Here is a 72,089-nt window from a genome sequence, read left to right as displayed (position 1 = left end):
CAGTTAACCACATAAGAATTGCAGCCCTCCCGCGCCCTCGGCCGAGCCGAGCCCATGTCTCCAACTGCTTGGGCGCAATTTCACCCCGAATATACTATTCGTCCCCAAAACAGAGTGCTTAAATTCTTAGCGAGATTCCCCCTCCCCAATCAGTTTCTACACTGGTTTGCATGTCGAATACATTAAAGGCTACATCACTTAGTAGCCCTTGTCACTTCTTTCTAAACAGGATCAGTCTATACAGTATTTCTTCCACCTTCCGTCATAATTTTATCCTTTCAAGCCACAGAGAATACATTCATTCGCCTTGACAGTTGCCGTTCTTAAAAGGAAAATTGTAGTAAAATTAAAAGTGCGATTCATATACACCGACTATTTACTTGGAAATAAAATTCATATAGTTAGTAAGTAATTGTTTTTGTATAAATATAACTATGCACAACAGCCATAAATAAATGTTTTTGTATTACTAGGGTAAATGTGCCAGTCCTCGACCACTTAACTCATTTTCGTATAATCCTTAGGGTCTTATCGTTTTTCAGAGAGCGGACAACTTAGGAGGTTGCAACTAGCTCACATGTGTTCCTAAAGCTATATTTCATCTATATTTTATCCAAAACGGAGATAACTTATACCATTTATTTTTGGGGGCCGCGGTGGGTCAGTGGTAGAGCGTTCACCTCTGGTGCGTAGGGACCCGGGTTAAATAATATTTATATTTATTTTATAAAACTTACATAAATTATTACAAAATAAATAGAAACATTATTTAAAAAGTAGTAAACAAGGAACATAGACAGCATGATAAGTCATCAATTACCGTTGAGTTCATTTTTTCTAGTCACTGCCTTTATCTAGATTTTTGAGTAATTCAAATTCTGGTCACACTGTAATTTTTATAGATGGCAACAGTGAAAATTCTTCCAATTCATATTTTCGGGTGTAGAATAACATTATCTATTATCTATTATTGCGGTAAGTTACATTTTATTACCTCTTTCTACTTACGAAAAACGGGCAAAAGAAAAAATTATTCGTTTCTCAAAAATATTTAGTAGTCTGCCCCCTTAATTGCAAAAAATAAGCTTTTCTCTATTACAGTTCTACTTTATAGTGATCAACGTTAGAACCGGAAGTGGTTGATTTCTGTCATTTTCGGTTTGAATAGAAGGTTAAGAGTAAGTGTGAGAACTTTTCTTAGAAAACTAAATCGATTCTTTAAAAAAACTATTTTTTATAGTTTTTGATCTATGCAAATCAATACTGAGACTGGAAGTTGTAATAAATTTATATCACTTCCCATTTTAGTACATTGTTAAAGATGGAGATGAAAGGTCTTCTTGGAACGCTGGATCAATTGCAAGAAAACATGTCTAGCTATATGTTACTGTCTTTGCTCTATAGTAATCAATGTTAAACCGAAAATGGCTAATTTCTACCTCTACCCATGGGTAAATCATCTTCATTAACGAACTTTCCGAAATAATTATTTTAGCTATCGATCCCAGGAGACGGAATTCAATAATTCACTTGCATTTAGTAGTTCGCGTGTGAAGCAAAAGTCGTACGGGCGTACGAACTAATATTACAATATTGTAAATTCCACTTGGGTGATCCTGATAAATCGACGTGTGTTTGTCATATTTGGTTGTATTAGGTAGTAACCCTGTGGAACAGAGAACGTTGAAGTATTGAAAGTCTAGGTCGTGTTACATGAATAGTTTTCGTTATGTTGAGAAAGTTGTATCGGTATAACTAGATATTGAAAACAAGAAAACATCGAAAACTATCCAAATACTGAAAACTATCGAAAAATCGACGTCTAAAAATCTCGACATTTCGAACTATCGATCGATACATCGAAATATAGCAAGTCCTACCCACGACCCTGTGCACCAAAGCTGCACGTGCTAGCCAATAGGCTAGCGGGAAGAGCTATGCCCAAACTCACGAAATCGGCGATTGCGAGTTCGGAACTTACGCTCACTCGACCTCAACCTCACGAAGTGAACGTGGGGTTGAGTGAGTGTGAGGTCAGACTAGTGAGGTGAGTGTGAGGTTAGAATGATGTTAGCAGAGGTTGAGTGAGCTTGAGGTTAGAATGATGTAAGCTTGAGGTTGAGTGAGCGTGAGGTTAGAATGATGTGAGCATGAGATTGCGTGAGTGTGAGGTTAAATTAGTGAGGTGAGCGTGAGCTTTGAATGAGGTTGTGAGCGTAAGGATGGGTGAGCGTGAGATCAGGCTGGTGATGTGAGCGTGAGGTCAGATTGGTGATATGAGCGTGAGGTCAGACTGGTTATGTGAGCATGATTTAGATTGAGCGTGTGGTCAGACTGGTGGTGTGAACGTGAGGTCGAGTGAGCGTGAGGTCGAAATGAGTTTGTGAGCGTAAGGTTGAGTGTGGTTAGGTCAAAGTGGTCACCTCTGATGTAGCGTGTTTACTTATATCTTTGAATGATTGTTTTCTGACTCTCCACTGTTATTTTTGTAACTCGTTCTCTCTTAGAGATCATATTTCACTTTTCTTTGTCATTGTCGAAAACATAAATGCTTCAAATATTGATAAGGAGATACTTATACCAAACAGCAACAATACATTTTCTAATTGCATAGACATAATCTCATCAGAACTTCAATATTTCACTTAGAAATGCTTTTTAGTACTATTCCACTTAGAAATATTGTCCTGATAAAAAAAGAAGTAATGTTTGTCGGCTGGTGGGTGGCAACTCCATATTAAAAATTACACTATAAATCTTGTAGTAACACTTTTATTGCGTGCAATAGTTGCAGACATGGTTACATAGTACAATCACGACAAACGTACACGTAATATTCCTTGCAATAGTAACAAGATCTATAAATGCTCGCAGCTCTATCATGCCAACGTCACTTTATAACGATACTGGTTCTTAATCACATTTAATATTGAGCCATTTAAAACACATAAATTACCTTTTATACACTTAGTTTAATAAATATGATAGAGAAGTGTACAGTTTACTTCTACACAAACTTTTAAGATGTCCACTTAATTCACACAATAATTCTATTTTTTTCCTGTTGTCATGACGACGACATCGAGATTAGATTACATAAAAACATTTGAATAATCTTTTTATATATTAACATTATAACCATATTATTTCTTTTTCTTCTTCTTCTTTTAGCAGAATCTGCCTAGTATATAATTAAAATACATTATAGCCCAAAATTACAAGTAAATAATAATTGTTACAAGTAGAAATATACAACATACAGTTGTATATTATGGCGCTCGACGGACTTTTCTTTTATTTATTTTATTCAATAAAAGGAAAAGAACTCCGGGCCGTTAACCTTAACATTCTTTTTAAGTGCCCCTGGTATATAATATATTTCTTATCATAATTCACAAATATTTCCTTATTTTTTACACAAAAAGTATTATTAATAATTACATTCCTTTATAATTAACTCCATAGTCGTCGATTACATGGCACGTTAAAAAAATACAGTCAATGTCTTCATTCAAGTCCATTATAGGCCATAGAGAGGTTAAATCATTAACTTTGAGCATAATAAATGAAGATGTTAATATACATATATTCTAGGCGATTGTAATCGGAGAAAGTCAAAATTCTTTGGAAAACATAACTTTGATTTTCATTATTCGTAATTCTTCCATAAAAATGCTTGACATCAATTTTGTATAACTGTCATTACTTTCACAGGTTTACATTAAAAATATCCTCTTTTATTCTTTAACATTTATATTATTGACGTAAAATTCGAATAGAAGAACATAAAAGCAAGTATTGCTTAAATACGAATTTCTTAGAAAAAACATAAATTATTAACTTCAATATATATTCTTACATTACAAAAATGCTTTCAAATAGGCCTATACTCTATAACATGAAACACGAATAATACGATTAATATTGTGTTTTGTAATCATAGGAAAACACATTAATAGTATGAAATACAAATATCAAATAAAACACATAATATTAAGACATAATTGACATAAATTCAGTAATTACTATTATAGATATAAACTCAAAGATAAAATAACATAAAGTAGAATACTTTAAACCAAATTACATATCCATAAAATACGTCCCCTCTGTTAAGTATTCTTTGCATTAGCTTTCGTTATAACTTCATGAGGAACTAAAGTTTTGACTAAATCCATCCACCGTTTTCTAGTATTTTCGGTAGGCTGCCATAACTTAATTTCATCAATATTTCGTAATCCTAAAATTTTCCCAGTTCTTATATCCATAAGCTCAAATACTTTAGGATTAATTTGTTTCGTACGTAAATAAGGCCCAGCAAACAAGTCACAAAATTTATATATCCTTTTCAATGATGCATCACTCTGGGGATGTAGTCTTACGAATACCAAATCATTAGGCTGAATTTTAATTTTACCCAATTGCTGTTCTTCGACTTTTAAGTTTCGGGACTTGAATTTCCGTATTCTGCGAAAATGTATCATACTCACAAGATGTGAATAATCAGTTTTATTGTTTCCGTTAATTTGAACTCCAAAATATTGTGCAATCGGTGCGACATAATCCGTCCCATTATGAATATTGGCAGGCGCAACTCCTAAAGTATCACATACCGAATAATTTAGAAAATATGTAATTTCAATTACATTTTTGTCTCAATCACTATGTTTATTATAACAGCAAGTTCGGAATAACATTCCAAGGTTACGATGTATATTTTCAACAACTGAACTGCTGGGGTGATACGGCGTTACGAAATGTATTTTGATGCCAGCTGTATTCATGGCACGCATAAATACATCACTACGAAATTGACTCCATTATCACATAATATATGTTCGACAGGACCACAATGCGGGATGTATACGTTTAAAATACGGTTAACTATCGCTGATGAAGTAGCTTTGCGCAAAGGATACGCTACTATATATCTTGTAAAAATGTCCATCACAGTAAGCAGAAAAGTTTCGCCAGTGGGAGCTCTTGGAAGTGGTCCATACAAATTTATGGAAATGAACGAATGTGGACGTTCAGGTATCACAGACAACATAGGTTTATATATGGATCGATAATTATGCTTGATCTTCATACATTCCTGACAATCATTAATATTATTTTTGATTTGAGATCTAAGCGATTTCCAGTAAAAGGATTTATTAATTAAAGAGTATGCTTTTAAGTATCCAAAATGTCCAAAGTCATCGTGATAAGCTTTCAATATACATGGAACCAATTTTGGTGGAACACAAATTTTGGTTCTATGTTCATATTTGAAGTCCTTCATTACCAAAACATTATTTGACATTTGATACAGGGCGTTCCAGGAACGAGGACAATCACATTTATCTATACATGATGTCAAATGGTGATTGATTTTAGCATATGGCTCATATTCTCTTCGGGATTTTTGCAATTCGTCCACAGAAATATTGGAAATTTCTTCCTGTAAAATTTTGAAAACATTTATTGATAATACGTGATGGTTTTCACTAGGAAACAATCTGGATAACGTATCTACTGAAACGTTCTCAACTCCTTTTATATGTTTGACTTCAAAATCAAAAGATTGCAATTCTAACTACCATCTTAATAAACGACTATTGTATCCTTGTATTTCCTTTAAATGACATAATGAACTGTGGTCCGTGATGACAGTAAAATGACATTCACTAAGGTAAGGAGCGATTATTTGTAACGAAAAACGTACCGCAAGCAGTTCAATTTCAGTAATTGTATAACCTGTTTCTGCATTTTTCAAATTTGGACTGACACAATGTATTACAGACGGGTTCATTAGTAGAAACACCAGGTTGCCAAAGTATCCCAGAAATTCCTGTAAGTGCACCATCACATTGAACAAAAAAAGGACGATTATAGTCAGGATGATTTAGACGAATATTTTTCATAATACACGTTTTTAAATGTTGGAAGCTTTGTTCTTGGGGATCTCCCCATTGCCATGGCACTCCTTTCTTTGTTATCTAAAATAAAGGTCTGCGATTTCAGCGAATTTTGGGAATAGATCTCCTAAACCAATTCAAAAGACAATATTTGCCGAGTTTCTTTTAAGTTAGTAGGAACTGGTAAATCTCTAATCGCTTGCACTTTGAAATCGCTGTAGCACATTCCATTTGCATCCATTGAGTACCCCGAGAATTCAATGGATTTTTGAAAGAATTTAGATTTTTCAATATTTACTAACTAACTAACTAACTAACTCTATGGCCTATGGAACCCGGAGGTTCAGTGCCGCGTTCACAAAAGCTCTCCACTGACTTCTATCCTTAGCTAATTGGATCCAGTTTCTACTTTGTATTCCTATCTCTGCGAAATCCATCTTAATATTATCTTCCCATCTGCGCCTAGGTCTTCCTAATGGTCGTTTTCCTATGGGTCTACCAGTCAAGACTTTGAAAGCGTTTCTACTCTCTTCCATTCTAGCTACATGACCTGCCCACCTAAGCCTCCTAGACTTGACGACCCTAACAATGTTGGGTAAACCGTATAAACTATGTAGTTCCTCGTTATGAAGCTTCCGCCATTCCCCATTCTCGTTCCTCTTGGGTCCGAATATTCTTCTCAGGATCCTGTTCTCAAATACTTTCAGTCTATGTTCTTCCCTCAGAGTAAGCGACCATGTTTCACAACCATACAGAACAACAGGCATGATTATCGTTTTATATATTTTAAGCTTCAAATTCCTCGACAGAATTCGCGACGACAAGAGATTTTGAACCGAATAATAACACGAATTCCCTGCTTTTAGTCGACATTTAATTTCTTCGTGAATATGATTTTCGTCTGTTAATATTGATCCTAAATATTTGAAAGTATTCACTTTATTTACTGTTAAGCCAAAATTTTCCAATCGTTCGAGAAATAGGTCCAAGTTTTTCAAATAATCCTCTGGTGTTTTGCCCATGATCAAAATATCATCGGCATAGTAAACGACATTGCTACGTAAATCTTGCTTTAACACTTGATTTAAGCAAGATGACAATGCTGCACTATCATTTATCAATCCAAACACCACACGATTATGTTCGTATAACTGACCCTCAAACAAAAAGGCGGTAAAGAATTTTCATCGAATTTTCATCCAACATAATTTGATTATATGCCATGACCAGATCTAAATTCCCAAACACGGTGTTACTCTGTAATGAACTGAGGATTTCATCTACAGGAGGATATCTTACTTGTTGTAACTTGACATGTGAATTTAATTTTCTGAGATCCATCACTATTCTCAGTTTTCCGTCCTTCTTTGGTACTACGTGCAACGGGTTTAGATGTATACTTTGAGAAGGTCTTATTATTCCTTGCTCTAACATCTCCGATATTTGTTTACGCGCGTTTTCTCTAAAACGATATGAGATAATATATGGTTTCGTCACAATGGGATCTTTAGTATCTACTTCAATAGTATATACAAAATCCTTACAACCTGGTTTACGTGAAAACAATCTCTTATGTTTATAGATTGTGTCCTTAAATAATGTAATCACTCTGTTATCAAAAAACTCAATGAATTTAAAATATCATCTACACATCTATAAAAAGAAAGTTCCTCATTTTCCGTCATAGACGATTCTTTTACCATTTTACCAGCATTATTTTTCTCCAATTCGTTAGCTTTAATATCCATAAAGTTATTTGTAAAAGGCTGGCACTGAGACGCAATGCTATCCCTAGCGGGAATTAACTTTTGAATTACTACATCATCTAATGTACGTATCATGAACGTTTTATTTTCAAAATCCAAAACGATACGTAATTGCGTTAAAAAGTCTAATTTAATTAGCGCTTTTTCATCCAACTCGCTAATAACCAAAATAGCAATAGTGATTTTATAATTTTGTATTCCAATTTCTATTTGTATTCTACCCATCACTCTTTTTTATTCTTGCCTGTGTAATCAATCAATATCAAATTATCTACCTTTTGTAATCTAGGATTTGAATCATTCTTAGTAATTTCACGCCAAAAAGCATAAGATAAAAGGGATACGGTAGCTCCCGTATCAATTAAAACATGAATAGGAATATCATTAACTTTTTATATTAACCCTTGCGATGCAAAAGGTTTTTAAAAAGACAAAATCCTTTTCAGTGGTATCTATATCTACCTCCATATCATCGTCAAATCTCCAAAAACAATTAACAATTGGTAGATATTGATAAACGTTATTTGTATCTAGTTTTAAAATTAGTTTCATAATCAGAAAATTGATTAGAAGTATTTAACGCTGATTGATTAGAAGTATTTAACGCTGACGTGTATTCAACCCCTTCCACATCAGCACAAGCTAGTTTAAATTACGTCGACTCATAACTTTAGTTAAATTACATTGTATTCCACAATCTTGAGTATTTTCTTGGCGATTATGCACTGTTGCAACATTCGAATTTCTATTAACGTATTTACTGCCACCTGTAAATCGATTTTGTGTAAACAGGTGATGATTATTGATCCTATTGAAATTCCGATTACTATTTCTAAAAAACCTATTTCCATTTCTGCGATTAGGTTGCGTCTGATTACCGGTAACATTGTGACCATTTATTCTACTATTAAAACAATAGCAGTTAGAAGTATTTTCAGATTGTATATTTAAGTTGCGAACAGGAGCATATTGTATATGATTACCTTGACCTCTAACAGAACCTTGATTACGAACAGAATTACTTTGACCTCTATCCTGTCCTCTATTACCATTTTGTACTGCAGATTGACTCTCAGAATTTTGGACAAGCATAATCAAATGATTAAAATTGATACACTGCGCAGACATTAATAATTGTTGCAATCTAAAACGTAATATAATTCGAATGGACGCAATGATTTGGGATTCTGGATGACTCGGATTTAACGATCTTAACTCGTTATATGTAGAAACCACAAATTCGGTAACGCTCCTATGTACCTTGGGATTGAATGGTTTCGTTCTCAGTAAGGCATCCCTATTCTGTATCATAAAGTCATTCTCGTAATTGGAGAGTAAGGCGTTCTTAAAGTCGGAATAAGTACGGAGACTACTCCTAATTGCCTTAAACCATGTTAGACAAGGTGCAATAATATATGTTGTAGTAACTTTAAAAATTGAGACTCGTCGACGCCCATTAGTTCGCACTCGTCCTCAAATTTTTTAAGAAATCCCCTCGTTGGTATGTCTTCTGGTACACCACTAAATTTAGTAAGGGATTTTATCTCACTTAACCGTAATGGTTTACCTGTATTAGACTTCAAATACCTGTTGCGACTTCGTTTCTGATGGGATGACTGCCTCAGTCTTCTTTCTTCTTCGGTACTATCTTCATTACAGCTCGATGATTCATTACGTTCACAAGTGGTTCTGGTATGACGTGTAGATTCCCAACCGATAGATGTGGGGTGTACGGTATTCATGTGCCCACCATTCTGCGCTGCACTTTCGAGAATATGCCTTTCTTTAATGAAGTTCACTTCATGCTGTAACTGCTTAATTTGGTTGGCGTGTTCATTTACCGCTGTCTCTATAATCTCTACAGAGTCTTGAACTTCGGTGAATCTCTGTGCTATCTTGCCCATTTCTTTATCATAATGCTGGAACTTAACTGCAATTTGCTGATTCATTTGACTTAATTGTAGTTGTAATTGGTCCCATTTACCATCGTTACGTTGATGCAATTGCTTTAACCTTTCGTCAAGATGTTGAGCTTGATCCCGAGCTTGATCCCTAATTTGTTGGGATATTTCATCACTTCGTTGAGCTTGGTCCTTAATTTGTTGTGATATTTCTCTTAAGACGTCAATCATGTTCTCAGGAGAATTCATGTCAGTATATATAGTTTGATTATCCATAGCACTCATAAGACTCCTCTTTATTATCTTGCCACTTCTCAAAATAGTAAGATTGATGTTGGGCTCAATGTTGATCGCTTTACTATTCTTCTAAACGATCCAACTTTTTCTATCTCGGCGTTCCGGCACCAATTTATAACGATACTGGTTCTTAATCACATTTAATATTGAGCCATTTAAAACACATAAATTACCTTTTATACACTTAGTTTAATAAATATGATAGAGAAGTGTACAGTTTACTTCTACACAAACTTTTAAGATGTCCGCTCAACTCACACAATAATTCTATTTTTTTTCCTGTTGTCATGACGACGACATCGAGATTAGATTACATAAAAAATATTTGAATAATCTTTTTTTTATATTAACATTATAACCATATTATTTCTTTTTCTTTTTCTTCTTCTTTTAGCAGAATCCGCCTAGTACATAATTAAAATAAATTATAGCCCAAAATTACAAGTAAATAATAATTGTTACAAGTAGAAATATACATCGTACCGTTGTATGTTGTGTACGATGACTTGGAATCAGGAAAGTTACTACATTTTCTTCAATCTTCACATTTGTATTTTCCAAAACACAAGTTTCCAAAAACCGATAATGTCTTCTTAAGACATACTTCTTGGACGCCCATTTGTTCCAGGTAAGTGAACAATGAAATTGTATAATTTGGTACCTTTCTTCAAAGGGGTTCTTTTATTCCATTTAAAACATTTATTCTGTCCATAGAAGAACTCTGAAGATCTATCATCAGATGATAAACTATGTCCACATTCTTCAGTACAAGATGAATGGTCACTCTCAATGATAAACTCAGTATCCGCATTTGATTCAGCATTAGATTCTAACTCATTCTGAAGAATAATCGCAACTTCGCCTTATCTAAAGGCTAACTATTACCGTAAGCTTCTGGCATACTTTCAACACAAGCTTTTATGTTTTAAAAAGCAAACAACAATTCCATGTGAGAGTAAAAGTAAAATTTAATGTAGAAAATAAACTTACGTAACTGTGCTCCTGGGGTGTTTTTATACCCCATTAAGGTATTATTATTACCGACAAAATCGTGAGTATGTCCGAACAGCATCACATGAATAAGCATACTGCAAAATAAAAATACATTGAACAACAAAGATATCTGCCTACAACAAAAAATGTACGTTGCTGAACAGAGGCTGTGGGATATTTAAATATCCCATCAGCACAGTTAAGAGTTAAATCTTATTTGCCAAAAAATTCTAATCATTACAGGTTTCGCCACTATCATGAGATAGTATTTTCAACATAAAGAAATTAAACCCGCCGGAACGAGAGTAAACGTAGATGAATAGAAATTTTAGAAACACAATCAGTGCAATAAACTTTATGGTCGTAGATTTAAAAAAACTTGTTCAAAAAAGCGCATTGATGGAATTATGATAACTTGTTGTAAAATATCAGACATTTTTCATAATTAATAAAAGCTCCTAAATTTAAAAAATTAGCATTTCATTCCTCTTAATATTCAGCCTGTACAATACAAATTTCACCTTCAGTTGCAGATGACTTTTATAGGTATTTTAATACATTTTGAAGTCTCTTTAATGATTGTGCTGAACTTTTAGACATTATGCACCCATTTGTTTAGATGTGACATTTCTTTTAACCCTTAAAAACCAACGAGCGTCATAACACGGAAAAAATGTGAATCATCCGGTACGGTTATCACACGTCGCCACGTGGGTCCTTCTTACTAGCGTTCTTCGTTTGCTCCCCCTGGCCCCACTGAATTTGCACAAAGTATCAAAATGCCACCAAACATTATAGAGACCCTGGACAGCAAAATAGTTTTTATTTCATGTCTCTGTGCACAATAGAAGTGATGCTATACGCTTTTGTTTCATATACAGCAGACTATTAAAAATCATTTAAATATCCCGCCGTACCGTGAAGCACACTGGGCGTTCGGCCGTCGTAAGTTAAGGGTTAAAAATACTATTTTAACAATTTCTTTTAAATTAAAACTCAACATTTTTCCACCTCTTAATTTAACTTTACAATGTCAGTTAAAATTATTCTTGGTTTTTTGAATATCAATTTATTCTTAGCACAGATTTGACTGTCAAACACAGAGTTCTTCTGCAGAAAAGAAATAGGTTATCAGCTGTTAGATTGTAATTTTGTTTAGGCGTGTTTAATTCTTGTTTACATGACGAGGATTCGGAGGGAAGAACGTAGAGTGAAAGCATTTGAGAATAAAATCCTGAGTCGAATATTCTTACCGAGAGGGACGGAAATAGAGAATGGCGTAAACTTCATAACGATGAACTGTATAATTTATACCGTTTACCAAACATCATTAAGGTCATCAAGTGTAGGATGTTTAGGTCAGTAAGTCATTTAATCAGAATGAAAGAAAGTAGAAACTCGAAATTTACCTTTTCTTACTTGCTTACCCATGCATGATTTCGATAGCAATGAGCCTCTAATAGTGTAAGTTGGCATAAGGAAAAACATTTTTAACTTATCCAAGTGTGAGTAGTTATTGCAACAGTAACTAATCTTAAACTCTGATTTGAAATATGTTTCCTATATCAAAATGTTGTGTTATGTAGGTTGCGAGTATGATACCTTTACTCGTTTTCAACTAATGCTAGCATGAAAGCTAGTTCCCCAAATTTGTTTGAAGTTTTTGTTATCCTTTGTGTGCAATATTTCAACAACAGCAAGAAACGGCCACGAATTATTATGATTTCGCTTCAACAAGTCACAATTTTGTAGTGTTAACGATTAACAATCTAGTATAGAAATTTCCTAGTCACATTTTAAGCAAGATCGATTCCCATCTCGCACATATATAGGGGCCACTTCGAAGGCGTAGCTCCGTACAAATATACATACATACGAGGTACGCCTTCGAAGTGGGCCCTGTAAATTCCCGAGCCAGGTAGACATATCAATTCTTGCCTAAATTCAGGCTTGAACGTCACCGGGAATAGCAACTAGCAGTTTACAGACCCTAAAAATTATCGATTCGATGGTAACCCTGGTCATGTTAGGCATGTTATTTTTCTCCTTTCTCACCTCCACATGCCAATTAATTTTCGCGATGAATCAATTAATTTTGATCTGAACGACATCGGAAGTGTCACTATTCATCTCAGCAAACCCGAAAACTATGATTCAATACTAATATTGATGGTTTTTGATTATTTTACATATTAACTTTCCCCTTTGAGAGTTGCTGACGGAGGCTAAATGTGAATTTAAAGGACATCGGTGTCTCATAATTCACTTCAGTGACCCCGAAAACTATGCACCAGACACTAATATCGGTAACTTTTGATCATTTTTATAAGTTATCTCCTCACTTCCCTAGGTATGCTATGTGGTCCTATCCTTACACGACTCTATTATAGATTGTAAATAATATGTATACCAAGTTTGGTAGAAATTATTTCAGAGTTATGCCGAATGTGGTGAAGGAGGTCTAGTTCGCCACGAAAATGCTTTTGTTTATTCCTTCGAAATGAATCGGGGCAAAATGACAAAATTTAAACTAGCAAAAAGTAGTCATCGTTATTATGAGGAATATAAAATAACCTGTTTTAACTATATTTGTAACGTAATATTGAAATTACTAAAATGAGAAAAAGTTGTGATTTTCTCTCCACATACTGGAACAATCACCATTTATCATTTTATGGCCAGTTTAACTGTATTAAATATCAAGTTGTTGCCAATAACTCATACAACAAAATTTAAAAGTTCTGGAAATTACAATACAAAGCTGCTAGCACAGACAATACAAACATTTTAACAAAAGCGTAGATCTACATCTGTGAATTACCATCTAAAACGCTTATTTAATCAGATTCAGAATTGGAAGCAACTGCGTCACCATTATCACATGTTACGTACAAAGCACACTTTTTTAAACTTTGGTTGCAATCCTCATGAAACAAAATATAGCAAATAAAGCACTGACTCCAATCCGTTTTTTTACCTCTGGGATTCAAGTAATCATCTCCAAAGGTACAACAATATGATGATATGATTCGTTTCTTAGTTTTCCCTATTCTTTTCTTCTTCCCCTACCTCATGGTTGCTTATAAGAATAATTTGTTCGTAGCTGTTACCAAATAGATCTAGAATATGACATAAACATTAACTCCTATTCTTCACATTCCTCTACTTATTGGAAACCTGATTTTAAAAAGTTACACTGCGTCACCCGGAAGTATTTAGACTTATCATCGTAGCATCTAGTACTATTTTGTTCATGTCCATTGTGAACAATTTGTGTGTTAAAGATCGCCTGTATAAGGAATTCGCCGCATTGTGAGCTCCTTTGGCGACCTTATTAGCAAATTTATAGTCGAAAAAAATAATGTACATTTACTTGTACATCCAAGTTTTTGGAAGTGAATCTTTCACATCAATAGGGTTTGAATTTACGATATCAATAATTAAAAGGAAGAAACATATTTCTTGCCAGCCAGGAAAAAAGACAATTCCCAACGCAGTCTTCAAATTTTGCACATTTCTTTGTCTTCTGCGTAAACAGAACTTCAGATTCGAAACTATACTGCTTGTTTGCTAGTTTGCTTACCACGTTCCAGGTATCAATGAAGACAACTTACACCTTAAATGATTTTTCAGAGCGATAGGAGTTTTTTCAACCAATAGTATTTTTTATCAACGATTATAAAAGCCACAAGTACGACAAAGTTCCTAGCATGGCAAACACTCCTTCTTTATAATATAATTTTATAGTTACTTGAGCATTTATTTAGAACCATACTTTGTTATCACAAAGTAAAATATAGTCCAATGATTCAGTAGATTATATGTATATTACATATATAAATCAGGATATGTATAATCTAGAAATAAAGTATTCTATTGTCCAAATGACTACACCAGTACAAGAAATGGCTGATACAGTATGAAGAACAATGAAGTAACTGCCTCCGATATCTCTGATGATTCCTGTAAAATAATAAGTGAAGAATTACGAATGATATTCAACTAATGTAAACCAAAATATACTACTCTAAGATACAATTAAGATGAGCTTTTACAATTAAACTTAACTTAGGTAAAAATTATTTGACTTCCTGTTAACAAAAAAAAAAATGTAGTTTCTTTAGGGTTTTCTAATCATTACTTTTGGTTGGTTACGGAATCGGCGAAGCATAAGAAGTAAAATAGGTTAAATTCTTCATCAATTTGGTTGCTTTTTCAGATGCATAATATGATTTTAAAACATAATTTTACAAGATAACTTTCGACATTATGACGAAAAACGTTATTTTGTTTAAGGTTTCTAACCAAGAACTTATTTCAAACTAAGCTTTAATCTCGTATATTCCATAATAGCAATTTCTAATATGTACAAGATAAATTTATAAACCAGCATTTGCCTTTAAAAGATCTAAGGAGGCTTCCATCAAGCTATCCCATTGAAATATTTAGGCTACGCAATCAAAGTTAAGAACGTTCATGCCTTGAGTGAGATTCAAACTCACGACAGACAGATCTTGAGTTCGTTCCGTTCGTTGCCCTTTGACCATCCCAGCTAGTACTTAATCTGTTTTTATAATATAATGCATTGGTACAATACGGTAATAATTACAATTTTCTTGTGAAATAGTGAACTAGTTTCTGTTTGAAAACGTTTGAAAAATTAAATTTGTCTTTAAAAGTCAAGCAGTAGCTACATAGTCTTGATAATTTGGTTCAATAATAGCAAGTTTCTTCTTCGGAGTAGAAATTCCAAGTTCGATATCGGGTAATATATTACCCTATTCAGAATCCCACGTAAGGCTGTAAGTCCACGTCTAATATAACCCAGGTGCTGCAAATGAAACTTAAAAACCAAAACAAATGAAAAGATTTTTTCAGTGTTTATAAACACTGGCAACAGTTTCCTAATTAATTCATCAAAATCTTTACAACTTCGTAAGACGATAATAAAACTCATATATATATATATATATATACATATATATATATATATATATATATATATATGTGTGTGTGTGTGTGTGTGTGTGTGTGTATAACGGATAATGAATAATAATTAGTAATATATTCATTTAGAACCTGAAGCGGTGCACAAAATGTATTTGTACACTGTCAGTGGCGAACTGTTCCTCGCTGTTGAGGATGTAAGTTCTCGGATAATATCTCGAATAATAGTCCTGACTCTATAGGGTCCGTTATTCATAATCTAGATGTTTCATAAGGACCAGATCACGGATTGAAAACAATAACAACAAAGTACCACTAAATACTTACTTTGAACTCAATCATTAACATTTATATTTTTTATACAACGTAATTACTCTTTTCGGAGCAAAAGATCCGATTTATTTCATTCAAAAATTTTCTTGTAGATCTTATATCTGGAGAAATACATATAGTGTAGTGAAATACAAATTATCTTCTACCTCAATATGATGTAGAAGATTCCCTAGAAAATACGAAAATTCGATTTAGCGGCCCTTCAAAAATTTTGTGCCTCTGATCCAAAAACTAGTTATTAGCCAAGATCAAAACCTATTGATACATTTCTTTTTGGATCACTCCTGAAATTCTTGTTATACAGATGGAGATGATACGAAAAAGTGAAGCCTGATGCCAATTTACTCCATGTTGCTTAACAATTGCAGAAACAATTAATCCGTGCCATGATTAAAATTTTTTTTCGGTCATTTTTTGATCCCACTTTCTATTTAGAAACAACGAACTAAGCAGAATACGAATAAGATAGCTAATTATTGGTTGAATTGAAGTTTAACTTTCTTTTAACCATCAAGATTATAAGAGCTTTACGCCTCTTTCAGACTATGCGGCGTTTGCCGCGTGCCGCACCTGGCACAACGCCGCGCCGTACACGGCACGTTAATTACTATTGTCGCTTATGGTTCCCTTCAGACTAGATGGCGCGCACCTGACCAAAATTCTGTTTGCTAGTTTATTGAAAGATGCTAGAAGGAGTTGCTTTTTGGCTATCTTAAGAAATTGATTTCATGGAAGATATAAAAACATTACTTAGTTTGGTGGTGCAAAGGCCCTACTGTGGGACAAATCTTTCGATTCATTCAAGTCCAAGAACGAAACAACAGCTACTTGGAGGGAAGTTTGCAACAGATTGAATTCCAATTTATTTTTTCTAATTATTCATCGTAGGTTGCTATCGACATACGAAAATAATTTTTAAAAACTTTCTTTCATCACTTCGTAAGTCATTAAATAATTGCACAAATACACCAGCATTCAAGAAATGAACCCATTTCCTTCCTCTAGGCCTTCGTTTTTTAGGTTTTAAGTAGAACCAGTACAAATATAATAACCTATCTCGATCATTCCATACTCTCTCTATCGTAAAAACGGCAAATCAGCTTTGCCGGCAAAAAAGCTGCCGTGATGTTCACGACAAAAGCCGTATGTTTCACGGCACGACTTTTGTACACACGGCGCGGCGCCTTTTACGGCACGGCATGTAGTGTGAAGGAGGGACTAGTCTCGGTTCAGACGAAAAGAAAAGTCTGTTGCGGGCCCGCTAATAACTGAAAATGTCTATGAATAGGTCCGCGAATGTCTTACTTTCTGTATTCATACAAACGATAGTTAGTTAACATAATTATCTTACATTTAACGTAACAGCTAATATTTGAATTAGTGGCATCGGAAGTCTTATGATAGTACCTTCTGCTTTAATTTTTTCACTTAACTTATAATCGTTAAGAGTTCGTCAAATGAAGTGCTGCTCATGCGAAAATAATTTAAAGAACTTCTCTTTGTCATTGCGTAAATCAATAAACATGGAAGAAAATTGTAGCTGAAAATAAAACAAACTGTTTTCTATGTTGGACTGAAACGCCCGCCCTAGTTTGTTGCGAGCCCGCAGCAGACTTTTCTGCTCGTCTGAAGTGATTGATCTGTGACGCCCGCGCGAGTCTGCTCCGAGTCTGTTGCGGGCCCGCAACAGACTTTTCTGCTCATCTGAACCGAGTCTTAGATCTACAAATTACATGAAGTCCAAACCACATGAGCTCTCACTCAGACTCGACTTTGCGTCCGAAGGTGCGTATGCTAACCATACGGTCACGAAAATGTACTAAATTGTTAAATAAGGAAGTTATATTTTTGTATTTGCTTAGTAAAGTGATGGTACACATTATGTTTATTATGACTATATAACGAATTCAGTCTAATGTATACTATGTTTTAATCAGAATTATGCAAGATTCATTATATAAAATAATGATTATACCACAACTGTAAATTGATTTACTTGTTAAATAAAAAATATACAGTTTTAAAGAAAAAATTTGTTAATTTTTCCAACAACAAAAAAATGAATTTACCTAGCAATGGTCCAGCACAAATATAAATAATTCCAGTGAGGAAAGTAGATAGTCCATTAGCTGCTGGAAGCTTATCTAGAGAGCAAAAGTTGGGAATGATGAGCAGTTGGAATACAACTCTCACTCCTTTGAAAAATCCAATAAACACACACAGAGCGATGAGAACAGTAAAGGTTTGAACATACTGCAACACTGAAATTCAAAGAAGGAAGAAAGAAAAATATGTTGGTATTAGTTGCCAAACGTATTTCTCACTATAAACCTATCTTGTGAGTTGCTCGCAAAATAGTCATTTTATATCTTCTAAAACACTGTTACAAATAACTGAACATCGTGCACTTCCTCGTCCTGCTCGAGTAACTAACAATAAAACTTCCCACGCTGTTGCTACCTCATTTAAGATCACTTTTGATTCAATAATTCATTGTTAGATTCTATTGATATTGATTATGACATTGTAAAAGTAAATTTACGCTTCTTACAACTAAAGAAGCAACACTTACCAGGGGCGGATCCAGGGGGCGATAGGGGGATCATCCCCCCCCCAGAGGAGGAAATTTTCTTATTTTATATATAAATAAAACCCATCCAAGAGTTTGGAGCTCTTAAAAGTAGCTCTAAGTAACAGTATTACAACCCCCCGCCAGAAGTCCGTCCTGGATCCGCCCCTGACACTTACTTCATGTAAAGAACTTAATTATGAACGTACAGCAGATCGATCACCAAGTTGCATTAAGAAATGTTTAAGAAAAACAATTGATAACATCTCACTAGAACGAACAATAATTTGTATTACAGCTGCAATTCTACTTAATGGTGAAAGTCATATAAATACCTGTAATCAGTTTTCGTAGGTTTTTTTAAAAGAAAATTTCCCGAGATTGATCCAAATTTTTTCCTTTTCTTGCCAAATTTTCCCTAGTTCGTTCAGTGCCCAATCTCTGTGACAGAAGTTATGTGATAAGGATAATTTAGCTAAATTAAAGGAAGTGCCAACCACATTCGTTTTGTTCATTTGTTTTCTGCTTGTTTTTTTACCTCTTGCTTCACATTTTTTTTTTTTTTTACAAAAAATATCCACAAAAAATCCAACGATGGGTACAAATTATGCTACTTTGAACACATACACAAATACACGATTTCTATTGTATTGGTTTATTTCCGAAGAACAAAGAAAAATTTAAGCATTTATGTTGGTCAATTAGTCAGCGCGAGTATTTCCCTGGATTTGCACGTTTTATCGAGAAAAATGCCTGTTTTGCTTTTTACTAAATTTCCTACGAAATTTTCCTAGATTAGAGAAATTTCCCTCCAACTACTAACACTGCCTATAATTATTTTCAATGTGAAACAGCCACAACAATCGCGTAATGTACATAATTTATCCAACTGATTTGAAACTTCTACAAAATTATCGGCGCACTCAAATACCACTTCTTTAGCTAATCTCGTAGATATCCAGGAATGGTTCAAAATGTTGTTCAGGGTCATGAAACACCATCTTTGATCAACATTATGAACAATCTTGGAAAACGAAAGACAGTAATGAATATTTGATCGACTATTTGGTAAATCCAATCAATACTTTTACGACCAGTCAAGTGAACATAACAATACATATAATCCAAATACTCCAAAGCTAAATAATTTTGTTATTGTACTGCAACAGACTAACGCGAGACCCTCAAGTGTTCTCACGTATTTTTAGAGCAAATAAGAACCAACAGTCATGAACTTATAGTCTCATTCAGATAACATCTATACTGGAAAAAATATTTGAAACAATTCTGATTCGTCGTCTTATCTACACCTCAGGACTTGCGACTTCTCAATAACTGCTACTATTTCTTTACATAGGTTTCAGTATAGTTTTCTAGGTAATTTACCACGCTTATGCGCCTTATCAGTATTGTTTTTAATGAGGAACTATAATCCTATTACCAACTATTCTACTCAGTGTCTGACAATCTGGATTAATTTGTTAACTTTATTTCTTCTGGTTGCCAAGACCTATGTTCAGTCATATAATAATTTCTTTATAATGGAAAAGCATACAATCCATTAATGAGTGTTACCATCATACCACATCGTACTCATCAATTTTTCACAACTTAACTCTTTTAAATATTCTGAAATTGTATTTATTTGACGCCTTCAAAGTATAACTTTTTTTCTGAATTGTAGCCGTTAGTGACATAAGTGATAAAGGAAGGAAATAAATTGGAAACAAAATCCAGCGAGAAACTAAAACGTGAGTTTTCCCTCTGCTACCATACTGCCATTAGATGTAATTCCTAATGTATATATCAAATATACCTTTAAAGAATGTTATCGACTGTGTTGTCGTTGAAATTATGTCAAGTTCATTAACGCGAAAAATTGTTAAATTTTTGCTTTGGTTCAGAGTCAATTTTAAAATCCTACTTTTCAAACACTTACTCAAGACGTTTCTTATGGATTCGGTCTTTACAGAGGTGAACTGCCTTATTACCTGATATCCAAAAGGAACAAACTATTAAATATTTCTGGTATTGCTTACTTTGTCATTTCGACGTAGTAGTTTATTGTTCTTACTGAAAGAAGATATTTTGGTTGGTACTTTAGTTCAATATATATATATATATATATATCAGTTTGATCTTTATTTGCGTAACAAGGTATCAAAACAATAACTTTATATTGATATTTATATTGTATTGATGATACCTTAAGTGCCGACACGTCATGATATCTTATGTATATCATGTTTTATCCTGTTTCCAATAATTTAGTAATTGCATTACAAAAGAAAACATAAAGATAAAAAAAGGGTAGGTAACGTTCAAATCTTAGATGGCTACTAAGTTCAATGCAATAACCATTTAATCATGGCAATTGTTGGTTAATGTAACTGATATTTGCGATTTTCATGTCCCTTTTTCTTTTTCTGGCCTGACTCCTTGATTATTATTATGTTTATTCTTCGTATGTTGCTATGAAAAACGTAGGTCTACTGTATTATTTTGGAAAATATTCCATTCAGAATATTCCTTATGAACTTACTGAAAGTTTTCTATTCTTCTCTAACAGACACCATTCATTGTTTAAAATTTATTTTATAATCTCTCTATCAAAGATAACCCTACGGATCTCCTGAAATTATTCTTAAAGTTTTCGACATTGCTACACATTGGACACATACTTTTGTATAGCGTTATGTAATAATTCCCTTTACGTAATAACTTCATATAGAGATATTTAATAACAATGCTTTCTACAGAGTTTGTAACATTGCATTGCTTAAAGAATTGGTAAAAACTCCCGAATGAAGCAGCTGTCCAAAAATAAGTTGTCGCCGTTGAAATGTAACTCCTACTTGATAATTCCACAATACATTTCAATGAGGGACGAAAGAAAAGCAGAAATGAGACAGATCAGAGGAAAATTGCAGATACAGCATTTAATATAACGATTTTGTTATCAGCGATTTTGGCAAAATTTTCGTATTATCTAGTCTATCTCTGTCCCTATTCAACCAATTTGGCCCAAAATTTGCAGACTAATCTCCTACAAGTGTGTAGCTTTGCTCAACAACATTTGGAACAAATTGGGAAAATATAGAGGGTGTTTCCTTATTTTTGTATTTTACAAATTGTTGGACAGCTGCTTCATTCGGGACTTGTGCACATGAAAATATACACAATAAATATGCCTGTAACTTTTTACCAAATGCACGTATCTCAAAACTATTGCTACCATTCTTTTTCTGCTTAAATTCTAGCCCAAAATCATGTATCATATTGTCCTATTCTTATTTACAAAACTTGACCTGAATTTAAGATGGCAGATTTCAAGATGACTGCTGTCAAGGTTCACCTTACCGTACGACTTCCCCTTAGGTATAGTATGTACCCACATTGTTGATATTGACCTTTTATTATTAACAGGCTTTTTACATGGGTAGTACTGAAGGTATTGTGCAATTGTCGACATGGATACGCGACATTTCAATCTGCCATTTTGGTTCATTCCACTTCGAAAACTCAGTTGCTTTTTTGTGTGTGGTCTTTCTGTGGGATTTCTTTCCTCTGAGTGAAATTTTACGGTAGGTTTCGATATGAGCTCATTCATACTTCCCTTGTTAGTATCAGTAGTTCAAATACAAACCTTAGTAATTCATTCGATAAAAACTTGAAGTAATATACGACATAATGTATGATCTCTTAATCTAAGATTCACAAGGTTCAGATACGTCCAAGTCCTAGTGAAGACATTCTTTAGTTTCATTTCATTAAAATTTTAACTGTAAATCTCAGCTTATAATAAAAACAAAGCAACAGACTGGTTCTGTTGAAGCAGTTAGTGAAACTGCTTTGAAAAACTAGATAATGTTATTGAAAGTTATAAAGACTTTCTTTGTCTATAAATGACAGATATTCATATAGCTTAAGCTAATACTGGTATAAGCTGCTATAACAGGTTTCAAATTTTTGAATATAATATCTTACTGATCGTAATGTAAAATGGCCCAAATCCAATAGTGTATGGTATCAAATTGCAACCATTTTGAAACATTGATAGCTTACAATGTGGATTAAACTGGATGGAGGAACACTAAACTCTCTTGTTCACAAAGGTAATGCACACAGAAATCCGGTGGTGCAGAGCTCCTTCGCGGCTAAGCAGTTAGCGTACGCGCCTTTGGCGTGGGAGACCCGGGTTCAATTCCCGGCGGGAGCTCACGTGGTTCGGATTCCACGTTAATCAGTAGGTCCACGTCTCATATAGCCTTGCTGCTGAACGGGACGTTAAACTCAAAATCAACTCAAATCCGGTGGTGCGACAAGAAATATTACAACATATTATACAGCATTATATCATATTTGCAATACCACCCAATCTCTGACCCACTATGCGTGCACGCCTCTGGAACAAGGTAATATATCAAACTAAGTGGAATATTCTATAATGTAGAATTTATGTTATTTATATTATTGTATATTAGAGAGATTTCTTTCGAGACCATAAACGTCAAATTACTATATTTCTTTAGTAAATTTTGAAATCTAACTGATTACATAAGTAGACATGAATCAGAAATGATTTTTAGACTCTTTAAAAGTCAATTAGAACCTTTTCTCCAAAACTTAAAGCTACTATTTAAAAAACGATGTGATACTTAAAATTTGGCTGCAGATTTTAAATTGGGATTCCAAAATTGAGTAAAATTAATATTTGCATTAATAAAAACGAAACAATTCTAAAAGTGATATAAAATTTATATATATTCCTTATTCAAGTTTTTAAATCATTAAGAGTGTAAAAGTAAATTAAAAATGACATTTAGCGTCTTAGTGAAATACTTCACATCTTTCTAAAACCACAAACATGAGTAATACTTACAGGTGCGAGCCAATGTTACTGCCAGAACCCCAATTACGCATAAAGCGCGGGGTTGCCACCCATTACGATCTGCTAGAAAAGGAACAAGCAACCGAGCTACAATATCAGTTGCAGCTATTGTAGACAGACATATTGCAACAGTTTCCTTGTCCTGATTTAGTTCGTAAAGCAAGAATGGCACTAGCATATAGAAGTTAATTTCAGCAAATGATATTAAGACAATACCAGTAAGAATACTGAGAAAAGTGGAATTATTCACCAATTCAAGATCTAAGAAATACATTACGTTTAGTAGAATTTTATTGATTTTCTTAGATTCTGAATTTACTTCTTCAGATTTCGTAAATTGTATGTTTACCTTCGAATATTCGTTGGTATTTCCTTCACTTAAAATGTTTTCTTTATTTACATTATTACTTTCTTTTAGGACTAGAAACTGTCTATCTTTACTGTCCAATTCATATTGATATCCATTTTTTGAATTTCTGTAATTATTTTTGATCGTATTATCACTTTCGTTTATGTTATGTGCAACATCAGTTTCCATTTCTGTAGAAGCATTCAGAAGATTCTTTTGCACTTCATCGATAATGAATTTATCACCCCTATTGGAATCGTTTTTAAAACTAATTTTTTGTTTCAGGTGCCATTCTACAGGGTGAAGAAGTGAAGATGAAGCAACAGCATGAAGACACAGACCTCCTAGCATTAAAATAGTTCCTTGTGCACCGTAATTGTCTAACATGGAATTTATGAGAAGAGGCATCACTATTGATCCAATGGACATTCCAGTCAGAAGTATTCCACAAGCAATTGATCTTCTCCTTTTAAAGAACGAATACAAAGCTAAACAGTTAGCACCTCCCAGCATTCCTATTCCAACTCCTGAAATGATAGTAGATAATACCAGTACTAACCATTAGTATTATTAATTCCGAAATGAAACCTTTAATAATTATTTTAACAGAGTGTTTTAAACCATTGAGTTTCAGCAACTGTGGTAAGTCATACGCACTTTATAACAGCAACGACTAACCATGGTTATTATTTCCGTAAGTTAAAACAGAAAGTGGCGAAATACATTTTAAAAAACAGATGTAAAGTTCGTTCATTCTATTCGGAATGATGAATTAATTATTATGAATTATCATATTATATCATTATATTATGAATTATTATTTTATAAAGTAGATTGATTTTTATAATTTTTTTGTAATTGTTGCAAAGTCAATCATCTTCCAAAAACTTATTCTACCATGAATCATGTGAATAGAACATGCATATTTTAATATTTTATTTTTCTACATAGGCGAGTTCGCCGTAATTTGATTTCTGAGTGTCTTGTAATCTAGTCTTTAAAGCAAATAAATCTTTTAATTTCCGTCAACGGCTTATGAACTTTCCTAAGCAGCCTTAACAATCCTTAAACATTTCTAGACAGTTGTTTTGGCAAAACATTCATCATACTATTCTACTGCTGCAACGGAAGTCAATTTTTGCTGAATAATAGTCAATTAGGTATATTTTGAATAAAAGGTTGATTCATGCCAAGGAAAACTTCTTTTAATTATAAATAATGTTTTTGTTACAGTAAACGTGAGAAACATTCACTCATAATTTTTAAACTCTATAAAGTTACAGGAAAGTGTAATGTTATTCAAAAGAGAAAGTATATAAATTTTGATAAGTAATTTCAATGGAACAATATAAGGAATTATCAAATGCAAATTCAATAATTGTAAACACAAATTTGAAATATAGAGTTCAGAGAAATAATATGGTATTAAGAGTTTTGTACTTACCCATTAAAATGCTAAAATTTAGTATAAACAATAAAAAGCTATTGGATACACTTGTTAAAGACGCTCCCACAAAACAGAGCAGAGAGCCAATGATTGCACATTTTCTGTATGTAATTCTCTTTAATAGAGGTCCATGGAACAATCCTACAACAATAACAAGAAAAAAGAGAGAAAATATAAAAGAACAATTGCATAATTATTAGTGTATTTTTAGCTCATCTTATTCATTACCAGCTTTAAAATTACAAAAACATCACGAGAAAACATCACACACCTATTTCAACCACATCCAATTATCATGAAATCATTCATGACTTACTAAAACTCTGTATATTTAGAAAAATAAGTTTCGATTTTATAGTTTGAAACTACGGTACTTCCACACTATGAGATTCAATACTCAAACTTAAAGTAGTACATCTATAACTATTGGTTGCAATAGAGTAATACGATAAAAGATAGAACCTATTAGTCGGACACTATATCCATATCAAAAAGCCACTACGTGCTATCTCTTACTCTCTTTGCTATATGGCGATAAAGTTTGAAACCAAACATCATTAATTTCAAAAATTTCCGGTTGAAACCAAAAATCATTAACTTCAAAAATTTCCGGTTTAAACAGAGGGTTAAAGGAGAAGATTGAACCTATTCTTGGGACGCTGAATCGATTTCACAAAACCACATCTCGATATCTTTACCGTCTTTGCTCTACGAAAATTAATATTAAAACCGGACGTAGTAGTAAATTTCAACCAATTTTGGATTTGGTAGAATGATGTGTGTTCTAGTTGTATGTTCCCTTGAGATCCTGAATTCATTCCAGAAAACCCTTTGTTGTTTTATGTTACCAATTTTGTTCTATGGCATTGAATGCCGAAACACGAAGTGGTTAATTCTGACCCTCCCGATTAAATCCTCTCAAAAATTAAGAGATTGCTGGAATTTTCCCGAACATTATTTTAGAAAGAAATCAGCCTAAGTTCAGTTATTGACACAAAAGGTACTTCGAAAAATATTACATGACTTTGGGTATACACATTATATGCATTTGCGAAGATTCATTGAAATACGGTCAATAAATATGAAGATTAAAAGTTTCTTCTCCAACCAAGATCATTTTTAAAGTTATTATGATTTGCATATACAAGGTGTTAATTTGATTTGATTTTTTGTTTAGGGCCTCTTACAGGAGCGAGTTATATGAAACGTGGATCTAAGCTTAAAGTAGAATTCGAACCACATGAGCTCCCGCCGGGAATCGAACGCGGGTCTCCCACACCAGGGTGTTAATGTGATATACCTACAAACTGTGAAATTCCTCATACCAAATGAGAAATCCTTACGTGTTTCACTGCTCTTAAGGTTTGTCTTTATGTACTCTTTACCCACCATTAAGCCAAATCACATCTGAAAATTCTGTTGGTTACATGTTTGGGAATTATGCCATATAGGAAATCCCTTGCTTATCCATTGCACATTGGTGGAATATACATTTTTGGATGACGCCTGTGTGCGTTTCTCTACGCTGATGTGGAATGCCACTCTACTGTTTCTCGTGTTCGAAATAATGCGAGTTGTAATGTCCTTTTTGCATGCTTTTGAGTTGCTGTAATGCTACTAGAATTGTGTACTTTTCCCGCAGAGGTCCATATAACCTTTTCCTCATTTTGATATGGGAAATCACCTCTTACAGTATATTGTAAGAATCCTTACATCACGACAAAAGCACATGTCAACACAACACGTGTTATTGATTGTAAACAGTGTAGCAGACGAGAAGCCGACGCGACAGATACCGAGGAAAGTCGAAAGGACCCGAAGAGGACAGATAAAAGCCCAACCACCAAGGGACCTGGCATCAGTCGACCAACTGATCGTAACCTATCCTAAACCCTGGAGGCTGCTATGAAGCTAAGCCTTAAATACCATACCTCGTGAGGGCTGCTATGAGAGGAGGTTTTCTAGAACCGAATCCTTGAGAACCCTGGAGGCTCCTATGAAGCTAAGGGGTTACCCTTACAGAACATTATAACCTTCAAACCTTGGTCATTATAGAAACACTTTGTTGTTAGAACTTTTGTAAACACAAAATACTTAATTTTATAATAAAATTGTTGAAGGAAAAAATCTCGGTCCATTATTGACTCTACCTATAAGTCATTTCAATATAGTCTGTTTTCTCTATGTACACGGTAACACGTGATATTCTGAGTAAAACAGGAGATGATAAAGCATTTACAATTGAACTAAATACACGATGTCAATGTCAGTTAAATGAATACGTCTGATTATGAATCATAGGATGATTCAAGAATTTTAAAAATGTTATTTACTAACAATATATATATATATATATATATATATATATATATATATATATATATATATATATATATATATATAACACCGTGTATATGCATAGAATGCTCTGCTAGCCGTTAAATTTTGTTCAATTAACAGTTCATTTGAGTTTGAATCTTAGCGTGCCTTGCAGCAGCGAGGCTATAGCAACTTCTCATTTTCGTTATGTTATTTCCTGTATTCGAGTCTAAATTATGTAAGTGAGTCATTTAATTTAAGATTTTATTTTAAGTCTTAGTTGCAGTTCACTGATAGGGCTCAAAGTTTGTACATCTGAAGAGGTGATCATTGATAATAATCCGAATATTCCGAACATATTACAAAGATATTCGATATGAAAAGCACACAGTATTCACACCAATAGCAAGTGTAACCACTTTAATTGGTCACAAAAGTACATGTATGGTCGGGCAAGTAGCTAGTAATACAAACTCTGAATGTCTGTGTAGTGTGAAAACCTACGCTCGCTGTAATTTTTGTGTAATTGGGCAATGTTATTGGCGGATTTCTGTTTGCGGTTGGATGTCATCCCATCGTGTCTCACATGTGTTAAAAAGGCTTAGGTCCCGAAGTCTAGCAGACCAAAGTAGAAATCTTATATTGAGTGCAGTTCGTTTGATTGAGCTGGTGGTATGGAGACGCTCGTTATCTACCTGAAAGTTGGGCCCGACAAGGCCCTCAGGTATACTCAGACGACATTATTGAGGATATCATATATGTGAGGCGCAGCAGGCATATTCTCAAGAATGAAAGGTAGGCCAGAGAATGTGATGTATATCTTATTGCCCTACACAGCCTATTACAGTTTCATGGTGGTTCTGCACGGTGAATCGAAGCATACTAAAATTTCTAACTCACCTACACGTCTACAGCCAGGCATATGGTCTTCACTGTGACTGAGGAGAAGCTGCTTAGGGTTCACTATTCACTGATGTTCTTCATTAGTCTCGTCTATAATGCAATCTCCTTGAGTCCCTAGTTCGGCAGGGAGCATCTGTTGTGGGTAATTATGTGTGAGATATACGGGAACGTAAATTTGTCCCCAACAGTTGGCTGTTTAGTATGCATGTACTCGTAAGAGACACCACACTAGATTTGATTGTACTTGGATCCGAATATCCTTCTGTCGAGGTGTGCGTAGGGGCATTGAAGACAAGTTTGTTTTAGGAACCGTATACTCCATAACAGTGGACTACTGAGATGTCACGAACCATTCAACCGATCATTCTACGAGATGCCAAGTGTTTATTTTAGCCATACTTTCTGCGGGCTTTGACTGCTCAGTTAATATTCGCCTGGAGCTAAGATAAGTTAAGATCTGAACACATGTTACTCTCGTGAAGAGGAAGCCCTTTAGCACGTAATATTAAAAGGATAGTCCTTTATGTTCTTCTTTCGGCCAATCTGTTGAAATTTGCATCAAACACTACAAGTACTCTCGTTATTTTTCCAGTTATTTTTGTTTATTTTTTAAGTTAAAGAATTCAGCTTATTAGTTTTCGTGCATTGTAATCGACCATAAGCAAAGTGAATTTCAGCCTTACTTCTGTGTTCTATATTGATTTGCTTCTAATGACAGATAAGATGAATTAATTTTGAGTTTAACATGCTTTTCAGCAGCGAGGCTATATGAGACGGGACCTACTGATTAACGTAAAATGCGAACCATATGAGCTCCCGCCGGGAATCGAGCCCGAGCTTCAAGTTTTGATAAAGTAAGTACCAGGTAAGCAAGAAAGTTCGTGCTGTTTTAGCACAAAAAAGAAAAGTACCAAAAAATGAGTTTACCTTATGTTTATTCCGCAAAATATCCACCATTAACCTCTACAACCTTCTTCCATCGTTTTACAAGCCTTTAGATGCCATATTTGAAAAATAACTTTGTGTTGGGACTCAAAAACTTGCGCACCCACGTTTTCAATCTCTTTCGAGTTTTGAATTGTCGATTGCGCATATGGTTGTCCATAAACAAAAAATGACAGTCTGATGGAGCAATGTCTAGTGAATACGCTGGATATGGCAGAAGTTTCCAGCCGATAGAAGAAATCACCTCCATGGTCATCTTTGCTGTATGAGTTCTAGCGTTGTCTTGGTGGACAAGAACACCCTTCCAATTCACTAGTGCAGGTTGTTTTTTGCACTTGTACTCTTTGGTTATGGTTTTACCACTTTGCAAGAACTCATAGTACACAATCCCAGCAGTAGTTCACCATATACACAGCATCACTTTCCGCTGATGATGAACAGGTTTTGCACTTAAAGACATGGAGTCATTTGACGATCGCCAATGGTACGTGCATTTTTTTGTTATCGTACATTACCCACTTTTCATCACTCGTCAAAACATGGTCCAAAATTGGACAGTTGTTGTTCCTAGTCAGCAAGGAAGAGCAAATGTTCGTCGATGGAGAAGGTTCGCAGCAGTTAGCACGTGAGGGATCCACATACTCAGTTTCCACGATTTTCCAAGCTCATGCAAGTGCACACAAATGGTTTCATCGCTTACCCCCACATCCTTGAGCGAATTCTTAACACGTTTGACTTGAATCCTCTTCAATTGCTGCCTTGAGTTGGTACAAATCGAGAGATTTTGGTCTGCCCGATGGAGGTTTGTCTTCAAGTGTCTCATCAACAATCGAAAATGTTTGAAACCACTTTTGAGCTGTCTGTCCACTAATTGTACCTTCTCCAAACGCTGCACATATTTTTCTTGCTCCTTCGGTACCTTTTGTGCCCAACTTGAATTCATACAGTAAACAAGCCCGGATTACTGCGTTCGACACAGACGTGGTTCACTGCGAATACTTGATCTCGAACTGTCGAATGTGACCTGTTATCTGCGCTAGCCGACGTACCAATGACTCAGATTTCAGAAACTGTCAGATACAGGTATCACTGGCAACAGAAATGATTACTATCCCACGAAAAATAGCGGTAGGTGTGAAAACCACACGAACTTTCTTGGTTGCCTGGTATATAAGGGTCCTCAGTTTTAGCGCACCCCTCACTGACCAAAGCGCCCCTATAACTCTAGCACACCCGTAACCGAAATTATCAAACCTATTTGGGATGAACATATAAAACGAACTTTTCCTCCAACACCAACACGAAAGTAAACAGGAGATGTAATCAGGATATATAACGAATTACTAAAAGAATACATATGGATGGATGATGTGAGGAAACTAATTGATCGATTTGTTATAGATGGAGAAGAAAAAGCTGGAAAAAATAACTTTTACAATGAGTATTTATCATGGAACTCTATCACTTCTAAACTCTCACAATATATTCCTAATGATTCAAAAGGTATAGGTTATTTGATAAAGATATTGAATACGCTACCACCAAATTTTGGAATAATGAGAAGTATGGACAAGGATTACTAAATGATTTGGTTAATAAACTTCGATTTGAGATGCATATTCCAGGATATAGTTACTGCGGTCAACTTTGGGGTGCTGTTATGTTTCCAAAAAGAACATGGCAATTCACACCTTGTTGCGGGAACGTCATTAGAGCCTAATCTACCACCTCTATTAGAAAACATGTAGTGGAAACTCGGATAATGACCGAACACAGTGGCAATAACGATAGGATTGGATAGTTCGCAGACGAGCTCCTAAGTTAGCAAAATGGACAGTCTAATATGGAGCCGTTTTAGAGACTGAACGGGTGGTTAGTGAGAAATGTGATCAACTCCAACGATCCATTAAGGTACAGTTCAGCCTTCAGGGAAACTTGAGGAGTTAACTGCCAAGTACGAAGCTACAAGAAAGATTAGAAAGAGGAGATAAGGGTACAAATCCATTAGATGAAGCTTGTAGGGAACATTATATCAACTACAGAGTAAATAAAGATAAAGCTTCTAGGCATATTGCAGATAAAGAATTAGAGAAAAAAGCATGATAAGTACTTTTGCTAAAGATGCAAACTTGATAACACATCGTTTACTAGCTTTAGGAACTGCTTTGGCTATAAATACAAAAGAAGGTTTCGTATAGGTTTATAAGTATTTTAGGTTTATAAACATGAATTGTGTTTAATTTTAATGGAACTTTTTAAATTTTATAATAAATATAAGTATGAAATTAAAAGGTTTTATATGTATAATTCCTAACGAAGAACTTAAACAATTAAATATTGATTACATTTTAACCAAGAAACAAATCAAACAAAAAGAAGTAAAACTAAGTAAAGGGGTATGCATGTCTTTATCTTTTTCTATTCCACAAGTTAAGAAAATAAACAAAAAATTAAGACAAATGATCATTATGGAATTTTTATATTTATTATTCCAACCATTTTAGCTTTAATAGGTGCTCTTGGTTCTGCTGCTTCTGGAAATGCTCTTATAGCCAAAACGGTAGATGACGTGGAAAAGAATAAAAAGGAATTAGCAGAACAAAAGATACATAACTTAGCAATAAAAGAGAAACAAGGTGGTGAGTTTCCAAAAAAAACGTAAAGTCCAAAAGAATAAAGAAAAAGAAGAAATTAAACCTTTAAGTAACTTGGATCTAATACATTTTGTTGAACAGATTAAGATAAGAAACTTTAGAGATGTATTTATGAGTGATGAATTACCCAAAGAGCCAAAGAAGAATGAGTGTGGTATTGTTAATTTTGATACGTCTAAAATGTAGGAATATATTAGTTTTGTTATTGGAAGGAAAGAGATGGAAAGTATATGTTTAATTTATTCGGAGGCCACAAGAAACACTCATAAAATATCTTGGTCATAATAATATAGAGCATACTGATACGTATGTAACTTTTGAGACGCCGATAGGGACCCTCCATAGCGATGGATTGTTTAAGGATGGAGGAATTGGACGGTAGGGATGCCGATAGAGAATACACTTCCGGTCAAAATATTGGAGTTATTAATAATTTCTTTTCACATTTTTTTCTCAATTACTAGTTAGTAAGTATGGACAGATATTGGATATTATAGATTATCCTGTTTAACTTCGACGGCTGTAAATACATGCAGGATTTCAAACCCAGAAGCAAATCATTATGATGAATGAGGATGGGAAGGAATTACTTGGCGAGGAATAGATGAAGAAATAGTGTTTTCGCTAAGACTTTTGACAGGATTTTTTCTGATTATAAAGATATTATGTGGAAAAGAGGATTAAAATATACATCTAAAAGAAGTAGTTATAACAATAACGAATTTGCTATTTGGAAAACAAAGAAAGATGGAACATGTGATAATGGTCAGCCACATCCAGGTAAAATTAAGATTACTAATATGGAGTTGAGAATGCCTGTTGCTAATTATGAACCTAATTGCCACCTTGCTAAGATCTAACATGTTAAAAGATGGTAAGATTTCTATTTCTTTCAACACAACAATGTATACAGAAGACAATTACAGGCAAATATTTACAGGCAATTACAGGAAAATTCGTTTAACCACACAATTTAACTCAAATGAATTTGATATGCCTAATTTCGTAAGTTCCTTTTTCCAAATTGATAGGATTGATAATCAAGAGATTCAAGCTATTGTGATCAATGTAAAGTCTAGAATAACCAATTTCGTAAATCTAGAAATGAATCTTTTCCTTTAGAGTCTTTGAACTTGGATTTTGAAAAACATATATCTGAAAGCATACAAGCTGTATACTCTACATAAGAGAATTACAATCCAAAAGAGTTTTAGAAAATAGACCAAAGTTTTTATTTAATTCAAATAAGCATAAATCAGTAACTGTAAGTGATATAACTAATTTGAAATTGACTGTTAATTTTGAAAGTGATGTTCCAGATAAAACGATTTGTTATGATTGGTAAGAAGAGCTTTGAATACGATATACAAAAAGAAAAGTTGATTGAGAAAGTGTAATCAATTATATGTTTGTTAGATTTGTTTAGTTTGTAAGTGATTTTATGATAATATCATAAAAGTTCATTTAAAAATGAATATTCCAGATAACATTTCACGCGAGAATGTAATTGCGTTAATTCAGGATACTATATTAAATCTTGAGAAATTATTAACGAAAAACAAATGGAAGATCAAGAAAACAAAATGTGTCTATACTACTCTTATTGTATTATCAATTCTATCATCAGCTTCTACAGAGTTTATTAATGTGTTTATTCCTGTTACAGTGTATTCAATTATTACAACTGCATTTGCTTCTGGTTCAGCCGTAATCACCGATCTATCTACACGATTTAATATAGCTTCGAAGAAAGAGTATTATAACAATATGGTGAATCAAATTGGTTTGTTTAAAGATGAGCTTAATATATTAAATTAATGAATGGTGAATTAACAGATGAAAATATAAGGACTATTGTTAGTAGAATCAATGATATATACTTAACGAAATCCGAGACTATTAGAAACAAAGATGAAATTCATAAAAATTTGCTAGAAAGAAGTGAAATGTTAGTATGAAATCTCAGAAGAAATTTATTCTCACCAACACATTCAACGTAATCATCAAAAACGTTCAGGACGACACTGAAATCGTATTTAAGGTGAATGGGTGCTCATTTTCTTTAAACTATGACCAATGGACTGAGTTTAAGAAGTCATTGTTTCCCATAGAGAACAAGATAAGCAGGAGATTTCACTATCAGTATCCGAACTTGTAATCATGTAAACATATAATACACATTTTTTGGGAAGTAAGTTTCTATAATTATATCATAAAAGCTATTTGTAAGGAGCAGTATGCAACCTGTACTGCATTATAGAAAACTGTTACAAACTTATGCATACGCTATGGTCAGTAGTGAATTTAATAATAGGTATTGGGTATTAACATATATGCTGTATAACTTAAGTACTGTGGATAACTATAAAGTTTGTGCGCTATGCTGCATAACTTAACTAAAGTACTGCGGTCAGTAAGGGGTGTGCTAAAAGTTATAGGGGCGCTACGATCAGTGATGCTTGGAGGGGAGGGGTGCCCTAAAAGTGAGGCCCCTTATCTACTGAAGTAGATAAAATTAGTACATATCCTTAACACTGAAATTCAAGAAAATATTTGTTACTTTTTTTATTATGTAAAAAAAATATACATGTTTCTTGAGAGGCGAAAGTTAGTAGTGTGTAAGTTTATCTCATGTTTTTTTAACTTTGAAACTTACTCTTCCAAATTATAACATAATTTGTCCTTTTTCTGTATCATTAATGTGTTTCAAAAGATAATTTATGTATTTTTTTACTAAGTTTTTGCACGAATACATTGTGACTTTATGAAGCAACGACAAACCTACCAAAGGCTGTACCCGGACAAGACGGTGAAAAATGCTCTTACACGGATTGCTGTGATATTTATACCAAAAGTACCTCATATCCCAAGATAATTTTGGCCAGAAATTCAACTTCAAATTCCTTCGAATTTCGAAGTTATTTAAAATTCGAAAATCTAAAATTGTTCATATGGTTGAGTTTGAGTTACTGACTCGTCATGAATGGTTCTACATGGGAATATAACTCACATAATCGTACCTCTTCCAGGAACAGCGTGTAAGCACTAGTGCCATTTATTTTTGGTCTACCTTAGTAGGATATCAATTATTTTAAATCGTAATTTACAGAAAGTAACGTTTTCCGTTATCCCTGCATATAATGTATACCAATATATAATGTACAAAATATATAATAGTATAATGCAAAAATATTCAAAATGTTTTTGCAATGTCATTCCTGTATTAGAAAATATTACAAGGAAAATGAAGGCTACTGTTCGTGGTGCGTTTAATCTTAATCACTATGTGCGTTTAATACTGGAGTGACAAGACCGACAACACACAATTTGATTAAAATTTCTTAGCAAAATATTGAGCAAGTGAAAGGTAATAAATCTTTGTAACGACATACGAACAACATCAAACTGTTGAATTTCAATGGCACATTCAAAATTATACGGCTTTAGACCCGAATACCCTGTTGTACTTGGAAAAAATCAATATAACACCTGTATGTCTTCGTACTAATATGTGGAGATCGATTCTCGAATTTAAAATTTAACGGTATGGATATTTTCTTTCAGGAAATGGAGATTGATTCTGTTATCTTCATTCATCGTTGCATGAATTGATTTTGAATTTAATGTACTTTTCAGCAGTGAGGCTATATGAGGTAGACCTCTGATTAACGTGGAATTCGAAGCACATGAGCTCCCAAGGGAATCGAACCTGTGGCTCCCAAACCAAAGGAGCACACGCTAACCGCTTAGCCACGAATGGAGCTCTCGTTCATCATTTCAGCCGAGTAGAAAACTGCCTGAGACAACTGATAGGAACCTGTTAAAAAGAATTTTTAGGTCTCTTTCTGTCAATTCCGGGAAGTCCAGGATGTTCTGACTTTTGCGAAAGAGCGTGTACACTTGACCTAAACGTGCTCTTCTACTTCTAATCCTAATTTGTTCTCTGCGATGTGCTGTCGTTCCCTCTGTTGAACTTCGGAGGTCATCGTTAGAAATAAGACGATTATCAAAATGTTATGTAAAAAACAAGCTACCCGTCATAACAATCCAGAATGAGGAAGCAACTTCAGTTGGTGACGTGGAAGACAATACTTCTTCAAAAATACAATGAACGGCCTCAACAACCCAGCAAAATTTGTAACACAGCGGAAAAAGTTCGCCTCAACCTTAATCAATTGCCTACGCTTACCTTTCAGTGTAGGCATTAAAACTATAAATCCTCTTCCAAATATTCAGTTGTATCCCGAAAACTGTCACACAATAAGCATCACCTTGTGCCATAAGAAACGCTAATCCGTTTCGATCTTATATGTTGGCCACTGCATATCTACAATATAGCGAGTCTTGCCAAGGGACGATTTTCATTCATACTCATTATTCGACATCTTGCCGTGTCGATAGATCTTCCATCAAATATTACTATGAAGTGGTCAGAAGTATTGTGAAGGTTGTTGCCACGATAGTTTTTCAATTTTTATGAGCTTTTCTCGCGAACAGGCCAGGGCTACGAACTTATCGGGTAAAATGTTTTTTTTTTTTTTTTTTTTCGAGGGACGTCATAACAGATGTACACACATTCGAAAATTGCTGTTCCCTTTCCAGCGCTAGAATTGCAGCACTAAAAGTATTTGAATTGCCAGTAAGCAGTTTGAAAGGACAGTAACAGTAGTTCAAATCAGCGACACTCTAAGGGGTACGATTATGAGAGTTATACTGTCATGTAGAGCCAATCTTGACGAGTCAGAAATTCAAAACTCGACCATCTTTGACTTCTGACAGTATATGTGCCGGCCAAAATATTAATGGCATACAACGTGCTCCTGGGTTTTCTCGGGGGTTTCCCGTATCCTCCCACTTGCTTTATTCCACCATTTCATCCATTTCTCATGATCACCGTCTCCTTTAGCCTAACCGGCATAACCGTGGGATGTAAAACTTAAAGATTTCATTTTATTTTCATTTCATTTATGGCGTAACGTGAGCTACATATCTTCGATGCTTGTCCGACTTTGATTTCCCTCATTTTACACCTAGTTGCACCGCGCGTATCAAACCGCGGTCAAAATACTGTATATTATAGGTGAGTTGGTGCTGCTTCTATGGTAGAAATTAGTTGGTGGTCACTCGAACATAAAACAAAAATATTTTAATTCGAATATTTTCGACGCTCTTTTCGCTAAGAACTTGAAGGACGAAATACATCGTTTCTAGTTTTCGGTAAGACCCTTCAAGCAAAGTATATTCATATTTTGTTTCACCTTATAACTTAAGTCGTTTCCGAGGTATCAACAATTATTGATTTTCGAATTTTCAACAATAACTTCGAAACTCGAAGAAATTTTCTGGCCAAAGGTAGCCTTGGATATGACGTACCTTTGGTATAAATATCACAGCAATCCGTGTAAAGGCACTTTGCACCGTCTTATCCAGCGATATCCTTTATACCTAACATTTAATTTGGGCAGCAAGTTTCAATGTTTCAATACGTAAATACTGATACTCACCTAAACATGAACTTATAGCATAGTTAAAATTGAATATGAAGGCTGCTTGAGTAGCATTAATGCCGAGAAATTGAAATCTGTAATTGAATATCAAGCCATAATTTTGGAGAAGTGGCAAATAACAGATCTGAAAAGATTAAAAAAAAAATAAATGTAATATTTACTTCAACTATAGTGTACAGCCATAACAGTTTTCAAACTTATAATATGTTAGTTTTAAACTACTAATATATATGTGGCATAATATCGCAGCATATGCGTGTGTTCTGTATTTGTATGGTTCATAGTAACTTGACAGTTGTCACTTATTTGTAACATAGGCTGCATAAATTTCTATATGAGGATGGCAAAACTTAATAGGCACGTTTTTACAGGAAAGCATATTTATATTCAAGATTATTATATATAATGATTTTGAAATAAATTAAAGAAATATTACACGTTTATCAAGAGTTCGTATTTAACAAATTTTGAAATTGAATTATATAATCAAATGGAAGCATGGTATCTGCGTACCATGTGTAAAACTTAAATGAATAATCTCAAATGGTGATGTTGCTTCAATTATCTGTATGTTATTTTGCGTGAAGTTATTGCTAAAGATAATTACTTGTGTATTTCTCAAATATTGGGTTCAATAAGGAATGTAAGTAAATTCACGAGTATGCTAATCTATTCTGTAGTATATGAACCTTTTTTAATATCATAAAGAGCATTGCCACAGACCGATGCTACTACGTAAAATAACTTCTTTTACTTGCCTTAGAAGATAGGGATTTTATGGTTTAACTAAGTACGGATAAAATAAATAAAATTCTGCTTTTTTTAAAAAAAAAATAGTTGCTGGAGTAACAGTTTGGTAGCACAAAACTTGAGAAGAAAATTCGAACTTTTTTGAGTATGTATGTGTGAAATGAGATCCACAGCTTGATTTGATGCCTACAGATAGTTTATGATGAAGTGATGAAATATTTATTGAGTTGATCAAAAGGGAACAAAAGATCATTCATCTTTATAAGGTGATTAACACGTCCGGAAGTAACTTTTTTCCCACGCTATCCTAGCCAGCTGTTTTACGCGCTACCCTAGAAGTCAAGGTGGAACAAAACGAGCCCTGTGGGGCTTCTAACCCGTTCCTACTACTACTACTACCCCTACTTCTACTACTACTACTACTACTACTTGTCTGCACACAAGTAAGTAAATCACTATTTAGAGTATTATTTTCATCTTATTTTTATGAAAAAAGGGTTATGAAAAAAAGAGAAAAACTTTCCTTTAGCAGGGTTTGAACCGACGCCAAAAGAGTTTCCATTACTAGCCTGTTGCGCTAGCACGCCTTTTTTCTTTTTAATTACTTATTACTAATTTTCTACTTAATTTACTTGCTTTTACTTGTTTAACTTGCTTTTCTAATAATCTAGAAGGACAGGGACACGAACACAGAAACATCGAGGACAGTTAAAATTCCAAAGGCTCTCCCACCGGGAATCGAACCCGGGACCATGTACACCAAAGGCGCACGTGGCTAATATATCGTTCCATTGTGTGCCTGGAAAACCGAGAGTTTGTAATTAATCTGCCTTACAGCCAAACACAGGCTATTCATATACCTAAAATTATTTCAAAGGATTTCCAAAATATGTTCAACATATTACAAAGTGAATTACGAAATGGATTCGACCAATTGAACTATAGGATAAAATATTAAGAAATTGAATTTATAAATTTTGAATACTTAATTAGTAAGAAGAAGCCTTAAATGTAATTAAAAAGCCACAGCGAACATGTCGTTTCATCACATATATTTTGTTCTTCGATTTACTTTTACATTTTCTATTTTTACCTTACTTGTATCTAGAGTTCAACATGGAATTTAAACCTCATGTTCCTATCTATAATCAATGAAGGGCCATATGCGATGAATTCCTTACATTATGTTCTGAATCTCCTATAATTATCTAACAGCCTTATAACCTACAGTTACGAAATGATTTCAATATTGTAATGTATTGCGCGTGCGATTCAATTATCTTTTGACTCGATTATGAAACACTTTGTGGAAAGGGAGATATTGGTGCTTCCACCCTCTCCTGCAACAATTTAAATTTTCTTATTGCCTTTAAACAAGAAATGCAGCCTTCTCGCAAAATGTTGAAATCGCATATTTCCTCATTGTTCTTTTCTGGAAACAAGTCAAAATTTCTCGTGTTTCCTTAGTAATATTGTAATATTGTGGTCTATGTAATATTGTCTTACTTTTTTTATGCTCCTTCCCATTTAAAACAACCAACTAACAAGGAACCCTAGGTATCTATCAGAGGCCGATCTTCATGAAACTTTGTATATAGATAGAGTGCAGAAGCAAAATTGTAGCTGCAGTGTCCAAGACTTTGGGACAGTAGGGCTCGAGAAAGATCAAAAATAGAACGTTAGTACATTAAGGACATGTTTAGGAAATTCACGATTTTCTTTAAAAGTGGTCACTGTAACGACACCAAATCGATACGAGATGGTAGATATGATCTGTTAAAAGTGATAAAAAAATATCCACCATCTTGAAAGAGGCCATGCTGAAGCTTGTGCGATTCATGTAAATGAGAAGAGGGTCATGTGATGTATCAATTTGAACTTAAATAGACGCAAAAACCTGTTGGTGAAGTATGTTGTGGGATTCCGTTATACCTGTGCTTCTGGTAGGTTGGTTTAGGTATCCTCGTCGCCATAAGTGCCTTTACATCGCAGTGACGGGTATGTGACCGCGCAGTACTCCAAGGAAGGGATGGTTGTATAAGAATTTTTGATTATTTTGAAGAGTTTTTATTTTGACTAGGGAATTAACATACGTATAGGGAGTAAAGACACAGATTTGAAGCATTAGTGCACGAAAAGATTCGTATTCTCAGTTTTTCTATTTATTGCTTTATATGTTAAGTTAAACACCACAATATGTATCACTGATATCGCAGATCGTATTATTTTGTAAAATCGTGTCTGTAACCTATTGTCAAAACATTCATCTCAAGACATAATGTAAAGAAAAGAGATAAGACATCTGTAATATATGTATAATTACTCAATAAGTAATTATAAGTAAATTAGACTCAATAAGTAATTGTAGAAATTAGTTAAAGGACACGTAAGAGAGCGAAAAGGAGGTCTAGAAATCTGAACTTTTTAGAAACGTCCTAGATAGGTGAAAATATAGTTAAAAATTGCAAAAGGTATCATGTAATTTATCTTTCTTTTCTTATATCCTAGTATACTTTTTTCTTTCACATCCAAACATCTCTATTCAGAATTACGAGATAAAGGTGAAGAGAGAAACATTTCCATCTCAAGAATTATATCAGAAAAAATTTTTTTGACTTAGGCTAGATTCGAACTCGTAATCCTTGAATACATATGTCTGCGCTCTACCGATTGAGCTAACAATTGCTGTTGCAAAAGCCTGATTTCTACAACTACCGGTGGCTGAATGGTGTGTATTAACGAAATTGGCCGACATAATTGCTTCATATAGCTATTGCAATAATAATAATAATAATAATAATAATAATAATAATAATAATAATAATAATAATAATAATAATAATAAAGAAGATGATGAACAGAATTTAAAAAGTCGCATTGTTAAAAGTTTGGTGTGCGAAGTTAGTCCTAATATGAGATTTTATTAATTATATATAATAAATGTAAGCGTGGTTTATTCATGCGTGCTACTCAAACTGCGCAACTCATAAGGGTTGTACGCGTATGGTTCAGTAGCCTTGCGTCCTCCAACCGTGAAGAAAGGTTCGGTTTGAACCTATGCGTGTCCTAAGAGGAAGGAGGAGATTCAAAGAAAGAAAAGTGGTTTAGAAATTATGCAAAAATAGAATATATCACGAGGTCTATTTGGACAAGTTTCCCCACAACTCTAGAGGTATTGTCTTGGGTGCGCTTTTCTTTTCTTTTCCTTTAGGGCCGCGGTGGCTCAGTGGCAGAGCTTTCACCTCTAGTGCTTGGGGCCTCAGGTTCGATCCCAGCCCCCGCCAATTGAACTTTGTGGCGGACGAACGTCGGTTTCCTCGGGGTTCTCCCATTTCCTCCCACTCTCTTCATTTCATTCATTACTCATCATCACCGTCTCCTTTAGCCTAACCGGCACAACCGTGGGACGTAAAACTTAAAGATTTCATTTCATTTCTTCAACACAAATGCAATTAAAGCCTGACTCTGAGAGCGCAACAATGTTATCTTGTTCGAAGGGTCAGTGATTTTGTGTCGAAGGTAATGTCACGCGAAGAGACAGGCTGTTCGTGGGCTTACCTTGTCTTACTTTTTTCAACATTGCTCTTGGTTAAGTGGCCTATTGCTTATGCCTTTAGGTATTTGCCCTAAAGCCATACAGCGAGCTGTGCGCGTTCTGTTACTCCCTCCCTGCCCCTCGCGGTGTTTGCGAAAATATTATTTGCTTTTCATGCATTGGGATAAGGGGTAAGACATACCTTGGGACAATGGAAGGGAGTAACATATAAAATGATCGAAAACGACAACCGATGTTAATGTAGAGTTCATAGTTTGGAGGTCGCTGAGATGATTAGGCGTAAAGCTATCAGCTATTTTCTGTTAGTGGTTTCTTCATCTACCAAGTTAACGAACCTTGACTTATCCGCGTACAGTAGTTGGTTAGTGTGTCCTCGATTGCTATTTTTACTTTTTCCATGATCATCCCATACCATACAGTATTTTTTTTATGTTTTGAAAAAGCTTGATTTTATCAATTCGTTAAACAACAATGTTTCTTTTTTCCTAACCATGTTTCTTAGTATTATCCTCTTCATTCTAACTAATTTAAATATTTTCAATAATTGAGAATTTTGACTAAAAAATGTTACAATGATCAAGATTTGTATAAGAAGAGGAGCCTTCATTTCTAATCATTGTCATAAACAGAAGGGAAAACTTATTAAAAATTGAAGTAACTTAGTAGACGTAGAAAATCAATAGAAATAATGAACATCAACTATTAGTTGACTGTTAGAAGTATAGTAGATATAGTTCTCAACCCAACTAGAAGATGCACTTTTTGCTTCATGAAAATAATAAACATTTTTGAAAAATAATTACAGAAAAGTAATTTGAAGACATTTACTGAGCGAACGAAGGTTACTGGTTAGTGTTGACGCTTCGTAATTGAGAGTCTCCCGGTTCAAATTTCGATACGAGGCATCCTGACTAGTGATTTTGCAGTACTACTGGGCGAATACCAGGATACCTTTAATACATAAACTTTGGCAAATTTTATTGAAATCTTTGTTCTTATGTTGTTAATGTTTCAGTGTGAAATGGCATTTTGCTGCATGGAAAATATTTTTAGTAAACAAAATATAGTAGATGAATGGTTAGTGTAAGGGACTCCTACTTGTATGGCTAAGGTTCAAATCCCGACTGTTCTTATTGATTTTTCTTTTAGCTACGCTCATATGTTGCACTCCAGAAGTTCAATTTTGAATTAAATGTAGTCGCAGCTAGTTTAAACTGAAATTATTTTCAAAACTATTTGCTATTACATGTTTTTGTTTTACTTGTGATGTTTCAATTTTGATATTAGATCTGAGAACCCTAATGTAACTCATTTCCCTACGTCATATCATGATGAATGTTTTCACAACAACGATAGTCGGGCGGTAATACAGAATTTCATTGTTACCGCAGGGCCGGATCTTGAAGCCTGCGAACTACGCGTTCGCAGGAGGCGCCAGGTGAACAGGGAGCCAAATTAGAAAAATGAATTTTGTTTTAAATGTAAATATTTATTTAAAAAAATGTTATGATGAAAAATTTTCCTCATATAGCTTCAAATAAATATTGTACAGACTGAGAAACAGATAAAATACATCAAAAGGACAATAAAGTCGAATCTTTGCGTGGTTGGCTGTAAAACACCCTTTACAAATGAAATGGACTCGTACATCAATTGATGCCAATACCACACGCACAAGTGATGCTAGTTTGAGGAAAATTTCCACGGCACAGGATAGACCTTTTTAAAAAGGGAAAAGGGATATTTTACGAAAATGAGATAAAATGAAGGTAAATTTAGCTTTCCAATAGATTTTGTATTAAGCACTATGACCGTAGAGCTAAAGACAGTGGTATTCTTTCCACAATACCACCATATGCACAAAATACAAATATAACAGACTCTTCATTCCCTCCTCAACAATCCTTCCGACACCTTGCTAGAGAATATCATTGCCAAATATGCCTTTAAAATCCGAATGGATCAACAAACGAAAGGAATTCAACCGCAAGTATTGTTTATGGATTGGGTGGCATTATCACAGTAGAAAGAAATGTCTCCAAGGGTGCTCCTCCATCTTGTCTTAAACAGTGTCTTCGCATAGTACTTTGGTTCAATGACCTCAGTTAAGGGTTGAGAAAGATCACCGTAAATGAAATTCACATTATCAAAGTTGAAGCAAGCATGGGCGCCCAAAAGGGGACGAGGGGGCCGGGCCCCACCTGGCTTACGACAAGTATAATATATATGTATAATTTCTTAAGATTTTCTTAATATAAATAAAAATACCAAACGTAATATACCAACCAGGAAGATGACCCCTCTAAAAAAATTCTTCGGGCCCCCATGCAAGCAAGTAGGCTTTTCTTGTCCATTCGGCCAGGGAGTGGAGCGAATACTAAGAAATACGGGCGGTACAAATGGATTTTTTAAAAGTCATTTCTGAGGGAAATTTTAACTTAAGTTTCTAATGGCTCAAATCGCTGTCCACTGCTTAATGCTCACTTTGTTTAATATCTATTAGTTCATTTGTCGTTCGTCAAGATTTTCATTTCTATCCTAAGTCATTTCGTTTTTGTTTTATTTTTTAAATTTATAATGATGTGTGCTTTCACTTTTTAATAGTACTTTGTTTTTCATTTAATAATAATGAGGAACGATATAAAACCAAGTGAGCATTTTATAGGAAAAGAAAGCTACAAAACATGAAAGAAGATAAGAGGCAACCGAAGGCTCTAAAAGGTTTTTTTTCGCGTTCTGGACAAAATCATACAAATGTTGAGGTGGGAAGTTGTCAATACCAGTCACTGTTAACGAAGCATTTACAGGTCGACATTCTTTTGAAACTGTAAGGTTATTTTACCTGATTGCAGTAATTTAATTGTTGAATTAAAATGGAACGATACGGTCATTTCTGTTACGGGTCTGAATTAAATTTCATGTATTTCAAAATATGTTTGAAAACAATTAGTTTTCACGCGGCATATAACTTGAAAGGATATAATCGAAAGCGATGAAAGGTCATTTGGATGACAAGTAGTTTTTCTTCAGTACTCTTACTTTCAATCACAGCAGCATATACAGATGCTTGTTTTATTATAACAGTATAACAATAATTATTAATCCATTCTCTGTTATTAAATTTAGATGGAGCGATATTTTAAATTAGTAATAATTCTAATGCAAAGTAGAGTTTTGATTATTAGTTACTTGTGTTCAGGCATGCACCGACATAGGTGCTAGGGATGCGCACGAGACGAATCGAGAAAGGATTTTCCAGACAAAATTCGAGTCGAGACACGGTTCTCCCAATAGAGAAATATACATTTTTCGAGTCGAGACATCACTTTTACAACACATTTTCGAGACGAGACAGCTACACATCTTGTCTCGTGGGCATCCCTAATAGGTGCAGTGTTCCTTTCAGAAAAAATCTTCCGGGGGGTATAATTAGTATTCAGAGGGCCACTGCTGCTACTCTTTTATTTATTATTATATTACAGACGTATTATTTTGATCTCCTCCCGGGGGAAAGTGGCCCCCTTAAATATGTGTGGACGAAATACTGCACAGGTAGTCTGAGAGTCTGGATCTTTCAATTAGCACAATTTCAGGGGCAGATACACAAAATTATTTGCATTTGTAGGCTATTCCGAAAAATCTTCGGACCCGAAAGAAAAATCTTGGGTGCATCTTTGCTTGTGTTTACATTGTGTTACTGCCTGATTTCGTACTTTATGTTGGAAAGAAACATGAAAGAATTGAATTGTTCTATAGGCCTAAAGGGCCCTGAAAAGAATTTTTGCGAAGGAACCTGATTTTAAAGTGCTGCCACTGGATCGAGGACAAATTAAATATCAATTAAGACACACACTTTTGTCATTTGTTGTGTATTGAACTAGCTTAACTAAAACTAATAAAGAATTATTTGAAATCAAGTATAACTCAAGAACGATTAAATGGACTAGCTTTGATGGCCATTGAAAATTACATTTCATCTGATTTTAAATTACATTGAAAATTTCATCTGAATGAAATTGATATTGATGCAATAATAAGAGATTTTGCCAAATTGAAAGCCAGAAAAGTGTCTTTATAACATGAACTTTACAGTAACAAAGAAAACGAGAAATTAAGCTAACTACCATATTTGTATCACTAGAAAACACTATTTAAATATGCTTTTAATGAAGTGTAAGAGCATATCTCTTTGTCAAAATCAAACCTGTGATAATGTTAGACTTAAAGCTCATTAGTTTTATTCTATTTCGACTTTTATGTTTCAACTGTATTTGTCAAAATACATCTTAGGTATACATTTTAGTTATTTCCTGTGCTTATTTAATAAAAAAAATATATAAATTATTAAAACAGGAACTTTGGTCAGGATTCATCCACAGTTAATTAGGTTTAATTTCGCCATTTTCCTTTAATACTCACAGGAAGACTGAATTATTATATATTGAAGAAATTTGTAGTTGTAACAATTATCTGAAGAATTTTTGTCCATTACAGCATTCTATTCTTTTATTATCATTTAGGCGGGGGCGACTAAAGATTGTTTATTTACACTTACAAAATGTCTACAACCGATCCTGTTACTGTTATATATATATATATATATATATATATATATATATATATATATATATATATATATATAGAGAGAGAGAGAGAGAGAGAGAGAGAGAGAGAGAGAGAGAGAAGTTTTGATTCAGAAAAAAGTACAGTTGAACGTACGATGCAACATGGGCTCCTGGAGGGATTTCAAACGAATTTAGTATACGTATACATTACCATCTGAACAATTTAACCCTAAAAATGCTTTCGATCACTGAAATAAATTCCTGCCTACGCTCCTGTAAAGCAGTAAGAATTTTAGGGACTGATCATAGGGTAATGCCTCCCTGGAGCAACGACAGTTCCCCAGAAATCATACCTCTGATAGGTCCGGATGTGACACCAGTATTTGTGTATTACCACTCCTCACTCTAAGTGTATTGAAACTTAAGTCAAAGGAACCGTTCTGAAATCTTCACCGGTTCTCTCCTCTGAAACCGCATGCGAATGGGGCCAACCTTGGTCATATACCACATCTGGAATATTACCGTTTATGTCAGAGATCCCGAAAAATATATATTCGACACAAATAAAGGATGTTTTTGTTTTTATTTTATTTTATTTATTTATTTATTTGCCTGTCACCCTCCCACTCTGACCTCCATGCCAACCAAGGCTTAACTTGAACTTAAGCAACATCGACAGAGTCACTATTCATCTGCGACCACGAAAACTAATACCATAACGATTTCGATATTAATATTGTTCATATTGAGTACTTTTACATGCTACTTCCCCCTTATTACGGATGGCTTCAGTGTCTCGCCCCCACAACTATGGAGCAATTTCAACAAACTTACGTATATCTATAAACCACCATCTGTAAAATAAATGTGCGGGTGACCTTTTTCGGGGAGGAATTCATTAGCTACTTTTCCAATATCAATGTGGTGGCTTTTTTTCTCTTTCCATGCTAAAGATTGCCGAAGAGCTCAACTGCATTTGCACCACTGTCCTATGAATATAGATTTTAATGGCATTTACTTTACTAAGTGCTTGCTTAGGTGTTACAGGAAAAGTGAGATTCTGTTATAAATGAGTAGGGGTCTAAACAAATACGGAAAACTATTAGCAATGACACTACTCGAAATGAGTTTTCGCAATATAATGGAACAGTATTTTATTCGAATGTGAAGGAAATCATTGCATAAATTGACCCTTCCCCTCCTTAGAAGTCTAAGCTACAATACGTATCTAATAATTTTGAATTAGAAATATATGCATCGAGTTTCATATCCTTAACTTTAAGGTCTCCTGAGTTAAGTAAATGAATAACCTTCCTGCTAACGAAAGAGTAAAGCTTTGGGCTTTAATGGTATCTGGAGTGTAATTATTAATTACAGCAAGCCCGAAAACTATTGAATAGACACTCATATCTTTCAATTAAGAATTATTAAATTTTCACCCCTCCCATTAAACCTCCATGCCGATAATGCTAAACTTTGATGTGAACGATATAGAAGGTTTCATAATTCATGTACTCAAAAGCTATGGATTTAACATTAATATCGTTTATTTTCGATTATTTTTGCATGTCCCTATGTCTCCAGGGGCGCCCATTAAGGGGATAAGAGGGGGCGATTGCCTCCTATAGAGGAAATTATACTTTGCAAGATCGAAAACCCAAAAATTGTTTGAATATTTACCCCAAAATTTGCAACTATATTTGAAATGTCGCTTATACTTGCCCCCTTTGAAAACCACAATATGGGCGCCCTTGTGTGTCTCTCATGATAGAGTTAGAGATGATACGGGTTTCGATTCCCGGCAGGAGTCGTGTGGTTCGGGTTCCACGTTAAGTCGTAGATGCACATCTTGTATAGAGTCACAGCTGAAAGACACGCTGAACTCTATATCACCTCACCTCGTGAGATATTCTATTTTTGCATAATTTCTAAACCACTTTTCTTTCTTTGAATCTCCTCCTTCCTCTTAGGACACGCATAGGTTCAAACCGAATCTTTCTTCACGGTTGGAGGACGCAAGGCTACTGTACCATACGCGTACGTACAACCCTTATGAGTTGCGCAGTTTGAGTAGCACGCACGAATAAACCACGCTTACATTTATTATACAGGTATATAATTAATAAAATCTCATATTAGGACTAACTTCGCACACCAAACTTTTAACAATGCGACTTTTTAAATTCTGTTCATCATCATCTTCTTCTTTATTATTATTATTATTATTATTATTATTATTATTATTATTATTATTATTATTATTATTATTATTATTGCAATAGCTATATGAAGCAGTTATCTTGGCCAATTTCGTTAACACACACCATTCAGCCACCGGTAGTTGTAGAAATCAGGCTTTTGCAACAGCAATTGTTAGCTCAATCGGGAGGCTGATGATTGTTAGGTGAAGCCCATTGGGGGTTCGAGTCCCTCTGTAGTAGCAAGGGTGGAATTTTAACTGTCCTCGATGTTTCTGTGTTTGTGTCCCTGTCATGTCTAGTAGTCCTGAACAGTGGTTGCAGTAGAAAATGTCAGGAAGTTTAAAAAAAAATCGGTAGAGCGCGCACTTATGGATTCAAGGGTTACGAGTTCGAATCTAGCCTAAGTCAAAAGATCTTTTTTCTGATATAATTCTTGAGATGGAAATGTTTCTCTCTTCACCTTTATCTCGTAATTCTGAATAGAGATGTTTGGATGTGAAAAAAAAGTATACTAGGATATAAGAAAAGAAAGATAAATTACATGATACCTTTTGCAATTTTTAACTATATTTTCACCTATCTAGGACGTTTCTAAAAAGTTCAGACTTCTAGACCTCCTTTTCGCTCTCTTATGTGTCCTTTAACTAATTTCTACAATTACTTATTGAGTCTAATTTACTTATAATTACTTATAATTACTTATTGAGTAATTATATATATATTACAGATGTCTTATCTCTTTCTCTTTTCTCTACATCATGTCTTGAGATGAGTGTTTTGACAATAGGTTACAGACACGATTTTACAAAATAATTCGATCTGCGATATCAGTGATACATATTGTGGTGTTTAACTTAACATATAAAGCAATAAATAGAAAAACTGAGAATACGAATCTTTTCGTGCACTGATGCTTCAAATCCGTGTCTTTAATCCCTATACGTATGTTAATTCCCTAGTCAAAATAAAAACTCTTCAAAATTAATCAAAAATTCTTATACAACCATCCCTTCCTTGGAGTACTGCGCGGTCACATACCCGTCACTGCGATGTAAAGGCACTTATGGCGACGAGGATACAAGATAAGCGAAGTGTATCTCATGACACTCGAGCAGATGGAGAGCATGGAGCGCTATGAGTAAGATTAAATTATAATACAAATATATACATTATGGCGTGAACAGTATATTGGAACGGAAAAGAGGTGAGTCTAGTTTATGAGGGAGTTACAATTGTTCTCATGTTGGTTACCCAAAGGTATTCCCTTTCTAGGAAACACTCATCACTGAAGAAGGTTCAGTGATTCAACATTACGTCACAAAATGTTTATGACGCAGTCAGGGACGTCATTTTAGACTTCGCTTGAGGGGGGCAAGAGCACCACCGACATAAGACTTTCACATTTTTTTTACTAGTATATTAGTAGATAATCGCTTAAAGTATATGTATTCCTCAAACTCATGGGGGGCAAGGGGGGGGACTTGCTCCCTCCTGCGCCCCTAAATGATGCCCCTGGATGTAGTTGAAGTACCTGTAAGTTGTGCGTTCTGTTCTTTCTTTTTTCGTTTTTCTTTTTCTTTCTTTCTTTCTTTTCTTTTGAAAATGGTATGCAACGGAAAAATGTTCAAAGCATAAGTCAGCTGAACAATAACTGCAATTGATAAAAGCAAGAATCTTACGTTCGCAAAGCACAACTACCTATAGTTACAATGTAGTTTGGTAGTATCAGTTTATTACATTTGTAAATACATATTACTCATTATGTCAATTATGACATTATCATGAAGATTGAACAAGTCATATCAGCCCATCCACAGCAATTACATGTTGTCTCTGACACAAATCACGCAGTGATTTCGCTCTGTTTTTCAAGTTACACTGATCCTAGTCATACGCTCCATACCCTTCATCCGCTCGAGTGTCATGAGATACACTTTGCTTATCTTGTACCTAAACCATTCTACCAGAAGCACAAGAATAATGGAATCACACAACAGACTTCACCAAAAGGTTTTTGCGTCTAATTAGTTCAAATTGATATATCGCATGACCCTCTACTTCCTTACACCAATCGCACCACTTCAACATGGCCTCTTTCAAGATAGCGGATATTCTTTTTATCACTTTTAACAGGTCACATTTACCATCTCGTATCCATGTATGCTCATTTGGTGTCGTTACAATGACCAGTTTAAAAAAAAAAGTGCATTTTGTAGCTATGTACTGACGTTCCACTTTTGATCATTCTCGAGCCCTAGTGCCCCAAAGTCCTCGACACTGCAGCTACATTTTGGCTGTGCATGTTTCCCGAGGCACTCTCTCTATATACAAAGTTTCATTAAGATCGTTCTCTGATAGATATCAAGGGTTCTTTGTAAGAAGAAAACGAATAAGATACATACTTATAGGTTGAATGGAAATTTAACGTTTTTTTTTTTTTTTTTACTATGAAGGTAATAAAAGCCTTAGACCTACAAATTAATATAAGATTTTTATCACATGAGCTCCCATTCAAAGTCTAATCCACGTCTCCTTAGCCGAAGGCACGCATGCTGACCATACAGTCACGAAAATGTTTGATAAATGAGGTGATAGCACATATTATGTTTGTTATTACTACATAAAAAATTCAATCTACTGTGTACTATGTTCTTAATAACAATTTTGTCTTAACCTATGTAATTTTGTGTCACTTTTTTTTAACACTTTAAATAAATATTCCTTACATTAGTTATAATAATACTGAAGACGATAACCCAACCCCATCCACCATCTGGCTGGTTCTCAATCTGCTCTGGTTTCATTTCTTTCAGTTGAGGTTACGAAACTCTGGAACAAAATTAAAATTTCTTTTTTATGTATAATTACATCAAACATTTGAAAGCAATACAGAAGTTTCTTACCCTAAAAGATATCTTAAACCATAGCCTACAGTTTAGATCAGCGTTTCCCAACCGGTGTGCCGCGGCACACTGGTGTGCCGTGAATGGGCCGCTGGTGTGCCGTGAGGAAATCGAAACAAATTATTAATTCTATAGCAATCAAATTGCGAGACAAAGGAAAAATATATATTTGTATTTCACATTATTATGAACCTCTACTATGAATCTACAACTTTAAGTTTCATACCGTGTTACTTTTCTGTTCATTTTTAATGTTAAAAAAGTATTTGCTGTCATTGTTACGACTATTATTGCTTCTTTATTGCTGCAGACTATTTCGTAACTTGAAATTTTAAAATATCATTCAATCTTTTCGACAGAGCAAACATTCATACAAATTAACCACATTTGTGTTTTAAAACTAAAAGAGATTTGTTTATTCGTTCGTTATTTAGTGATCTTTCTTCTTAGTGAAAGGTTGGATAATGTTTTCGAAAAAGAAAGCTTAGTTTTAAAAACCTGAGTCCAATATTTCATTGCAATTGTTTTCTATTTTAAAATTAGAATTAAAAATTAGCATAATGATTTACCACGGGGAAGAACCAGTGATTGAGTGAGAAGGATATCAGTAATCACAGAAAAAAAACACCGTATTATATATATTTACAAATAATAATAACTATGAGTGTGCCGCGAGAATTCAAGTTACACCCATAGTGTGCCGCAAGTTGAAAAAGGTTGGGAAACGCTGGTTTAGATAATACTGAGAAAGCGAAGTGTGAAGTTTACTTTAAAAATGTCATGCACTTCTTTTAAACTTTTCCCAATTTATATTTTATATATATATATATATATATATATATATATATATATATATATATATATATATATATATATAGATAGATAGATAGATAGATAGATAGATAGATAGATAGATAGATTGGCTAACAACTTAGTGTTTCAAAAGAAACTAATCCATGACTTGAACTTACCAAAAAAATACAATCTAGAACAACAATTGCGACAACAATTAGAGGGATATTATCTATAAGCAGCACTGTGTTTACAAATTATCTTATTTATTTGGTTAGAACTGATTAAATTCAATTTCCTTTCTAAACAAATTTCACGCACAGTACATAAATTCAAATGATTTCTAAAATATGTTAAACATATTTCGAAGTGAGTTACAATTTCGATCATTTGAACTAGAATAAAATATGAAGCAATCGAGTTCACATGTACTTATTTATTTATTTAGTCTTATTTTAGATGGCGAAGTTCAGGCTAATCATGCCTTGTCTCCCACTTGACCATGCAATACAATAGTATCATGATTAGTAATACGATAATAATAATAAAATATGTATAAAATATATAAAACACTCCCAATCATACATACACATACACACATACGAATTACATCACATGCACACATACCAGTAGATTACTTAGATTACTACAAATAACCACATAATATAGTGACATACATTTAGTGAACAAAAGAAATAAAAGGTAGGAAGTATTAAAATCAGCATTTTTTAATATAGATATTAGTAAGCCTTGATAAACTTATGGAGGATCTGCTCAACCGAGTTCTTAAATAGATTGATTGACTGAGATTGTCTTGTGTTGGATGGAAAGTCATTCCACGCACGGATAGTGGATGCAAAGAACGCATTCGGGTAGAATTTTGACGAATGTAGGGGAAGAAAATGGAGTTTCTTTACACCTGATCTTGTATTGTGATCGTGGTAAGCATGTACTGGTTGCAATCGTTGCAATAAGTAGGAAGATTGTTGAAAGCGCAAATTTTAAAGAGAAATGTAAGTCGATGCAAATCACGTCTATCGGAAAGTTTCAAAAGGCTCAGCTTTCTGTAGTATGGAGTTAAATGATTTGATCATTTGAGATTATAAGCAAACCGTATACAGGCATTTTGGCTTGCGGGCAAAGTTTATGATGAACTGCATGGAGTTCAGTACTATAACAATACACAGTGATTATTTCACCTTAGCGGACTAAGATATAAAGGTTTAATTCCATCATAGATTGCCATGCCAACAAAATCTTCTACAAATTCTTGAAACTATCCTTTAATTTGATCAAGAAACAATCACTATCCTGATCATTTACTATTGTCGTAGGAGATGCATTTTTGATTTGAAGTGATATCCGACCCAGAAAACGTTCCTGGTAGTTCTTTACACTCATCCTCATGCCTGATGAGTTCTTGGCGTAATCAACTCATCAGGCACCCGCAAATCTAACTCCACGATGTTCCTAAGGAGCTCGTCCGGAGTTGATCGGTGGCAACAGGGCTTATTTTACAATATTGTGTCATCGGAACAAAATCTGACAAACCAACGGCGAATGGTGTCGTGCTCAAATGCACTGTTGGTATTGTTGCGGCTTGCTGTGCAGATTATTCCAACTTGAAGTCGTAAAGAAAAGTCACTCGCAATTTTCCAGTGTTTTTTATTGTGCACTTTCATACAACACTATACCCTTTCACTCTGTTTAACAACACCACACTGTCTATGCTAAAGCGGCAATGCATTAATACCAAAATAATGCAAGCACCCATTAGTATCCTTACCTACAAAAAATTACTTAAGAATAAAATGTTGATTCTATCTTGACGAAATGCCAAGATTGATGCTTTTGCAAATAAACATTGTGGAAACAAAACCGTAGTGATTATCATTAGTGTATTTTAGTGCTAGTTACTGTTACATGGTGAATGTGGGGCTCCTCCTTTTTCCTGTATCAAACCCTCAATATAAGGAAAGGGATATATATCTGAGAGCATATCTACCTTTATAATCCATTCGATTGACTTTTTTCAATAAAGCAACTGACAAATTACAGTGATTGTGGAAGTTCAAGCAATACGTGAATTTATAAAATTACTTTCGAATAACTTATTAATATTCAACATAAAGCATGTGTACGTCCTATTAAATAAATATCATTACGAGAATATTGGGATGATTCAATGATATAGTTGAAGCTCCATCTACATCCGAATGTCTCAGAGCTGACTTTTTCTTACGTTTGGTAGTTAACAATTTTGGATATTGAATAAGAACAAAACGGTATTTCGGTTGCCATTACTTAACTAAATATATAGGGGAAAACTAATAAACATATATAGAGAAACACCTTTCAGATTTATAAACCGCCAGAAATGCGAAGCGTCTCGTTTCAAAAGTTCTAGTTTGAAAATTATGGGGCCTATTGCAAGCGGTTCAAGGAATTATGCTTAGTACAGGAACTACTGTGATCTATTTCACAATCCTACAGTATTGTCGCTGAACCTTAAGACATGTTGGGGTAAGGGAAGACACTTTTAAATACTAATTGAGGATGAATGACAATATTCAAGTATGCAGTTTTAAAATCATTTCATATCTCTGTTAGTAATAGGAAATGACTAATATCACTTCCCCGTTTTATGTAACATGCAATATGCTTGTCAAGAGTTATACTACCAAACACAACCTATTTTATTTCCAAAGAAAAGTGTTTGATAGTAAAATGGAATAACATTTCGATATTAAAATATGATGTTGACAGTGTTTTTAAGACTTATTTACTTGTTCGAGAATAAAAATTATTTCAGAACGTCAGTTCATATCTCAAATTGTTTAATAAGAACAATGAATTGTAGACTGGTTATTAGAAAATACAAACGTATAACAAATTTACATCCTATCGTTCATGTGGCAGAGAGTTGAACTCAAGTCTCTCGTATAACAACGATTACTCTACCACATAGGTACTTGTGATATCATCTATTTTCTAATTCTGTTCCATGTCTGTATAATGCTGCACGAGAGCTATGCCTCTTTCGAGATGAAGCTGGTACTGAAATATATGCTTATTAAGTTCTTCATTATAACACAGGCAACAAGTCAATGCATAGTATGGTTTATGAAATATAGACTACAATTATCATTATCTCTTAAATATAATTTATGTTTAAATAAACTATTGTCCGAAGAGAATACATGTCAATTGATAGATCACATTTAATTGTATAAAATAATATGGTTTATGGGTGAATTCTTAAGAGAAATTTGAAAAACTAACTTTTGTGTTATGTCATTCGTTGCCAGCAATAATTGTTTTATTTTCTTGTAAGAATTGTTATTTACTGTATGTGCTGCATGACAAAGTACACTGTTAAGTAGCAGATTGTATTTTTTGTTGTTCCAATTTTCCTACACATCTTATCCCGCGTTGTGTAGTCGCTAAAGCTCTCGCCTTCGGTGCGAGCGGTCCCGTGTTCGATTCTCGGTAGGGACACTCTTTCGAAAAAGTGTAAAAAGCTTCTTCAGGCGAGCCATCCTGAATGATGTTTTCCTGGGTTTTCCTCATTCACACCAGGCAAATGCCGGGGTTGTATCTAACTTATAGGTCCCAGGCCACTTCCTTCCTTCCCTCTCGCCGATGGACGTCATCCCTCATATATGACGGGCTAAATGGCCATAGCTCAGAAATCTGAATCCTAAATCCTAATCTTAATGGTGACGGTGGCGAGGAATGTCCAGGAAGAGTTTTGGTAGGCAGGCGGGCTCATCCAGAACTTTTTGTTTTGACGGGTTCAATTTTTAGAAGGAACCAGTACTACAAGTATTGGACGGGTCAATGTAGTATTGAACGGATATTATTCTAGATCCCAAAAGACGATAAGTAATTATTGTAAAACTTCTACGTATATTTTCAGCAAAGAATGATAGAACTAGATTGTTTTTATAAGAAAAAGAGAACTGATGAAGTGTAAGATGAAATTTTTATGCTACATAAATCCTGTTAAACAAAAATACTATTATTGAGAGAAAGTCTACAAATTTATGTTAAGTTAGTAAGTTTTGGGAGGTTCTGACCCGGTGGATGCGCCCTCGTGGGGGGAATATGTATTGACCAGAAGGAAGAAACGTGAATTGAAGAACAAGACGTTGAGCAGTTGATGAATCATTTTTTTAATACACACACACACACACACACACACATATATATATATATATATATATATATATATATATATATATATATATATATATATATATATATATATATATATATATATATATATATATATATGAGAAACCAGAGTTAAATGTTGGGAATTGAAAAAAAATGTGTTTTCAGTTGGCCTGAAGTATTTTGCAGGTTAACATATCTAAATAGGAAGTATACCAAGAAAGAAGTGCTAACTCTCCAATAGACTTATAGGGCTATTACAAACCACTTATACGAATTTCACTTCACAATCACATTCTTCTTGCAACATTTTTGGTGAATACACAATTTTCGTAACAATTTCGAACTGAACTAGAATACACAGTAGCAAATGTTTCAATAATTTGCGTCGATTATCATAGATGACAGCACTTTCTTTTCCACTTATAACTTTCATTGATAACGCGATCCTGCCACCTACACTGAATCATTTCAAACTAACAATGTCCGTGCATAAATTTTAAGAAATTGAAAAACAATTGTATTTTTTTTAATTACGTTACAAAATGTATATTCACCTATATCATATTCTGAGCTCAATTAGATCTATCAGCTCGTACATCTAATTTTGGATAATCTATTTTCCGCTAAATGCTAACAACCAGATAGAAGCAAAATATGAAATATATGTTAAAGCAAGCGTGATATAGCAACCGGAACAAGGATCTTAATTTTTCGTGATGTGTTAACTCGAAATAACGTGTTTTAAGTTTAAATATTTCATAATAGTTGTATAAAATTCTCATATTAAACAGAAGTCTTAATACTTGCTTATATTCTGTATGTCATTTACTAAACTGATCTCCAACTTTGTTGAATTCAGTGACCTCGCATCACTATAAAGATAAGCGCATTTTCCGTGTCTCATGCACAAGGGGAGTTTCCGTTCCGATCAGATCAAGAGCGATGGACCGAGCTCATCTTCCAGTTATATCTTCTAATAGAGGAAACTCCGCTAACGAGTGCTACTCTACCAGTACCTCTCTAGCAGGTGGCGCCAGACCGTATTAAGGCAAGTTAACATCCTCCTTTTGATGCCAGGAGGAATTCTGTTTACCGACTCCCGTGCCACGACCATAACTCGATTGAATCCAACCCATGACTGGGGATCTGGGGACCCAGGGAGGGGCCACACTCTCAGCCCAATCTACCTCACATTAAGGCTGAGAGCCCACCTATATTATCGGAACTAATGACCGCTGCGATCGTGACACTTGAGAGTGAGACGAACTTCTGCCTCTGTATTTGGCTCACCCTACTTTATGAAAAAGAAAGAGATCCTGTGTTTGAATCTAGTGGCGGTCAACCTGAATGACGTTGACGGATTTTTCTCTCACTTTATCTCCAATTTTGTTTGCATAGAGTTCTAAGAATTACAAGAAGTTCGGATATTGTGGACCCGGTCGGGTAAAATGAACTTGTTGTTCCCTTTGGTAGATTTTGTTGGAGTGAGTTGACAACTCTATCAGGTGGTTGAGTTGCATCTGCAGCCGTAAGCGAATATTTCCTTTGAGGCCATGGAATGCAAGTCAGAACATACACATTTAGGTCTGTGGAGATTACGGAATTTTTCATAGCTAAATTTATTGACAATTTGAAAAAAATGAAATGAAATCTTTGAGTTTTACGTCCCACGGTTATGCCGGTTAGGTTAAAGGAGACGGTGATGATGAGTAATGAATGAAATGGTGGATGAAGAAAGTGGGAGGAAACGGAAGAACCCCGAGAAAATCCACAAACACGGTGTTTGTCCAGTACGAAGTTCACTTGGCGGGGATTGGGATCGAACCCGGGACCTCAAGCACCAAAGGTGAACGCTCTACCACTACCACTGAGCCACCGCGGCCCCCCTTATTGACAATTTGAATTCTGTACTCGCAATTTATGGAGGACTACTATCAATTACCCGCTTTGCTAGGTTAAATAAAAAGAAAATAGTAATATGTTCCGTTAGTCACTCACTTTTTACTATTACTAAAGCGCTCTATGATATCGGTTATTTTGAATGGTTTTTATGTTTCCCTCCCTTCAACTCCCAGTCGTTATCTCTGGGAAATCAACTTCCACGACGGTTTATCTCAAGCTAGTACAGGGTGTCCAATATACAATGCAACCCAGAGTTTGGGATAGAAGTTACTTTTGAACCTGAAGTGATACAAAAATAATGTTTATACCAAAATGAAGCCTTGTTTATGCATATATTTTTTAACTAGGAATCAACAATTGAAGTACACTAGAAACAATACAGTGTTGCCAGATGTAACCGAAGGTGCAAATCAATTTTTATTCTTTTTTGCAAAACATGTAAATTGACTCAACTCATACATATGGATGTTCTGTCGTTAATTTTCAGTTTGTTACGTTGGAGTAGCTTGGAAACTATAGAGCAGAAAAAAGAATTTTTCATTTCCACCGATAACTAATCGTATGAGGCCTCTGTAAGGGGGAACCAGGGAAATTGTAGTTTTCATAAATTAACACTCTGAATTGGCAACTTTGCTGATGTTTCAGTGCATCAAAAGGTGTGTTAAGGATCTATCTATATTATGCAATTCTTGAAAACAATGAAGAAGAAACTTTGAAATTATCGTGATAAAAGTTTTACTTTATGCACCCGGCAACACTGCTATTCATATCTATGGGGGTATTTAAAGCAAGAAGTATACAAGAACGATTCTCGAACTATTGAAGACATGGAAACGAACATTCGCAGTACTATTGAGAACATTAACACTTCTAATCTTCGTAAAGTTGCTGCCAACCTCGTGAAAGGTGTGAACCAGTGTTTGAATCAAAACAGAGGACACTCTCAGCATTCGCTGTAGAGTTGGTAATTCATTTCTGATAGTAGCAGTGTTGCCGGGTGCATATAAGTAAACGTTTTATCACAATAATTTCAAAGCTTGTTTTTCATTGTTTTTAGGAATTGCATAATGTAGACAGATCCTTAACACATCTTTTGATGCACTGAAACATCAGCAAAGTTGCCAATTCAGAGAGTTAAAATACGAAAACTACGATTTCCCTAGTTCCTCCTTACAGAGGCCTCATACGATTAGTTATCGGTGGGAATGAAAAAAATATTTTTTTCTGCTCCATAGTTTCCAAGCTACTCCAACTTAACAAGCTGAAAATTAACGACAGAGCATCCATACGTATGAGTTATGAGTCAATTTACATGTTTAAAAAAAAAATCGATTTACACCTTTGGTTACATCTGGTCACAAAATGAGTTATTTTTATTTTTATTTTTAGTATATATATATATATATATATATATATATATATATATATATATATATATATATATATATATATATATATATATATATATATCCCCTCCCTCCCTATCATGTACCGTCAAAAATGAAAAAAACATGCCAGGCCCGAACCTCATCTATGTCGAAGCTTTAATTAAAATCGTAGGGTTGGATCAAGAGATTAGAAGTCACAATTATAGTCACTTTCAATTTTATAATAGAGATTAATTCTTCAATGTGTTATCTACGCTGCATGATTATTATCCTGACATGACCCTACAACGAATATTATACTCATTAGTCAACAAAAATGTGTAATCATCGATGATGAGTTAAGTGGACCCTTATCTGGCAGCTAAAGTAGAGGAGGGTCAACGGGATGTCTGATCTTTCAGCAGTGCTTCCTTACTAACTATTTTAGTGAGTTATGATTGGCAAAATTTAAAATTTAGAAGTTAACTTGAGTATAGACCATGGATACACACTCGTAATAGTAATACGTTTGTCACTTCATTGTAGCTATTAACCACAGCCATTATACAAGATTTCATTTATAAAACATTACTACAATAAACAAGTCAGAATGTACCTCAGAGCTAGCTACAGGTCGACCTATCGCTCACTATGATTTAGATAAAGTGTTTGTGAAGACATATTTAAAGCCGGAAGGGAAATAGGAGTCACAGACAGGAGAAATACCTGGGATCTACTTTACCCTAACACTTTCGAAATCAGTAAACTTTTATACCTCGGATATAATAAGGAATGACTCAAAAATTAATCAATAAAAGCGAATTTTCTTTCTTGAAAGATGGTAAAAATAAACAAAGAAGTGTTTGGTATAGACATGGTCAATTGAGTTGGATAAGTACTATTTTGTGTTTGAAAGATATGTATAAGTAAGGATCCACATTAGCTGAACTTCCTCTACCAAAAACATATTCACAGCTGTAAGAGCAACCATTTCTTTAAAAATTTTCTCTGAAACAAGAAGATATCTTTCCTTTCTTCATTTCGCATCTTGTTCTAATTGCGATTTTTATATTCGCTTGTTTCTCAATTTTAAAGGTCAAGGTGCTATTTATAGCGTTAATGGCAAAAGAAAATAAAATTTTATATCATTTCGAAACAATCGGTAGATGAAGGAAAAAGGGTAACAATTTCCTTAAGGTAAAAGTCGATAAAAGTACATAAACGCAAAATGTTCTAGCTGAAAAGACCAAATATCGCCTAGAAGAAATAAAGATAAATAGTATAGTCTTAAGAACTTAAAGGTCTACATAAGTTTAAAAGTTTACTATGGCCAAGTTTAATCTGATTAGTTCTGTATTTTCGTTTTTAGGCGAGTTCAGTAGAAAATGCAAGAGGGAAATAAGAAATTTGAATGAAAATAATCTTAGGCTCATTTCTTTATCACAACTTCATCGATAAATCTTTCCGGCGTCCCATAATACATTCCCATTTCGTAGAACATGATAAAATGTTTCGTAAACCATTCGAACTTCCTTCAATTAAACTGTGTAAATGATTAATTGTACACTGAGAAAAAAATGTAGGTGGCCTACTTAAAAACATAGGTTACATGCGTAATTCCTGTAGTTTTTGGACTTAACGTACAGCAGACGTATAACTGAAAACGCATGTTTTATAATACATTCTGTGTAAGTGTTCCATCTATACGTACTTTCCGTATGAAACAATGTAGGCGGTCAGGATCTCACATACAAATGGACGTATATAACATATAGCTGACGAAGGTAACATAAGTATATGCATGTGATATACGGTAAACTGTTAGGTGTCAGACATCCTGCAACGGCATGATGTAACATCTAAGGGAAGTGGCTATGTAGCATACGGATAACGTATGCTCCGTACTGATTTCTATAGTAAGCAAGAGGATGCCGCATATTTGTACAATATATCGCTGTCCGGAGGACGGATTTTTCTCTGTGTAGATAGAATTCCAGGTGATCTTTTCAGAGAGTAGTTAGAATGCAATGATATGCTTCTTTTTATTCTGGTTCCGCGTAGCGTAGTCACTAAAACTCTCGCCTTCGGTACAAGTGGTCCCAGGTTCGATTTCCACTGGCGGCACTCGGTCGAAAAAGTGGAACAGCTTTTTCAGGCCAGCCATCATGAATGAAGTTTTCCTGGGTTTTCCTCATTCACACCAAGAAAATTCCGGGGTGGTACCTAACATATAGGTCCCAGGCCGCTTCCCTTTCCAGGATAGTGTGCTCGCCGAGGGACGTCATCCCTCATACGTGACGGGCTAACATGGCCATAGATGCCGAAAGCCAAGAAATCTAAATCCTGCTTCTCTTTATCACTTGAGTACATGAAAGACTTTTCTTTCTTACGCACCCGAACGAGGCAAGTCTCTTGAAGTGAATGAACGGGAGCCCCATTGAGAATAATGAGCCCGCCCACAAACGAACGCGATCCTTTTCGAGGATACCAAAAAAGTAAAGCAACTGATTTGATTTAGAGTAAGTGCCGCGGTGACTCAGTGGTGTGGTAATTCACCGGTGGACATCGAAAAGTGTGGAAGTGCTTTCGATCTGCTCCTTTGCTACTACGATAAATGACTAACGCTTGTGTGCTTTACAAGCCATTCTTTTTAGTGTGAATTGTGGTTATTGTATAGGCATGCTTTCAATTCGTAAAAATACCGTGAAATTTGAATTCGACCGCTCTATGCGATATATAAAACCTAGTTCGAGTGACATTCATATTTGATTGTCTGAGAACAGGGTGTCTACTAAAATTCCAAAATGAAATTTCGTGACTTTTTCGTGACCTTTTCTTTCCCAAACCATAAAATTTAGTAACATTCTCAAAAGCAAATTTGGGTGCGAATTGGGCCAAATTTTCATACATGCGATAGAAGCGTGCTTTGCTTGCGATTTGGTAGCGTCTAAAGCCGACGATAGACATTTTTGGTGATGAATTTTGATGTTTTATAGAACAAAATTTTCCAGTCTATACTTATATTTGTACAGATAAAATAAATCGTGACCTAAAAGCTAAATTTCGTGACTTTTTCTTGACTTTCATGATCGTTTTCTGATTCCGTGACTTTTTCATGACTTTCGTGACCGATAGATACCCTGGAGAACTTCAATGACGTTATGAACCAAGCAGTCGTTTTACAGCTGCATAATGAATACTTTACTGTGTATGTGAAATTTGAAAATGACATTGTATTGAAACTATTCCCTATGTTCATTCAAATTGGGTACTCAGTTCTATTCGTATTTCGAATGCTGAACTCAATTACATCAAAGATCGGGTATTTGATTTGCCTCTTGCAGTATACAATAGTTTTCTTTATATATAATTCTGAATAAAACAATTCCTTCCAAACGTAAAGTGATATCATATTCTACATACATTGTTTATTCTAATCAACCTAAAACGTGTTTCCGATGTCTGGGGACTGATCATGTACTCTCTCAGTGTAAAGTACCATCCCGTGCTTCATGCGTTTGACATATTGGTAAAATCAGAGAAAATATTTTTCATATATCATCCAATGGTAGAATCGTTATGTTAAATTTAAAATAGGTATTTTTTCAGGTCTAAAGGTCATGAACGAAAACAGAATATACACAATACACTGGAATAATATTATCGTGTTTTAAATGACTTCTGGGATGGCTCACGTAGCCCCACCAATCGTCAACAGATCAATCATATTAAAGCCCTCATTCTCAGTGCACAAACAATTACTTCAGAAATATTATGTCACAATGAACACAAGTGATGCATTTCCCAATGATCAACCGTCTCTTTACCATTATGTGCGTCACCAAAAACAGTGACATTCTCAATACGTGCACTCCCTTCAGACAGAAGATGGTAGGCTTCTTACAGACACTCATCGCATTCACCAGACCATTCTTAATCATTTTAGTGACATGTATGAAAAGATTGACAAGGATCAGCGCACTATTAATGAATATTTACAAGTGTCGCTCCCTCAAGTACATGAATATTTACAGTACAAGACAAGTACCTGAATTTAATACCATTATGGCACCTATAAAGAAAGAAGAGATTTATAGTATGCTTCAAACTTGCAAAGATCGTAAATGTGCAGGGCCTGATGCCATCCCTTATGAACTTTACAAGCATTATTAGAGGATTTTACGGGATATTTTATATGAATTATGTAATGAAATGCTCCGTCAACGTAACATATACAATAATCCAGGAATAATAATACTAATTCCAAAGAAAGGGAAATAAGTTTCTGTTCATGAATATCGTCCAATCATGCTACTTAATCAAAATATTTCAAAAAGTTCTTGATAATCGACTTACAGCGATCTACCCTTTTCTTATTAGTGACTATCAAGTCGCATTAAATCCACACTATAATGTTTATGCAGCGTTTAGTAAAATTCGTGATCTCTCAGAATATAAGTTTAAATACAATCCTGCTTTTCTCTTATCCGTTGATTTCAAACAGGCTTTTTACTATTTATCTCATGACTACTTACGTATTTGCGGTCCTTCGTGCATATGGCTTTCCTCATTTATTTGTTCAGGTTGTAAGTCAATCATTTTGCACATGCTACAACAGAAGTTCAAATAAATGGGCATCTCACCTCCCCTCTCAATATTAATTTTGGCATGCAACAAGAATCTCCGTTATCTATGAGATTATATTGCCTTGCCTTGCTGTACTACAAAAACTGACGTAACTCCATGAACCTCAGTTACATGTGTTTCAAGTACTCAATGTGCAAGCTTTTGCCGACAATGTGACTTTAATGGGCACGACGCCGACGCAATTTTGTTATCTCCAAGACTGTTTACTTGACTACCAAAATGTGAGTGGAGCTAAGATTAATTATATGAAATCAACGATTATGTTTTATTATGTGGATGCCCACCGGGGCTATTTTCCTTTTATGGATACTTATACTATAGCCGATAGTGTTAAAATATTGGGATTACGTTTCTCCTGTGATTTACAGTGTTCATAAAACTTAATGTGGGATCCAATCGTACAGAAGATTCGCTTATTAACTATAGAACATAAGTATCGTCGACTAAACTTACTGCAGAAAACTTGGTTCCTGAATACGTACATTTACTACAAACTTTGGTATATCGCACCAGAACTGTTTGCAAAAAGACTGGATTCTTCATATGTTTTTCTTTTTATATATATGGCCAAACATGTTCTTTAGAATTAATAGAAATACTCTATATCTTCCATGTTCTGTGGGTGCATTCAATTTAGTGAATATCGGAGAAAAATGTCGAACACTGTATATGCGAACAACCTACCGATATTATAAAGACCAAACGACTCATACGTATCTATAATTCCACTGTTGGGCAGTATTTCCGAATAATTCGCCTTTAATTTGATTTTATAAATTGATCCCACTCTATTCGCTGTTAATGAAACCAGTTTGTGCGGGTACTAGTCCATTAGTTTGTCAAAAATTTCAGCAATACAGTTGATCACGTATATGGAAAAACTGTAAATCAGAGTGTCTCACAGAAGATGTTAGAAGTGCATGGTACTGCCTTATGACTTATTGCTTACAAATGAGAAGTTATTTGCTATCCATCGTGTAGTGAAAGCGGAGTGTTCTTGATACTTTACTAAACCGCATCACGTCCTGTATTTATACACGACTAATTTGGGATGCCTTGTGTCGGATGCTGGGATTTATTTGCCGACAGCCACCATCTACATTCTCTCCCTCCATCTTACGATTTCCAAACTATCACTGGTACCCGCAGACCAAACTAAATGCGATTAATTGATTGAATGGACATTTTATATACTATATGTTAGAATATCCTACCAAGTTGTCATATTTGGATTTTATTTGGTACTTACAAACTCGGAGATTGCATCTGTTTAATGCAACTCCTCAAATAGCGACAAAAAAGTTTGCAAATTTCTTGCGCATTTTGCTTATTCAACAATAATGTAGTTATTGTTTTCTGTAGTGACTTACTTCTTATTTGTTGTGTTATACAAGGTTTCAACATTCATGTGAAATAAAAAGTTGTTTTTAAAAAAGTGGTAGAGCGTTCATCTCTGGTGCATATGTTCCTTGGTTCAATCCCAGCTCACGCCAAGTGGACTTTGTGGTGGAAAACACCGTGTGCGTGGGTTTTCTCAAGGATCTCCCTTTCCCTCCCACTTACTTAATTCCATCATTTCATTTATTTTTGATCATCACCGTCTCCTTTAGCCTAACCGGTATAATCGTGGGACGTACAACTTAAATATTTCATTTCATTTTCTCGTTTAGAGTACTCCTGTTTTCTTATATTTTAACATTCTATCAGTTATTTCATTATCATTCATTTGATTAATAAACAACCTCTAAAACAATTATAAATGAATCATATGTTAAATGTTCCCCGATGACTTCATATTCGTTCCTCACTCCTTGTATTCCATAAAAAATATATAAATAATAATACACATTATGGGCTATTATTTGTGATAGATTAAATTTAAGAACATGCTATGGTAATAAGTAGAGCAACCCAAAAGCATAAAAAGCGTAATAGCAATTTAGACTTATGGTTCGTACCTTGAACATAATTATGGTTGTCTAAGGGGAAGGAACTAATTTTAAAAACATAATAAAGAATAATTTTAGAAAATAAAGCATAATGCATAATTTAAAATATATAGCACATTTCTTGGAAAATTCTATTAGAACAATTCCTGGAAAATTCTGTTTAACTGTAAGTTTAACATACTGCATTAATATTTTTTAAAGCCAACATTTACAATGCAAAATCATTGAGAACGTAAAAATGCAACAATGAAAAGTTTATTTTTATTTCTGTAATCCTTTGATGTGAAGAAAAGAAAAAAGGAAACGAAGAAAACATTCCACCAACAATGAATAGTACACAGGAACTCCACACTGTATTGTTATGTGTATCTCTTTAACTTGGGCATTTTGTGTACTTTTTGGTGGCATTTTTACTTTCGCTTTCTGTATATATGCAACTCTAAGGCACACACAAGTGGTAGAAAAAATTGACTCCAGTAAAGCATATCTTTTACAGTGCAATAAGTAGAAAATTCATTAAATATGCAAGAAACTGGTTGCATAAAATATTAATAAATAGATCAAGATATTTAGAATATTTAATGTATAGTAAATATTACACATTATACACGATTAATGTAAAACGATGATTGAAATTAACAATAAAGCATAATTAAACAAAAACTAAAGCATAATATAGGTTGCTCTAGTAATAAATATGTACTGTATTGGGCACACGATAAAGTTTGAGAAATTTAAACAACTTCAAATGTTTACCGTACATATAAATAACTATTCAAAACAAAACATGTGGAGGTAATTCATGATCTCTTTTCCTACCTTGAAATGTTAGATCCTATTCCCATAAAATATGCATGAGTTGTAAAGCAATTATTTATCATTGACCTTCAACAACAACTACTTCTCTGTAAATTCACTCGTTAACAGAATGATACTTTATCATACAGAAGAAAAATAAATAGAAACAGAGTTCCTTTGAAAAGAGTAGTAAAGTTCATTTTTCAGCTGTACAAAGCTACACAAAATGCTGTAAAGTCATATACAATGTTATAATTCCCTTTTTACTCTACTTAGATAAGATAATTGATATTTCTTAGGTTACCATTGTTGCGATGCAAACACGCTGACATAGTCGCGACGAAGAAAAGAGATAGGCAAAGGGAATTGCCCTGCTGACCCCCTGCAGATAAAGGAAGAAAAATCTGAAAAACGGAAGAGAAAACACAATATTATCTGACATTGAAATACATACTTATCTGAACATATATCATGTAATTATTTTCTTTTCTTGATATCAGAAAGTAAATATTCATTGATGATATCCATTTTATCAGTATTCATTTTTAATTGATTTAAGGTACAATGCTGACTAAAATTATATCAAAGCGAAACGTAGTTAAGGCTTATAGCTGTTTCATTCATAAGTTCTTGAATGTGAAATACCCCAAAACGAACTATATAACAAAACGGAGAACATGCATATAATTTTAAGTTTCTCTATTCCAGGACCAATGGCAAAATACATCACATGACACCAAGACCAGTGAAAGCTCAGCGCTTTTATAAACCCTTTCCTTTTTTTTTTTTTTTTAAGATTCTTATGAAAGATCAACAACAATCCTATAACGCTCATATTTGCAATTCTGTGTGACCATACACGACACGTTTCTCTCTCTATTACTCATATTATATGTGTATCTACCATCAACAATGAAGTATGTATATACAGGGTGTGGACAAAAAATCTAAAAACACTTCATACAGGACACGTAAGTTTGACCCTCCACTGTACAACACGTGTTGCGGTTGCCGATCGTTTCTTGTTTTCAATGTGTCTGGTTTGAGTACAAAATCTCGCGGCCAGAACCTCGCCTGGCCAAAACCTCGCCACCCAAAACCTCGCGGCCAGAACCTCGCCTGACCAAAACCTCGCCACCCAAAACCTCGCGCCCCAAAATATCGCCATATCCAAAATCTCGCCTGACCAAAACCTCGTTGTAATGATCTCGCGACACAGAATCTCGCCTGGTCTAAATTAAGCGAGACGTAGTGTCGCCTGGGAGGAAATGTCAGGATAAAACCTCTTCACGACGATTCCTTCAATGTAGAATGTTCTATATATTACTATATGTATATATTTAGTAATAAAACATAATTATATTAAAATAATGACAAGAAAAAATCTAATGCATGCTTTGGAAATCTATATATATGTATAAAAATTAAATGACTATGTTTGTTACATTATACCTCTTGAGCCATCCCACCGATCTCAATCAAATTTTCAACATAGATGAGATTCGAGCCTAGGATGTCTTTTATAATTTCACTTTGTCCGCACAACAAAAGGAAGGGGAGTGGGATATATATATATATATATATATATATATATATATATATATACAGAGCCGTAGCTAGAGATTTTGGCGCCCGGGGCGAAGTAGAATTCGGCACCCCTACTCTCACCACACCAAGCTCTTCCTTCCTTTTTTTCTTTTTACTTATAAGAAAAGCAGCAGATATTGTTAAACTACACTGAGTTTTTATTAAGCTGCAGGCGAAATTTTGGCCCACGAGGTTTTGGCCACGCGATGTTTAGGGTGGCGAGATTTTGTTCCGTGAGGTTTTGGCCCGGCGAGATTTTGTCCCGCGAGGTTTTGGCCGGCGAGATTTTGGGTGGCGATGTTTCGGCCGCGAGATTTTGTCCGTATCCCGTCATGTGGACCTTCCTCTTCCGTCAGCAGTAACCAGTTCACCTGTGAGTGTCGTGGTGTGAAAATGGTGCAGTAAAATGGGCGACCTGACAGACTTCCAAAGAGGCATGATCGTTGGTGCCCATTAGGGTGTATCGAAAAAAACTTTTTTTCGAAATCCGGTTACGGCTAGTGCGGATTTTTGGCCAAATGGCATCAATAAAACGTACAAAAAATCTCAACTCGATCAGATAACTCCTTCTGCTGCCGAGTAGAGCCCAAATATTAGAAAAATCAACAAAAGATTCACTTTTCAACTGATTTTCCCCCAAAAAATTTTTAAATATTTCCTATATTTTTCGGTCTTTTAAATGATTGAAATAGCATTGGAAAGGAGAATTAAATACATAAAACAAATTTATTACGGTTATTTCTGTACACCATAAGCATAAAAACTTAGTTAATTATTTGTAAAAATGCACTGATTTTCTGGCGTATCGTACAATTAAATTTTAATATAAAATTATTGAAGTCTCTTGAATAACAAAGAAAACACTTTAGTGCTAAATTCTAAGAGCAGTAATATTAATAGTATAAATAATTTGCTCCCAATGCCGTATGCATCTGCTTATCACACTAGATCACCTGCCGTCCACCTCTCCCCGAACGCCTCTTCTCTTGTACTTGCCCAGCTGAAAGGATTGGTCTTATCAGTCGCCAGTAGTCAACCAGCTGTGTCGAACATGATTGTCGCTGCTTGAGTTATTTATTAGTGCTGTAGGAAATTTTTAAATAATTTGTTTTCGTGTGAAGTGCAGTATGTAGAAGTGAGAACAGTGTTTCAGTTGTGTTAAGTACTTTTTTATAGGAAGAGAGTGACATATACGCTGACATTATGGCATCGACAAGTTTGTTACGGTCTGACGTTAGGAATAGCATTATTGGGACACCCAAGGAATTGGGTAGAACACAGCTACCAACCGTTGAAATGTATTGAGATAATACCTATGGGAGCGAGAAGAAAAAATGATAATTTTGGGATCCCGTAAAGAGCCTTCAACAAAGGATTTATCTTCTATCGTCGCCAGGAAGATTGTAGAAAATTGAGATTACGCCTCAATCTTGTGGTTATTTGATCTAGAAGAAAAGGCGCCTCTAGCACTGGCACTTTTCTTCCTTTTTCGCAGTTGCAGGCAAGAGGATCGGAACATTTACAAAAGGCTATATCAAATGAAATATTTTTGGCAGACCATTGAAAATCAGCAATTCGTTTCGCAGAAGTTTGGAAACCGGACTTTGCTGAGTTTTGCAAGTCACGGACAATATTATGGTACTTCAATATCATTGCAACAATCCTTCTGACACTGAAAATTGCTTCGCCGCTGATTGAGGCGTAATCTCAATTTTCTACAATCTTCCTGGCGACGATAGAAGATAAATCCTTTGTTGAAGGCTCTTGTCGGGATCCCGAAATTCTGATTTTTTTTCTTCTCGCTCCCATAGGTATTGTCTCAATACATTTCAACGGTTGGTAGCTGTGTTCTACCCAATTCCTTGGGTGTCCCAATAATGCTATTCCTAACGTCAGACCGTAACAAACTTGTCGATGCCATAACGTCAGCGTATCTGTCACTCTCTTCCTAATAAAAAGTACTTAACACAACTGAAACACTGTTCTCACTTCTACATACTGCACTTCACACGAAAACAAATTATTTAGTTAAAATTTCCTACAGCACTAATAAATAACTCAAGCAGCGACAATCACGTTCGACACAGCTGGTTGACTACTGGCGAGGCGACTGATAAGACCGATCCTTTCAGCTGGGCAAGTACAAGAAAAGAGGCGTTCGGGGAGAGATGGGCGGCAGGTGATTTAGTGTGATAAGCAGATGCATACGACATTGGGAGCAAATTATTTATACTATTAATATTACTGCTCTTAGAATTTAGCACTAAAGTGTTTTCTTCGTTATTCAAGAGACTTCAATAATTTTATATTAAAATTTAATTGTACGATACGCCAGAAAATCAGTGCATTTTTACAAATAATTTACTAGGTTTTTATGCTTGTGGTGTACAGAAATAACCGTAATAAATTTGTTTTTTGTATTTATTTCTCCTTTCCAATGCTATTTCATTAATTTAAAAGATCGAAAAATATAGGAAATATTTAAAAAATATTTTTTGGAAAATCAGTTGAAAAGTGAATCTTTTGTTGATTTTTCTAATATTTGGGCTCTACTCGGCAGCAGAAGGAGTTGTCTGATCGAGTTGAGATTTTTTGTACGTTTTATTGATGCCATTTGGCCAAAAATCCGCACTAGCCGTAACCAGATTTCGAAAAAAAGTTTTTTTCGATACACCCTAGTGCCCATCTGATTGGAGTTTCAGTGGCAACAGTGGCGAACATTGTAGGGGTATCGAAAGGCACTATGTCCAATGTCACGAGGGCATACACAATTCATGGGCAAACGACGTCTGCAAAGCACAACAGTGGTCGAAAGACAATTCTGTCAGATAGGGACCGGAGGGCTTTAAAACGGATTGTAGCAGCTAAAAAGAAGACTACTACAATGAAAATTACGTCTGAATTCAATTCCGGCCTGCTGAACCCGGTTTCATTGGAAACAGTGCGACGAGAACTTCATAAAATGAAAATTTATGGCAGGGCCGCTATCGCCAAACCCCTGCTCACAGCAGTAAATGCGAAGAGGCGTATCCAGTGGTGCAAGGACCACAATGTGTGGACTCATGAGCAGCGGAAACACGTAATGTGGTCCGATGAATCGACCTTGACCTTGTTTCCTACAACCGGTCGTGTTTACGTATGGAGAACACCGTCGCAGGCCTATGATACAGAC

General features: G+C 34.7%; 1 protein-coding gene across 1 annotated transcript; it reads right to left on the bottom strand.

Moving 5' to 3' along the window:
* Window positions 1-13,527: 13,527 nt before the first annotated feature.
* LOC145662803 (monocarboxylate transporter 9-like) lies at window positions 13,528-67,538 on the bottom strand. Its single transcript, XM_081728692.1, has 7 exons — window positions 67,352-67,538; window positions 51,520-51,622; window positions 37,719-37,845; window positions 25,391-25,534; window positions 23,589-24,473; window positions 18,207-18,398; window positions 13,528-14,820 (listed from the first exon to the last, which is right to left on the bottom strand). Exons 2-7 carry the CDS (start codon window positions 51,595-51,597, stop codon window positions 14,699-14,701), a joined length of 1,548 nt encoding a protein of 515 aa, XP_081584818.1. The 5' UTR covers window positions 51,598-51,622; window positions 67,352-67,538; the 3' UTR covers window positions 13,528-14,698.
* Window positions 67,539-72,089: the final 4,551 nt, after the last annotated feature.

The sequence above is a fragment of the Thermobia domestica genome, chromosome 10 (genome assembly GCF_964235325.1).
Source record: "Thermobia domestica chromosome 10, izTheDome1.hap1.1, whole genome shotgun sequence".
Taxonomy (NCBI): Eukaryota; Metazoa; Arthropoda; class Insecta; order Zygentoma; family Lepismatidae; genus Thermobia; species Thermobia domestica.
The sequence above is the reverse complement of the archived record's forward strand: the minus strand, read 5'-3'. Positions and strand labels throughout refer to the sequence as shown.

What these genes read in the sequence shown, in the direction of transcription:
- LOC145662803 (XM_081728692.1), bottom strand. Translation starts at nt 51,597, where the DNA reads ATGAAACCAGAGCAGATTGAGAACCAGCCAGATGGTGGATGGGGTTGG. An exon ending in AAATTTTAGCATTTTAATGG is followed by an intron (nt 24,474 to 25,390) that starts GTAAGTACAAAA and finishes CTATCATTTCAG; the next exon opens with GAGTTGGAATAGGAATGCTG. An exon ending in TTGTGCTGGACCATTGCTAG is followed by an intron (nt 14,821 to 18,206) that starts GTAAATTCATTT and finishes ATTATTTTACAG; the next exon opens with GAATCATCAGAGATATCGGA.